Source organism: Peromyscus leucopus, chromosome 10 (assembly GCF_004664715.2).
Source record: "Peromyscus leucopus breed LL Stock chromosome 10, UCI_PerLeu_2.1, whole genome shotgun sequence".
Classification (NCBI taxonomy): Eukaryota; Metazoa; Chordata; class Mammalia; order Rodentia; family Cricetidae; genus Peromyscus; species Peromyscus leucopus.
Window position 1 is genome coordinate 77,560,546 of NC_051071.1, and position 72,089 is coordinate 77,632,634.

Sequence of the window (72,089 nt, forward strand, 5' to 3'; positions counted from 1 at the left end):
AAAATACAGTGATCTGAGAGACCCAGCACAGACATCGCCATTCCAAAGGAGACAAACAGAAAGGGTGGGGGGCAAGGGGGGATTTCCTGGGAAGGTTTCAAACATAATAAGGCAAGCTGCAATAAATCTTAAATCTTCTGAAAATCTTTGACTTGTCAGTTTTGCCTTCCAGGTCCACTGGGGCAGAGGTCTTGCCTTCTGGCCTCACCAGGATGGAAATTCTGCCCCTGAAGGTTGGCTGTGCAGATTTGGGCTCTCAGAGCTTTGAGAGGCCCTGCCCCGACAGCTCTGCTATGTGCCTCAGCTCTCGCGACTGGACTCATGTGCCTGCACACTTTTAAGGTGGAAACGTGCTGATGGCTATACTGAATTGAAAGCAACCCCATCTCTGTGGCCCAGGTGGGGACTGTCCTAATGAGGCCTCCTGAAGCAATCCTATCTTGCTTGGTTTCCTACCTGGATTGCATTGCTCTTTGGTTGTGCTTTCCAATCTAAATTGAGTCAGCCACATCTCTGTACTTTTTCTTGGTACAGCAAACACCAAGCAGATGCACACTGGAGTTAGCACTTGAGGTTGCCAAGGAAAACATCAATGGACTACTTGACCCAAAACAGTACTGCAGAAATGGTCTTTTCTTCTATATTGCTCTGTTCCCAGGCTCTTACTCTCTGGATCTGTGATTAGAAGGACATTATCTGATAATTCCCCAGATGGCTTTGGATTGTTCTTCTTTTGTCCTGCACAGTAGATCTGAGCTTCAGGGTGGATGGGTGATTTATTTCTTCTCCATTCTCTTTATGTGCACATCGGGGTTTGGCTGGACTGCCTGGCCCATGCTTAACTCCCTAGTAAGTGGGTACATCTGTGTTCTCTTCTCTACGATGTACTTCTGGCTGTGCCTTTTGATAGAAAAGGCAAACTTTCTTTCTTAGACTCCTTTGACAATGGCACTAACCCTGTTTGTAAAAGCTCTGTCCTCATGACCTAATTACCCTCCAAAAATGGTATCTTAAAACAATCATCTGGTTAGAGTTTCACCACGAATATACTTTATAATTTAAAATTTTCTTTTTTGAGATTTTCATATACATGAGTACAGCATTTCTACCCTCCTCCTCCCTCAGCAGCCATTGAGAGCCTGTAGCTCTTCAACTAGGAGTGGAGCCTGGCAGAACTGTTCCTATCTGAGTGGGCATGCTGGCCAGTGTTGTTGTTATACAGGTATTGTTCAGGCAACCATATTGTTGAGATTTCATGTAGATTGCATTCCTGGCATGGCTAGGAGTCACAGTCTAGCAACGAGGGTCATGGTACTCTGACCCTTACAATCTTTTCACCTTCTTGTCCACAACGTTTCCTGAGTGTTAGATGCAGGGGTGATAGTGTAGATGTATTAACTGGCCTTGATCACCTCGAGCCACTCATTCATTTTTACTAGCTATTGATCTGTGATAGCCTCCAACTGCTACAAAAAGATGGAGGGGCAGCTACTCTCAGCTGTATATAAGGGTAAGTATTTAGAATACAGCAAGAAATTATATAGGAGAACGGCAGTAGCAGGTTTTCTTCTAGGGGTATATGCCCTCTCCAGTTATGGGTAATTTGGCTTGGTTTACAGTACCAGACGGTATCCAAGGAGGTACAACCTGTCCCTCCCCTTTTCCTCAAGCTCCTTCTCCTTACTTTTGTCAGGCCTTTGGGATGGCTGGGATGGTTCAGCATTGGTACACTCTGGGCCTGAAGGGTGTTTACAGTTGGTGTGTTCCTCAATGAGGTATCTGGAAAGACAGTTCCATTTTACTGCGATTTAGCAGCTGTAATTGGGAGCCACACCACGGCATCCCTTTCTAGCTAAGCTGCCCTTGATTTCTTCTTAGCATCTATGTACATGTCATTATACGGAGTCACTCTTTTACTTGAGATTGCATTATTTGGATGTCATCTGGGATAGAATCTAAGTAATGCATCCCAGGATGGTGCCCAGCCACACCATGCTCACATTATTCACATGTGCATCCTATGCTTCAACACACTCTACCACGCACAGATAATGATGTCTCCTCCCTTTCTCCCTAGATTTGCATGCTTGGCGTTTGTTCATTGGGTCTCAGACATTCCTAGGAATTCACACCAACTTTTCATTTCATATTACAGCTCATCTTCCCCAAATTATGTTGAAGAAAACTTTCTTTTCTCTACAGGCTGAGTAATAGACTTGTAAAGCACCATTCTTCTTAAAAACTTATCTCAGAATGAGGGCAGTGGTTCAGAGGTAGAACATTTGTGTGGCATTTGTAAGAACCGGACTTATACCCCCAGAGAACCACATTAGTATATAAATAAATAAATAGTCAACAAAAGCTATTTTATAATACAATGTCCAAATTTATATTCTAGATATGTAAGAGGGTTTCAAGTCAACTACATTATATCTCTTATAGATGCTACAATCTAATATTTAAATTTTAAGGTGAACCTTGCATTTACTATTTATAAACCCTGCCTTTATATATTTTAATTTTGGATTCCAGACTGGAATACTTTTGTTATTGATACCTGTTTTGTATACATGATACACATTGACCCCAGGCTGCATAGATAAGACAGAGTAATTAGAGAAGTAAAATGGTCATATTGAGAATTTTACTAGGAAGAGTAAACAATTCTAAATATGAATTTTTTTTTAAATTTCAGGGCTGAGGACCAAACCCAGGGCCTTGCGCTTGCTAGGCAAGTGCTCTACCACTGAGCTAAATCCCCAACCCCGAATATTTTTAATTATAGAGACTCAAACTAAGTAGTGTTGGTTAAGCGGTGGTGCTTGTGGCTATCCAATGATTTACTATTGAAAAAAGAAATTGACATATCTGAAAGCATTGGGACAATTTCTAATGTATCTCTCTGAGTAATTGTTAAGTTGTATGTCTAAATACATATGTAGGCACAGAGAATATTCAAATGACACAATTGACAAACCAATCTAAACAAAATATGGACAAATCTAAACATGAAAATCATCCTTCTTAAATAGATGCTGCGAATTTTTACTTTATTTTGTTTTATTTTATTTTTTAGTTGAAAGGAGAAAGGGGAGATTTACTCCCATTGGCCACATTGGGAAGAGGGATAAAGAAATCCAGGGAGCCCCTGAAGTGAGATCAAAGTTTAAATGGAGGGCCAAGGGTATGCAGGTCTGAGCAATCCCAGTCAAGGTGTGGTCCTGCTTCAGAAGGAAAGAGACAAAACTAGCTTGAAAAAGGAGTGATGCGTGAATCTGGAGATGTCAACAGACTTATTGAGAGTCCCTGGGTGGATGGTGAGTATGAGCTGTATCTTGTACTCCAGCAATATACTTTCTAAGGAAAATTATAAAATTTATGTTATGTTACAGTAATGAGTGCACAATGAATTGTTAGATTATAATATTTAAAGCCACCAAGAAAAACTAAAAAGAAAGATGCGTAAAAGTGCATGTGAGAGTGACTTAACAATATCATAATGACACAAGTTTCCACAAATCTATCTCTACATTCAATACAAAAGTTCAATGAGTTTATCAGTAATATTTTTGTAGCAAAACATTAGAAAAGCAAACATTTAAGAATAGGTAAGATATTTTTAGTGAAAAAAGAGATAGCCTATGAAATATCACCATAAAACTAAAATATTTAAAATTATGTGGCACTTGGAAAGGGAAGAAAAACTAGTGGAACAGATTAAAGAATTCAAATAAAGGATGATTGACACGTGAAAACTTCATAAGATCTGAGGGGAAGTTGAAACTTTCTAAGGAAACTGGTTTTCTATATGGAAAATACAAACAAAGTCTTGCTTTAATATAGATAAAAATATATATTCTAAGTTGATTAAACTCCCATATGAAAATTACAATTTAGATTTTAAAAGAAAGTGGGAAATGATGTAATTATAGTATAAACTGAAAAATAAAAGAAATAGATTTTAAAAGAGAGTATACTAGATTACTTTCACGACTGCCTTGTTTTAGTTTTTATTGTCAACCTTATACAAGAATCTCCTGGGAAGAGGGAATGTCCATGGGGGATTGCCCAGTTCAGACTGGCTTTGGCCACGTCTGTGTTCGTGCTGTTAGCCACTAATGCATTCACCTTGTTTCTTACCACAGAAAGGGCTGGTGTGTTGCTAAAGCTGAAAGATAATTAATGGTGTAGCTCGGCACTAGAACTTTTCAACATTATTGGGAAGAAACTAAGCATGTGGTGTCTGGTCAGCTGTATACAAGCGAGTCCTTTCTAAAGGAAACCAGAGAAAAGGAATATTATTTCACAGCATATGTAGACGGGAGATAATCTACTGGATGAGGAGGTGAGTGATGTGTAGGGAAAGTCCTCTGATGTAGTCCATTTCTTCAGTACAGCATTCTCTCAGGACCTGCAGTTCACTTTCTAAACTTTCAGTAACCCGCCAACAAATGTGATCCTGAAATAATAAATAGAAAATTACAGAAACAGGAGTTGAGGAGATGACTCAGTTGCCAAAGTGCCTGCCATGTAAGTATAAGGCCATGAGTTAGATCTCTACTGCCCACCTTAAAAAAAAAAAAACAGTGCTGGGCTTACAGGTCTGTGTATATACATACCCATATGCATGCTTGCCACAACCACATGAACATACACGTGTAACAAAGATACACACACACACACACACACACACACACACACACACACACATTTGAGAAATAATTCTTAAATTAAAACAATTTAAAAACCTTTACTAAAGCACTGTGTAATAATAGTGACTGTTAAATCTATGCTGAGTCTAATTTACAAAGTTTATCATAGGTATATACAGAGAGAAAAAACGCTTACTCAAGGTTTGGTGCTATCCGTGGTTAGAGCTATGCACTGGTTGTCTTGAAAGGTGTCCACCTTACTGAAGGGTGTGATTGTGACACCAAACGATCTGTTTATACCCCCCAAACTTCCAGTCTTCAGAGTGAACCAGCTCCAAACAACCACTCAGAACTCACTCAAAAGCTGTACTCAGAAGGGCATTTTCACCCTCCAGTACAGCTTGTGTAAGAAATTGTGACTACCCACATTTTAATGTGGCTCATTAATTCTACAAATTAAAAAAAAAAGTATTTAAAAGTAGTAAAATATCAAGAAAATTTAAATATGCAGAATTTGCATATAACTCCCCTTCTCTTCTCAAATTCCCAAGAGGTTAAAGTTCAGAAGGGATAACCTTGTAGAACTCAAGCTTAAATGAATAGAATCTAGATATTATCCTTTTGAGTTAAATATAAAACCGAATTTCTGCCCTTTATGACTGACACAGTGCACCCCTATGTGTAATGTGGAGAACAGGGCCACCATCGTCTCTTCATGCCAGAGATTTAGTGACAGCCAAAGATGACAATACAACCCTCTACTTCATCCTTATAAAGTCTTCCAGCATCAGGGTCACACTACTTACTCACCTTCAGCCATGCCCTGGTAAATGATTTCCAACTAAGATGAGACACATACATGGGCTATTATTATACTTAGTGAGGAGGTCAATCCTTCCTTCACATTTCTCCCTTGCCCAATTTGAGGCCATAGTGAGTCAGTTCTGTTTTACTGGATGGGGTACCATCCCAGGGCCAAGTCTGTAGACCTATGCTCTTGGAGGTACTAGACATCCTCAAGGACTCTGGAACACCAGGTTTCAATTGCTGGCTTGAAAATATGACTAAATATTCATTGGGAAAGTTACATGGAACATCACATAAGCAGACTCACCTAGAGCACATCTGTCCAACCTGTGTTCAGACAGTCCTCTCTAGTTCTGAATCCTATCATCTCACCTTGAGATATAGTAAATTACCCAAACAAACATTTCTGGTGATCCAGGGTTATGTTCTTTATGCAGATCTCCTGCACATATCATTTAGATATGCTCTCAACATTCCTGTGATGGAGTTCACGCTCAACAATTCTTAGGGTTATTTTGGTAGATAATATGCTTTGTACCATTTTAATCATGCAGCAGTCATTAGCATATTCTTTACTTTTTATAAATATCATTTCTCAGAATTATCATTTATTAGGTACTAAATAGTCCAAGTATATATGGTTATTGGTTTTGTTTGCTTTATTTTTGATTTGTTGTTATTTTTTGTTTGTTGGTTGCTTGGTTAGCTTTGTTTGTTTGTTTGGTTGGTTTTTGAGACCAGGCCTCTTTCTCATCAGAGTCCTATAAACCCAGAAGGCTCAGGTTCTACATCATCTCAGAACTCAAATAACTACATTCTCCCTGTAGCTAGTTGGTTAAGAATATGTGTTTAACTGTAGTTCTCATGAATCTGGTTGACAAGTTTTCTTAGTTTTTCTAGTTCTCTGAAAACAACAAATGTGATTTATGTCTCAGAGTCCTCGAGTCATCTATAATAAGTTGGACAATGCCAGAACTTAGAACAGTCGGTACAATATGCTTAATACAGTGATTAATTACAACAGAGCAGTTGTAGACTGAGCCATTCCTCAGCGTCATTATGGCTTCTCTGAGGGTGGCCTTATGTGATATAGTCTGCCTGTCACTCAGTTATGATTTGCAAAGTCTGGTTGCACTAGAACAGCATAGCATCTCAACAAATATCTAGGTGTCTACACCCAGATGACTGTACACATGGTTCTGATGTGTACAGTCATAAGCTAGGGAGAGTCACAACTCATCAGGCTTATCCAGGTAATTTGATTTTAGAATACAAAGTTGCTCGGATGCCATGTTTAGCCTCATTGGAAACATATTTCATGTCATAAGAACAATTGCATTCCAGTCTCTCATGTTTGTTTTTCTAAATATTCCCTGAGATAAGGTCCATACTTGGCACCAGAGTTTTCCATAACACCCCGGGGAAATGCTAAAGACTTCATCTTATCCTACTGTGTAGCCTTTTTGTGCCTGGAAAGAACTAGTTGTCCTATAGCTTCACAGGGACAATTTCCAGATACTTGTTCCTTCTTTTCTGTAGAATGTAGGCAATGAATTCTTTTAAAATCAAAGTTCAAAGCCAATAATTATGAAATGAGTCATATAATGTACATCTTCCTGAAGTAGAAATGGATGAGGAGAAATAGAAGAGAAGATACATGCTTATTCTCTTCCTAGGTATATCGTTTATTTGATACATATTAGTTGATGACTTATTTCCTGTAAAATGATCACAGAACACACATGTATGTGAACAGGAAAGGAAAGAAAGCCAATAATAGGTTCTATACTAGTGATCAGGATTCTGTTGCAGGTAACTGAGGCTCCATTTTCTTGTGGCTTCATGAGATACTATGTGGAATGCACCACAGAGGGATAGAAGGGCTGGTAATTTAACTATGTATTCTGGTTCCTTGCTGTATATGATGATATTAAATCCCAATATTTCAATATTTTATTCTATAGACTGAAAAAAAGACCATAGGTAAGAAAAGCTCAGAAAGTAATAGAAGCATGATCCAGACATAGTAGTACACGCCAATGATCCCAGCACTTGGGAGACTAACATGGTCAAATTGGAAGTTGGAAAACAAACTGGGCTATATTACAAAAGGTCTGTGGAGCCTGGTATTGGATTCCTTGGTAACTGCTTGAGGCTCCATAGCTTTTGATGAGTCAGTCAGTTCTTATCCCAATTATTATCTTAGCCCTCCAGGATGCTATAAGAAAATTCCACAGACTAGGAAGTCTTATAAACAACAAAAATGTGTTTGTCACTGCTCTGTAGTGTGACGAGTCTAAAATTAGGGCACTAGCAGATCTGTGTCTCCTGAGGGACAGGCTTCCTAATAGACTACTATCTGATCTCTCTCACTTCACAAGGAAGAAGACATAGGGATGTTTGTGAGGATGTTTGTCTTTTATAAGGACACTGTTATGGTTTGGATATGACATAGCCACTAAAGTTTCAGTTGTCTGGACACTCAAAGGTGGTTATATTTTGGGAGGTGATGGAAACTTTAGAAGGCTGGGTCTAGCTGGAGGAATTAGATTCAATGAGGTCACTGGGGATGGGTCATTGATTATATCCTATTCCTGGCCCCTTTTCTGTCTCTCTCTTTCATGTTGGCTAGCATCCATGAAATGAGTGACCTCTGTCACATTCTCCTGCTGCCACAATGTTATGTCTTATTGGGGTCTCAGAACAAATGGAGCTAAGGACTGCAGATTGAAATTCCTGAAACCATGAGTCAAACAAATAGTCCTTCTATAGAAGTTGGTTTTTTCCCCCTCAGGCATTTGTCTCAGTGACTATAAATCTGATTAACACAGGCACCTATTGCCTTAGTGAGGGCTTTACCTTCATGACCTACTCATCTCTCAAAAGCTCTACTGCCTAAAACCATTGCCTTGGGGATTTGGATTGCAACATGTTAATTTACCAGGGACACATTCAAACCATTGCAATCCTTCAGTGGTTAAGCAATCAGGCACTTTTGAAGTATGTATAAAGTTGACTCTGCCTGAAGTGTCTGCACTCAGTGGCCACCTTAGGAATGCAAAGATGGCTGAGGATCCAATTTGGTTGCAATCTGGCATAAATCTTGATATATGGATTTTGGAAATGCTACAGGATTCCTGGAACTTAAATCTTCAATTTGTTTCCTACCATAAGGGGAGTTGGGTTACCTTAAAACCATGTGTTTTCTACCTTTCAGTGGTCTAAAAGAAGTTTTATCAACAATAGTTGGCTGTGTTCTAGCAGAAGAGCCATTCTTCAGAGAGTCCTTATGCAACTCTTGTCTTAATAGATGTGTGTATGTGGGTCAGTGGATTTTCCCAAACACCCATAGGTGTTTCTTTGAAAATGGCTATGGCTCACATTTTGTTTCCTTAGCACCAGTAGTTGTTCATATTTTTTTAATAAGATGCTCAGCTCAGCTCTGTGCCTGTTGAGTGAAATATTTCATTTGCTCCTTACGTGTCATATTTTATTAAAACATGGTCTATCACATGTGAAACAATCTTGTTATGTCATAGACCTGTCTCATACCTCCACCCCCAAAGACCAACCTTCAAGTCTTTGAGCATTCACATTGTACAAAGTAGTGGTAGTCCTGACCACTTTTTATCATTGCCCTTAGAGCCTCTGACTTCTTCTGGTGGAAACCTGTAAACCACATATTACCACTATAGAATAATTGAATATATACTTACAGTTGTTCTAGTATACTGGTCCATTGTCTCAACTGTTTCAGGGCCTTAAAAACTTCATATATACACACGTTTCAATTTTATACATATATACCCATTTATTTTAAAAATGATTTTCTTTTAAAAATATCTATCACCCACCCATCTATCATCTATCTATTCATCTATCTATCTGTCATCTATTTATTGTGTGTGAAAAGTGAAGATATCCACATTGCTTATGTAAAAGTCAGAGGACATCTTTTGGGAGTCAGTTCTCTCCTATCACCTTATGGGTTCTGAGGATTGAAAAAAGTCATCAGGATTGGCAGTGAGTGCCCTTACCTTCTGCACCATCTCATCTGCTCCAGGAATGATATTTTTGTGTCTCTTTTTGGCTGGCACAAGATTTTGTTATGGATATCTTTATTTTTTCAAATATATCATCAGGTTTTTAAAATAGAAATTTTGACCCCCAGAAAACAAACATAACTTTTGTGGAATTCTAAGTTTGTGGACAATCTAACTATTCTTTAATCCAATCAGTGTGTGAGGGTAATCTATCAATGCTTCAGTATAGCTCAGCTGCCTGGTTCTAAAAGCAAATGATATGGATTTATCAGGAAAGTGAGTTCTGTGGACTGATGATCCTTTCTCAAGTACCAAGTACTCATATTATTAGTGATGTTAAAAACCCGATCTGAAAAGAGCATTAGGTTAGCCTGCTATGCATCTGATGACATAATTGGGTTTAGTTACAAAAATAATATTCAATCTCCTCTCTCATTTTTCCATCTAACTATGTAACTTTAAAAGGGGCAGCTGTGACTCCTACACTTCTGTAAGGGAACCCCTGAGATGGCCATGTATATCAATCACTCCATGTATATCAGTCAGACACATGAATTAAAAGACTTATATTTCTGTCAGTCATTACTCCAGCATCCTTTATCTCCTTTAATCTGCTAGAATGTCTTGCATAAGAGACAAAGGTTGCTAAAGATTTACAGAAACTCTCAGCTACGAGCATTCCCTGAATATGGTCCTGCCCAGACCACAGGTTCGCATGACTTTTATAGAGGTCTCTGTAGAATCTAAAGAAAGAACACTTTCTAATAATATCCACCCCTCTGAAAACAACTGGAAAAGATGTTGGAAGAAACAGATCTAGACATATGGTTTCCAAATTATTAACCACCTGCTCCCCTGAGCCATAGTCACAGACAGATGAGACTTTTCATACGAGAAAGCACCCAGAAGACAAAATCCACAGGCCTTATTTTGTATCATAACATGTTTGTGTTAGTTCTATTGCTCCAATATGGTAAGAAATAGTATCAAAATGTTGTAAATTTTGCCTGTGAAGGTGTGGTTACAATTTGTATAATGTGTATGAATTGTTTTTAAATGAAAAATATTTACTCAAGTTTATATTTATATGCATGTACATTAAACATAAATGGACAAGGTTTGGAATAAAAATATAAGGGAAATAATTTGTTATCTGACAGTATGCAATTGTGGTTGATTGTTTTAGATAAAAATATTTCAGTTATTATTATAATTATAAATATATAACAAAGATAAATGAGAAAACAAGATAGCATTCTACTCAGAGAAATCTACTTGATCATAACTCAATGTAAAGAGAAACCTCATACATTTAGAATGTGGGTGGAGAACAATTTATATAGCCAAATTTTGAGACATTTCCATAAATAGGAAATATCTTAAAACATAAATTGGGTAAGTTATACCACGACTTGTGTGATTGTGTTAATTAATCAAAAGTTGCCTCAAATAGCTTTTCAGGGTCTTTCAAGATGAGTGGTACTACTCATATATCTATGAGTAAACATATATATAACTGTGGAGCTATACACTAAGAGAATCCTTTCCAAACTGTTATCTTTCTGGTAACAAGAAAGGCTATCTTCAAATATTCCTTATGGAAATTATTTTTCTTATTTTAATATTACACATTTTAAAGAGAATGCCTGCTGCTTGTACAAGGTAATATTTAAAAGAACCTTTGACCTCTGTTGCATATTATCATCATTTTCTCACAAGAATGACCCCCCTTACTCTGACCCTCAATATCCTATAGCATCATTTGTAGATTGTGTCATTTGTAATCATAAACATCTATGTCAATCAAAATTCAGCTTCCCAAGGCTTTAAAAACAGTGTAATAAATGAAGTAAGAAAGAAATTTGTGAATACATTATCCCCTGGAGTCAGACTATGTCAATGTAAACTGCTGGGAAATATGATGAATGGATAAATGTTATATATTGCATGTTAATAATTCTCATGTCCTATGTGTATGAACTTGGTTAATATTTATTATTATTTACAAAAGAAAATGAAGTAAACATGTATAATTCAAATAAGACTTTCTACATTCAATAAGCTAGCACAGTCCCAACTCTTGACACTTTTCAAAATAATTAAATTAGCTTGTGGCACAGATGACATTCTTGGGTTAGTAACTTGGTATTTTATAAAGACGTGTTATGTTGCTATAGGATTGGTCTGTTCAAAACACATTTATGGCACTTTAAAACAAGATGTAATAGTTACTGATGGATCAAATAATGTGTCATGGAAGATCCTTTGGGTGTATTGCAGAATCGATGAACCAGACATCACAACTACAAAATGTTACCTGTGGAAACTGTATGAGAATCTTAGTTATGCAATTCCACATGATGAACTATGGATGGTGTTATTGACTCTTAGGCCGCTCTGTTAGATGCTTTACTCAGCTAAGAACTCAGCACAGAGACAGAAACCCTTTTCATCCACTTGAATAGCCTTACTGTGCTTAACAGATACATTCTGGTGCATATATAGCTACAGAAATTGAAACTTTCAAAAACACATATATCATTGCAGGAAAACCTTTACTTCATTTTTGATCATTTACAGTCATTCAACTCCCAGGCTTGATCTTTTAAATATTTGTTTCAAATTACCTACAATATGCACAACTGAATACTGGAGTGTTGACAATGGTCTTATGGGAAAATGAGTCATGTTCTGTTCTCTGAAAAGCTGATGCTACTATCTAGTCATAAAAGGGACACAAACCTTTAGGCTGATTTCTTAATTGTGGTGATGTGTTAGACTTGATTTTTCCCTGTAAAGCACACTTTATTTTAGTTTTATATAATCTTTCCTGTGACTATTTGTTCAAACACTTGTGTGAGGTTAATGTAAATTAAGCTGCACACAAGGACTCTGCCCACATCTTTGTCCTCAAAACTGTTCTTGCAAATCAAAGTGAGCAAAGAATCCGAGCAGGAATTCCAGCTAATGATTTCTCCCACCACCCATACTCGGCCTGAGAACTTTGTAATGAAGTTTCTAATGAAATTTCAGAAATATTATGGTTATACTTGCTATGGAATGAAATAAAAGACCTTACATATAAGTAATTAAAATCAAGACTCTTCTTCCAGCAACATTTCAAACATGAAAATATTTGCCTTGGGTGTGGAAATAATGCATGCATAGGGATGGAGGTGAGACATAATATTTTTTATATGTAAAATATATTATTATTTTATTATAATCTTAACAATGTTGTTTTGACAAAGATGAATATTAAATGAAAAAATTTTAAAGGGTGAAGTATTATTGTAGTTCTTAGAAAATAATGTCAATCCATCTCAGACCCTAGACTGTATTGTCAGTGTACATTCAATGTATGTACCAAACACACAGCGATCTGATTTAGTATCTTTGATTAACTGAAGAATGACTTTACAATAGTAGACCTCAGTCATTTAAGTCATCTCAGATACCAAATGAGTGATGCTACCAATACTAGAAGGTAAATTTCTTCCTTGGAAAGCATACTGGAATTGTAAATAAAGTTACCGCTGCATGAATCTAGAGAGTTCCATTTTGCCTTTTCCTGGCTTTATTGCCTTCAGCAGGACATCAGACAGCCATGCAGCTCCAGCTGTGAGACTGATGTGGCAGGACTGAGGACAAAAGACAGGACAGACAGATAAGAGGCAGAGAAATGCCCTAAGCATCAGGATAATTAAGGAGAACATTATCATTCTGGCTTAATTGGATGGATGTTTAATTATATTTCAGAGCTGGAATTTCTAAATGAGTTTGGATTCCTAGGGCCTTTTCCTTCTGGTAAAACTTTTCTAGCTAATGAAGAGCCCCCTCCCCCATTCTTCCTTCACATCTCTCCCTTCAGACAGACCAAGAAGGGTTCCTAGAAGTCATGGAAACGTTTATCTTTCTAGAATTTCCAAGAAGTGTATTTAAAATTTCTTTCTCTCAACATTATTCATGGGTTGAAAAATCTCCAAGATGGGGCTATAGATATGGCTCATGCAGTGGTTAAGAGCACTTGCTGTTTTTACGGAGGACCCAAGCTGACTTCCTAGCACCCACATAGTGGCTCACAGCCCTCTGTAATTCCAGTTCCAGGGGATTCTACACCTTCTTCTGGCCTCTGAGGGCATCAGGCATGACAGTAGCATGCTGGCTCTCATGCAGGCAAAACACACATCTTACACCTAAAAGTAAATCTTTAAAAAATTAAAACTCTTGAAGATACGTTAATATTGGGGAACAACATCACCGAACAAAGAACAGCCAGATAATTCTATCTACCAGAGAATAAAACAGTTAAAAGTTTGGATTCCAGACTTTAAATGTCCATAATTATTTGACTGTGTATTTGTATTATTTTGGTACTGCTAGCAATTGAAATGCAATAGTGTCTATGAAACAATATTCAGAAAGCAATGTGTTTACTGGTAAAAGTTTGCCTTATTTGTCTGCTTTCTCTTTCAGTTTTAAAAATCACACTTGTACAAATATATTTACTCAGGATGATCAGATAAATAAAACACAAAAGACTTTGGTGTGTAACAGATACACAGTACTTTGCCTTTTGATGTTCCACAAATGATTATTGTACTCCATTCTAATTAAATAATCTATTTTCAGGCAGGCTTGTGGGCTTTCTCCTGGGAACTTTTGTGCTGAAAGAATTTTCTTCCATCCAAGTACTATCATGCACTCATTCATCTATAGTCTCAATATTCTTTGTATGTGTTTCTAGTTTGTAGCTAGTTTATTTATTCATCAAACATTTAATGAGTACCTATTATTAAGCAGTAGAAACTGTGTTGGTCATTCTATGTATTAAATACAGTCTATATTGCACAAAGTGTAATTTCTTATATAAGGAATCTTACCTGGGTACTCTGGATGAGTTTTGTAAGGTTCTCTTTAACTTATATATGGTTTATCAATAGATTCGTGATTATGTGTGTATAGGAAATTCCCAACCAAGACATTTTCTATTTTAATAGATTCTAAAGGAAATGAGCAGATGAGCAGCATCCAAAAATATAAAGCTATTGATTCTATGTAAAAAAAAAATAGATAACAAGTTGATTATAACAAATTGTGAGTGTCCTGGTTAGTTTTATGTCAGCTTGACATAGGCTAGTGTCATCTGAGAGGAGGGAGCCTCAGTTGAGAAAATGAATCTATAACATCAGACTGTAGGCAAACCCATGGGACATTTTCTTAATTAGCGATTGATGTGGGAACATCCAGTTCATTGTGGGTGGTGCCATTCTAGGGCTGATGGTCTTGGGTTCTCTAAGAAAAAAAAAAAACTGAGAAAGCCATGTGGAACAAGCCAGTAAGCGGCGTCCTCCATGGCCTCTGCATCAGCTCATGCCTCCAGTTCCTACCCTGGTTGAGTTTCTTCCCTGACTTCCTTCAAGGATGGATTATGATGTAGAAATGTAAGTCAAATAAACCCTTTCCTCCCCAAATTGTTATGATCATGGTGTTTCATCACAGCAATAGTAACCCTAACTAAGATAGGCTGCATAATCAGTGATAAGTTGGAGGCATACATACAGACATGAAGATTTCTAATACAAGTTAGAGAGATGATGGAATGAGAGAAGATTTTCAGCATTCTTTCATATAGATGCTATCAAATTTCTGGAGCACTGTTGGCTACTCCCATCCCTCACTTCTTACCCTATAGAGACTGACACATATGGTCTAGTGAAACTATTTGAATGAACAGTTTTCAGTGCATCAATGGCATCTTCCATGCTAAAACCAATGCACAAAACCAATACGTTCCCTCTATTTCATAAATGCTGGAGATCCATTCCCAGACTGCTTCCCTTCCTGACTCACATACTCTCTCTAGCTGAGCTCATGTTCATTCACAAACTTGAGGAGCATCAAAATGGTTTTTATCCATTGGTTTCATACGTGAGTAGAATAGTATTTTAAGAAAGACAGATCTCTTCACGAAGGAGAGACGTTTTGAGGCACTGGTTGAGCAGGTAGCTTCTTATTGTTCAGTTAAACTGTTCTTATCAATGATCTCTTCAAGAATGTGCCCTAGTGCAAACAGGAGGGTGCATGGCACTTTAGTCCTCAGCCAGTCAAAGCTTTCCTAAAGACTAGTGGGTGCAACCTCCAAAGGCCTGAACAAATGTATGTGTCATCATTTGTTGTCATGTAGGGAAGGAGGTAAGAGAACTGGACTGAAGTTTTCAAAAGGAGGGAAAAAGAACATGCCCTAAACATCTTTGTGTGTCATAGAATCTGATTCCAGAAGTATGTGATTAAGATCCTGAGTTATATAGGGGTTTCCATGGTAAGAAAATGAACATTTTCCTTGAACCATGGTGTAACAGGAATTGCTAAATGGTCTTTTAATAAAAAAAAAAATGGAGCCAAGTATTGGGGTGAATGAAATTGAGAGATCAGAGAAGCAGAAGGAAGCCAGCCATGTTCTTATCACTAGGAAGTTCTCAGCCAAGAGAGAGTGTGTTCCTGTTTCCTCAGACTGAAAGCCTCTGAGTCCTCACTGGAATGGATCTCAGCTGATCTGCTGCTAAAAAAGCCTAAAAGCTTAAAAACCTCTAGTTCCTGGTTCTCATGCCTTATATGCCTTTCTGAGTCCTGACATCACTTCCTGGGATTAAAGGCATGTGTCTTTCCCAAGCAAGACATGAGATCTCAAGTGCTGGGATTAAAGGTGTGTGCCACCATGCCTGATTCTGTTTCCAGTGTGGCCTGGAACTCACAGAGATCTGGATGGATCTCTGCCTCCAGAATGCTAGGATTAAAGGCAAGTGATACCACTCGCTGGCCTCTATGTTTAATCTAGTGGCTGTTCTGTTCTCTGACCCCAGATAAGTTTTATTAGGGTATAAAGTATATTGGGGGACACTATATCTCCACACCAGGGCATCAGTAGAGATGATAACACTGTATTTATTAGTTAAATTATCAAAAACAACGTCTTAATTACGTGCTTTAAGATCTCTGGGGTGCCGGGCGGTGGTGGCGCACGCCTTTAATCCCAGCACTCGGGAGGCAGAGCCAGGCGGATCTCTGTGAGTTCGAGGCCAGCCTGGGCTACCAAGTGAGTTCCAGGAAAGGCGCAAAGCTACACAGAGAAACCCTGTCTCGAAAAACCAAAAAAAAAAAAAAAAAAAAAAAAAAAAAAAAAAAAAAAAGATCTCTGGGGTTTACTATAACAAAAAAATGTATTTCTTGACCCTGTCACAGCTCAAGCCAGTCAAATGTTAGCATGTAACACTTCTACCTACCACAGCCCTCCTATTACTTCTCTGTTATTTTGTGGTCCTTCACTTGCAAGTATAGAAGGTTCTCTAGTCACAGTTGCTTTGAACCCAAACTCACATACTTCACATCTCTTCACACCTCACTGGCCAGAATTAACTATGTCTACCCAGCCCAATTTCAGTGGAAGTTAGGAAATAAAGAATGCATGTAAGATATTTGCTGAGCATCAGTGATCTCTGTTGTAGCCCATCATTGTGGATATCAATGTGTTCATCCCCTCTCAAGGTCCTAGCAGTGTCCACCTTGAATTAGAACCTCCAGGTAACATCTGCCAGTTGACCTTCCCATAAGTTACAAATATGGTTCCGCATAAATTCAATCTCTGAAGTTCTCCGTCTCTTTAACAGCACGTGCATACTCTATAATATAAGAGGGATAGAATACTTGCAATAAAACAGGGAAACTTGCTTCAATCACTGATCCTTAGCAGTTCTGAAATCCTCCCAGAAAAATCCTACGAGACATTTCTATTCAGGATAAAGAACATTTCTTGATTGTTCTTTGCTATTGTTCTATGGGGGAAAACATGTTCTTATGCAGCATTCCTCATAATGGCTGTTTTCAGTCGTGAGTTTGTTCTTCTACATGGTTCATGTACCCACGTCTTAAGTATACAGTAGGAAATTGCTCTTCTCACAGTCATGGGGCTTTCCCTTCCCCTTGTATTACTAAACTGCAGACTCAGTCAACTGTTTCATCTGCAGTCAGACACTACCATTGTATAACAGGCGTTCTACTTCAACCTCAGAATTCAATCAAGAGCCCTGGTGAGACCCCTCGCAGCTCTTCAGCACACCAACATTTCTAAATTTAATATTACAATCCCTTAAAATTGTATTATTAATGGCAGGATTGACTGTGTACTAATTATACTAACTGTTAGACATCAAAACACCAAATGGATGTGCCTCCCACATTGGAACAAAAATGTGTTATTGGAGGAAGTGTGCTGGAGATGAATTTCTAAAGCCAAGTCAAAACTAATCCCACCTCCAGACTCTCAATCTCAGTGTATTAACACAGCATCATGTGCCTATTACCAACTTCACAGACTACAAAGGCTGGGCCACTCTACTGAACAATTCTTCATGTACTTACTGTCCTGGACACCCAGGTCATTCCCATCATACAGTTTTGCCTCACGTTCAGCAACAGAAGGGAGAGAGAACGTAAAATGTTAAGAACATGAATTAGCAGACAGGTGTGGCCATGTCTACCTGCAACTCTCGTATTCAGGAGGTAGAGGTAGGAGGATTGTCTCAAGTTCCAGGTAGACTGGTTTATGTAGTGAGTTCCAGGCCAACCAGGGTGGCATGGTGAGAGCTAGTCTCACAAATCAACTAAACCAAATAAATGGAAATCTAGACAGCAACACGCACATAACTCTAGGGAGCAGAAAAAAAAAAAAAAAAAAAAAACATGGGAGGAGAACACAGAATACTTATTTGGTGAGTCCTCCCTGTCTCGGCTACAACATTTAACCCTTTCTTTTCAGTGGGACACCAGCCCTTGTGTCCACATCTTTAAGCAGCTATGCTAACAATTAGATTTAATAATTTTCTGGGCACTTGTAACTTGAGATAATTGCAATTTTAGTAGGAATGCCTTTTGAGACCTCTCCTGCAAGGCAGGCCAGGGCTAGGTGTTCCTTGTGTCTATGGTTAGGGTGTCATGACAACAAATGGAAACATACCCCATTTAGTGCCAAGACAAACAAAATTCTCTTGCACTGGGGAGTCAGCTTCATTTTATTAAACACTGAGGGTGATAAAAGCCATTCACTACATGTGAACCTAAGAGACTGGAATCCCCATGGTGCCTGTAAGCAGAAATAAACTGGTATAGTTTTGAAAGGAAAAAAAAAAAAGGTGTCTGCCTTTCATATTAAATTTTTTTTTTTTTTGCAGTACTTACAGTTACATAAGATCCAGGAAATGTATAAATTCTCACTGTCAATTATGTCTCTGAGTCATGGGAACAAGACTAAAAAGCCATGACTAGAAAGCATTAAAGATGACTCCACTGAACAAATGTAGCCTCTATTATATTCACCTTCTAAATCAGCTTGATCTTTCGCCTTTTCCCATTAAACTCTCACCATTTCCTAAACAGGCCAAAGTTTGCCTCCCCATAATCAGTCAAGGATTATGGGAGTATGTTTATGGAATTGATAGAGCAGACCATTTAAATCAGAATTTGTAAAATGTAGCTATTTTCTCCATAGCTACCTAATTTTAGCAATTAAAGACATTTGCTGTTAACTCAAATAAGAATATTTTTCTAGCACTAAAAACTTTCCTGTTGTTAAAGAGCCTGGAGAAATCATAACACAGTGGTACATTGAAGACAGAAAGCTTTTATGACGTACATCTTTGATTGGTGCAGACAGATCTGCAAAGCCTTTGGACTCAAGCTGATTCTTTTTATTTTTCACATACCTGGGGTGTGTGTGCATCTTATGAGGCTGCATCACCCCATACACCCTTTCTTATCTCATCCTCCTCCCCATTCCAGCCTCTGTCAAATGTCTCTGGGAACTTCCTGAAGTCTGCCTCCTCCTCTCAGTGAAAACCTGCTAGTCCTGCCTGTGGGATAAAAAGCCACCAACACAATGACGGGGGATAGAGGTTCAAGAATGTAGTTGGATTTCTGTAGTTTGGGAAATAATAGGTCTACATTCGTGACCAGGGGACTAGAGTTCTTTGCTGTCCTGCGACATTCAAATAATGAATAAAGTGTCTTACGTGATACCCCAAATTGGCATAAAAGAAAACAAAAACAAGTGAGTTTCTCATATGCAGCCTGCATAGTGAAGGCCATTGTTCCCTGGGAACTCCAATCGACACACCCGCAGTGCTGGATCAACTGGCTGGGTCTCGGTTTACAGGCATGAAGTCACAGGTATGACAGTCCCATCCCTTGGGTGATTTTCCTCTTTGGTTACACCGATCTGTTTCCTGATGTACTTGATGTACCTGAATTCAAAGCTATCGGAAGGAAGGAAGGAGAATTCCTGCTCGTACACTAACTGTATCCCCAGAAGAGAGACTCTCTCAGGAAAGTCCAGCAAGCTCTCACAAATGTGTCCCAAACTGCTGGTAGACCAGCAGGCAGCTGGCAGTGCCTTGGCTTCTTCAATGTACGGCAGTCACAAAACCTATGAAGCAGTCTCCCAAGAGTGGCTCCACTTAGCTAGAAGGGCAGATTGTAGGAGAAGTTTGTGTGTGCTGGCTGGGATGATTTGGAGAGAAATGCATACCTCTAGAGGAGCATATCAAACAAAAGCAGAGGAAATTTTTAGGAAATAGCCACTTGCTGTGTGCCTGGCTAGGTCATATTTATTACTGAGACCAAACTAAGCCGATTCCCAACTGGGAACAAGCACCCATTAGTGCCTGGCACTAACCACACATAGTGACTTTTTCATAGGATGAGCAGCACTGAGCTTTGCAAAGAACTTACTCCAATGTCAGTTTTAATTTCTCCGACAAACCCTTCTCCCCTCCTTCCCTCAGATCCTGCAGGAAGGAAAGAGTAAAAATAACGGCACCACTCTTGCATTGGTCCTACAAGGACAGAAGGCTGAGGTCCCTCGATGTGAAGGGAACAAGGAAAGGGTCCAGAAATAGCATCCCCTTCAGTGTTTCTGACAATCTCATTCCTACAAGCTCAGGCTATGGAGCTGACCAGATGGCTCAGTGGGTAAAGGCAGCCGTCACCTGTCACTGAGTCTGGCAAACTGGCAAGCTTCCATCCAAGGAACCCATGTGGTGGAGGGAGTGAACTAACTATGGCAAGTTGTAAAGTTGTAATCTAGTCTCCACACATGTGCTATGACACATATCATCTCTCTCTCTCTCTCTGTCTCTCTCTCTGTCTCTCTGTCTCTCTCTCTCTCTCTCTCTCTCTCTCACACACACACACACACACACACTACATACAGATTTTTTTTTTAAATCTTAGACTCAAACATCTCCAAATGCTGACCATAGCCACATAGTCAGGCACTGGGGCATGAACTAAGGAAGAAGACGAACTCTTTGCTCTGCTCTGTGTGGTGACAATAACCAACTTGTTTGTTCTCAGTGATCATCTGTCTGAAACATTATTATTATTGTTACTGGTATCTCTCTAACCTTGACTTTGAAGGATGCTTCCATACTGGAGACTGGCAAATGACAGACAGATGCATGGAAAGAGCTCTGTGTATGAATGAACCAAAGAAGAGCAACAGAGTGTACCTTGCCAGGCCTGGTTAATGCAGGCATTGATTAGACTCTTCCAACAAAGAGGTAGCCTTGTAGAAAAGCACAAGAAAATCTTAGAGGAGGAAGAACCAAAGGACTGGGTGGATGTCTAAGACTTTGTCTGGGGGGAGGTGTGATCCCCATGCAGTGCTTGGGACCTAGGTTTGGTATCTGATGACGCTGAACTTCAGCTCTAAGAGGAAGGAATCTACAGCCAGAGGAAGGTGTCCCCACTTGCTTTATGCATATGCCAAAGCTTCTCATTTCTTATGGATGTGTTCATTATAATTTATTTAAAAAGAAATTTGTGAAGATCGTTGAGAGATGGCTCAGTTGATAAGTGCTTGCTAACACACAGCTTTGGGACATAAGTTTGATCACAATAACCCATGGAAAAGGTGGGGTATAGTAACATGCTTGCTAGCCCAGCACTTAGGAGGCAGATTTAGATTCAGACAGATCTCTGGAGCTCATAGTTAGGCAGCCCAGCCTAAATCAGCAAGTACCAGATCCTAGCGAGAAACTCTGTCTCAGAAAACAAGGCAGGTGGTTCCTGAAGACAGACACCTGAGGTTGATCTGTGGCCTCCACGTAAACATGGACTCACACGTACCTTCAAATACATGAACTGGCACACATACTCACACATCCATTACCCACACCAGCACACACACTCACAGCCACAAGAAATGTGAGATGAAGACAGGTTTCTCCATTACAAGTATTTATAAAATAAAAGAAAATGAATGTTTCAAGAAACATTTCTCAGCTCATTAGTGAGGAAAGGCAATGGCTCCAACAACAACAACAACAAAAAGGTCGTGGGTTGCATTTGGAATTGGAAGCTAGCTGCATGTTTATTTCTGGAGTGAAATAACAAATGTGTTGATTTATGCCTGAAGTGTATAATTGATCATCCAGTGTCTTGAGCTCCTCATCAAAGGAAAGTGAAAAAACCAACAGGCTTGTGCATTTCTCTTGGGGAGTGAGGCTGCCACCTCAGAGGTTCTGACTCTTAAGATTTTGGCAAAGCCAGCATTCTTCATTGGTACCACAGTCAGCCCCATCTTCTCAGTTCAGACTTAGAAAGCAAGCCTGCGCTCTCTAGCACACTGCCATCTTTTGACCAGTAGAAGTACAGCAGACAGAAAAGGAGGTGAGCGGTGAAAATCTTTTCTGTCTTTTAGGTCCAGCTTATAACCATGGACGGGTTCCACCGTCAGAAGCTCCCTGAACACAAGGAAGCGATGCTCCATGAGCATTAAAAGAATAACTCACCTGAGCCTTCCTGCCTGGGCTGGGGCCTTCACTCTCAAGTATGTTCCTGTTCTACAGAAAGCCGCTTCATGCAGAAAATGACTCCTGAGCGGATACAGGGAGTAGACAAAGCGGGAAGTAGATATAATTATATTTTAATGAAATAGAAAGTCCCATGCCAAATAACTTAAACTTTTATGACTCTCAATGCTTCCAGCCTTTCTCTTTATTTTTAGTGCTCACCTTTTAGATTTTTAAGTTAGTAAAAACTGAGGCTATTTTAAACAGTCCTAGATCTGTTAGTCCTAGATCTAGGCCTCTTTCTTGAACAGAGATTTTCAATCTTTGATAAATGAGAGATCTTTCATTTGATTCTCACAGTATGGCAGGTATAATTATCTCCATGTCAGAGATGATGATGGCATTACTGATAGTGAACTCTGATTCTCAATGCAACGTAGCTTTTGAACATGTAATTACATGGCTCTCTTTTTACTTTAACTCCTAATCAAACTTATGGGATAATCTTTACTCAGAATCGAATTATTTCTTCTCCCAATACCACTATCACATAAACCATTGTAAGATAGTATGCAGATAATTGTCAAACTATTCCAATTTTAAGGCTGAATTTGCTTGTCTAATTGTATAATATATTGTTTGTCTGGTATTTTGTTTTTCACCATAGTGTCTATATATATATATATACATATATATATATACATATATATATATATCTAGAAAATTATTATTACAAGACGAATAGTAGGTTCTGTGGTTGAGAGTAAGAAACAATCTATTCTGTGAAGAGAATTTGATGCCTCTTTCTTCGTGGTTTTCATTTGCTGTGACTGACTTCTACTTCTCTGTGATGAGTTGAACAGGAAAGAGAGCATGCATGGTGGCTTGTCTGGTCTTCCTGTCCTAGATGACAGCTCTGCCCTCAGCAGGTCAGACAACTCCTATTGCTTAACAAGGACAGCGAAAAATCACCCTTAGAAAGTAAAACCTTGTTAAGAGGAAATCGAACTACTCCTCAAACTCATATCCCTTAGCAACCACAAAAGAACATATTCTTTTATAGGCAAAGGAAAACATTTTCTTGATATCACTGGTATAACTACTGTAGATTTTTAAAAAAAGACTCAGTGAATAAGGAAATCGTGGGCCTTGAGCTTTCTACAAAAGAAAAAAACAGAGAAGGGCAAATTCCTTCCTCTTGTTTGGTCAATTAAAATAAAAACTAGGAACATTTCAAAGTTTCATGTTTGTTTTATAGAGGCTTTTGAATACGTTTTGTCTTTACATTGTTTACGGAACATTACTCCAGTTCTTTGTTTTATACCTTTGTCCCTTGGGGAGGACAGTATTTCCTTCACGTGAACTGTCAGGTGGTGCGGAACTAATCCCGCACGGTGCGCTGTGTGTAGAGCTCCGGGAAGCGCTTTCACACTCCTTATCTTGCTTGACCCTTCTCCTTCCCTGTGGAACTGGCAGAGAAGGCATCCTTATCTTCTCTTTGCCTGTAAGAGAAATGAAACTCACGGATCTCTTGTGGCTTGCCGAAGCCAGACAACTGGTAAATAGTCAAAACAAACCTCGAACTTAATCATCAGGCATCAAGCCCAGCAACTCACCATGCTGAGCCATAGAAAGAGAATGGTTTTCAAATGGTGAAATTATTACAACTTTTGGTGAAAAAAACTTCATTTGTGTTAAATAAATTCAAATAAATTACAAGTTAAAATTACTAGTTCAATTGATTGGATTGCGTGCTTGTATAAATACATATGTTAAAATCCTACACTTGGGCCAGCAAGATGGTGCCGTGGATAAAGATACCCTGGTAACCTGAGCTCTGGGACCTTCATGATGGACTGAAAGAACTAACTCCTCCAAGTTGCTTTCTGACCTCCACATCCATGTGCATGAATGTGCATGTGCAAACACATGCCCAAAATGAATAAATAAAATGCACTTTAAAAAGTAAAAATACAGTTTTAAATATCAGATGAGGTATGTATAGGCATAGTTAAATGTAGTTCATGTGTGTGTGTTTAATATTGACGTTGGCTTCAGGAGGACAGGCATTTAAATTCTGCTCTGTCCTTTATTTTAAAATAATCAGATGATTTCTAATTTTAAAAAATTAGACATGTATTATTACTACATGTATGTGTCAGTGTGGGCTTAAGTGTGCACTATGGTATGTGCGGAAGTTAGAAGATAGCAGCATGAACTGGTTCTGTCTTCCACCAGGGGACTCAGATTGTGATCCAGATTTGCATAGTAAGTGCCTTTACCCATGGAACCATTCACTGGCCTTCAGTTGGTTTGGGGCCAAGTATATTAATCTGATATTATTTGCTCATTTTTCAGTATTAGGCTTTTTCAATGTAAGATACTATACAAACTACTCTATTTGATTATATTCAACATATGATATGAGCGAAGTTAGATTTAAAAGTTTATTATTACAAGTGTGAGCTCAACTTGTATGATTTGGTCAGGAAACTTACCCTGAGTTTCTTCCTACGGAATGGAGAAGATAGTAGTGTACTCCTGTCTTGTGAAAAGGGATAAACTAATAGTATACAAGGGGGCTTTGTTCCTAGCATGTGGTAAACATGATGTAAATATGATCTGTAATCTTTCTCTAAAATTTACTGCATCAGTGTTTAGTCATATTATTTTCTTGGTGACAAAGATGTACATGAAATTTAATACATAAAAATCCTTCCTAGCACTACATATGCTTTATCCAAATTATTTGTACTAGTGAAAGATTGAAAAGCTCCTCTGTTCAGCATGAGTGTTGGGATAGGCTGAAAGATTTACTTAACAAAAGAAAAAGGGAATCTCAGGAATATTCAGCAGCAGCAGGGCCACTGAAGTTGGCAGTATGACCTAGTTTTATGGCCTCCTCTCTCCCCTTTGCCTATAATGCTGCTATGCTTGACTGTTTCAAGGGACGGGGAAGCATGACCTCTACCTCTATGCTTGACTGTTTCAAGGGATGGGGAAGCATGACCTCTACCTCAAAATGAACTCCTGGCTGCCCAGAGCTTATTGCTTCCAGAAAAGGAGTAATGGAATTCCAGGCGAGGAGGAGACCGGTGACTTGAAGCTTTGATGAGGCTAAAGAGCCAGTAGCATAGGTATTAGGAACTGGAAGAGGTGGGAGAAGAGAAGATTACAGAGAGAGAGAGGAATTTCATGTTGAAACACTGTGGGTGGAGCGGTGTTGAATGACGGTGAAGTCAACGCTATGTGGATGTGAGTGGGTGACCGATGTGAGGGAAAGAGAGAGAGAAAGAGCGCACAGTGAGTAGAAAATATTGGGGAATTAAGAGCAACTGAGTGTCCGGGTGAGTAAGCAGCATTTGAAGAAAATCATCTAAGCGTGGTAATGGGGCTGAAACGGAAACACAAAAGCAGGCACCTTGAGAATTCTGTCTATGAGCCAAGCCACTATTTTGACTCAAAGTAAACATTTATAGGGCATCATTCACACTGAAATCAAAAAGCAGAGAGAGCCATTTGGGAACAGCTCCATGTCTTTGGTGGGCCCAATTAAATTCTAGACTTCTTTTCTTCATTCATGTATATTTCTCCACTCAGTGTATAGACTTAATGACTTACCAGTTTCCCAAGGAGGGAAACGTATTAGCCAGGACAGAGAAAAGGGGTGCAGTTTAGAAAGCTGCCAGTTCTCCAAATAGCAGACAGTGGTGGCTTGAGTTATAATGGTAGCAGTATATATTCTAGAGGGTTCTCGAAAGTAGAGCCTAATGGAGAACTAATTAAGGTAAATTTCCAGGTTTCTCTTGTCTTTCTTTAAGATTAGAATGGCAGAGGAAGGAATAAGTAAGGAGACTTTATTTATTTATTTATTTATTTATTTATTCATTCATTCATTCATTCTTTTATTTTTTTTAGCTCTGGCTGTCCTGGAATTTCCTATGTAAACCAGTTTTGCCTCAAATTCCTAGAGATCTGCCTGTCTCTGCCTCTGCCTCCATTGGGATTAAAGACATGTGCCAATAGAGAGATTTCAAAGCCTGCGTATACACTTGCTCTGTTAGAAACATCAAAAAATGGCTGTAAAGTAAATTGATTCATATGGTAAAAATACAGATGAGAACTTGTGCAAGATCTGTCATTTACAGACAGTACCTAAATCATGAGGATAGGTCAAGTTGCTTTGGTAAAAATATAGAGAGACAGAGAGACAGAAACTGACAGAGAGAGACTCAGAGAGAAACACACAGGAGAGAGAGAGAGAGAGAGAGAGAGAGAGAGAGAGAGAGAGAGAGAGAGAGAGAGAGAGAGAGACCCTGAGCAAAGCCCTGAGGAACCCCAGCAACTAGAAATGTGGAGGCCATCAGCAAGGCTGTTAAGCAAGGGGTAGAGAGGAAGACAAAGAGTACCGTGTTGTAGAAATGAAGAGAGGGGAATATTTCAAAACAAGTGCTTCACGAAAGGCTAGTAAGATGAACTCTGGGAAGGTTATGTAGATTTGGGGAGCTCAGCATTAGTAGTTTCACAGGGGACCCGTGTCAAACAGATCTTTCCAGGAGCCAGAACCTGGCTACTGTGCTTTCAGACTCCCAGCCAAAGGCTAGAGTTCCATCCCACTGGTGAGTCCATAGGACTACCAAGCGCCTAGAAAATTTTACTTTTGGCTGCTTATGCTAGGGTTACACATACTTTCCGTAACACCCTGAAGATTGTTCATTCGCTCTCTGGTTGACCCAGGACCTCATCAGCTGGGATGGGGGGGATGCACCTGTGCTTTCAAGTGTTCCCGTCTTCGCAAGAGTTTCTGCTTAAATCATTCCCCCCACTTTATTACAAAACCTCCAGTGCTTTAAGAGACTGGGCAGCACCCCTTCTGGGCAGCACCCCTTCTGGGCAGGCGCTTTCCCTTCACCGGTCCACTTACTGTCATAAGCCAGGTTTATGCATAGCGTAAGAAGGCTGGAATGTTACAGTGACGCAATAGCCATAGAATTACCAACAGCTAACACTCAGGTGTCAAACGCTCTCCCACTATTCTGGATGCATCAACTCATTGGATCTTCGAGACAGTTCTGTGAGGTAGTGTAGTCTTTGGGATTTTTGTTTTGTTTTGTTTTGTTTTGTTTTCCATTTTATACTTGAGGACCTGAGGCTTGCAAAAGTCTTCTGAAGGCCTTCCAGCTCTAAACCACTAGGCTTCAGGCACACACACTCACTCCTGCAAATTCAAAGAAACATATAAGGGAGAACCAACCGATGAACCCATCAGCCAGCTTTTATGGAATCATTCTGAATTGTTGGTGACTGTCTTGTAAGGTCCCTATGAGAACAGAGTGTGAGAACAGAGTGTGAAAATACGTCAGGTGATAAAGACCTGGACTCTGTTCCACATCTAGGGCCTCTTCTGGGAACTCCCTTTAACTGAGGTTAAACTCATTACAGGAAACTCCTGAGCATTAAGGTGGCTCTCAGGTTGTAAGTCTTAAGGTGGCAAACCAGGGATAAACATACATTCAGACATAATTGTTTTAGTCTGGCTGTCCAACTGACTGGGTGTCTGAGATGCTCTTGCTTCAGGAATAGTCTTCATTTTTGTTACAGGAAAGCTATGTGAATCCCGGGGTATAAGAGTGTGCCATTTCCTGAGATACCAACCATATTTAATTATTAGAACTCTCAATGTACCTGTAAGACACCCACCAATAATATTGGGATGAATGTAAACATATAAGCATAAGTGGCATAAATGTTTATGCTTCAATTTCAAAAAAGTAATGTATTCCTGGACATCATACTGTCTTAGATTTTTGTCATCAATTTACATTGGCTAGCTCTTTGGAATGTTAGGTTAAATGAAATACAAGTTATTAGTAATGAGCATGCTCTGATTATTTTCATCCTGAAAAAATAGTTTGCCTTCATAGGGACGATTGAAAATATATTAAGAGTGATGAAGAAGCCTTTGCGCTCCATATTGTCTTCACCTCTGTAGTCCATGGTCAATGATTGCCTTGACATATTCTAAAAGTTGATTTATATGGTGGATACTAAAGATTCTCTTTGCCAACAACCAGCAACTTGAGAGCGAGACAAATAGTCAGATTCCATGAGCCTTGTGGTAAGTTAGACATAAACATGAGTTGCTATGGAAGTGTGTAGAAGCAACAGCCTTATTTGAAGTAGTTGTCAAAGGGGGTTTCCTCTCTTCTCTTTACTCCTCATAAACGTGACATTTCTCCTAAGGAATGTTTGCTCTAGAGAAACTTCACAGGTAAGAGCTCTTCAGTCTCTCTGTGCCTTAACCAGACAATCAGCTTTCCAAAGCCATGTCTGGGACTCAGAAGGGCACGGAATCTTGAGAAGCAGAGGGTAATAAGATGCTGAGGTGTCTGTGCAGAAATACAAGCTGGATACTGTGAGTTCCCTGAACGGATGCTCTGTATGGGATGGTACTCAGTTGATAGTGCTTTCAAATCTGGACTCCAGGAGGAGGGAGATGGTGTCTATGAATGATCTTTAAGAGAATGAGGGAATGTCTTAGAATTATACAATCTTTCACTTACCTAAATGGATTAGGTGTGCATATTCTGCATAGAATCCAAGAGTTCTCAAGGTAATCCATTATTAAAAAATATTAAGGATAATTTAGGGACACATTCAGATTTCACAAGCAGGTGGGATAAAACATGGGGGTCTTCCTTAAGAAAAAAATGACATAACTTACAAACACAGAGTTATTTATGAAAGTGACCACTATTCAGAGAACAGATACACTTTGATCAAGTTCATTTTCAATCATGATTTTGGCTGTATACCTTTGACCATTTCCTCATGTAATAGTTACAGTTTTACTATATCTAGTCTTGAGTTTAATTCTCCTAGTTTATAATGTCTTCAATATTCCTGGAGCTGATCACAATATGGAGCTCAAAATGATGCTGAGACTCTGTTTACCTCCCTAAGAATTCCCATGTTTCTGAGGCCATTCAAAGAAAGTGCCTCTCCTCTTAAAGTCAGTACAATTCAGAATTCAGAACAACTTAATGCATCCACTCTTTCTCTTATTCTGGCCCTAATCTCCATGCTTCCCATGATAATTCACTTGATCCTTTCTACAACTCTATGGACTTCATACTGTTTTTAAGAATGATGATCAGTTAACTAAAGCTCAGGAGACCAAACACCTTCATTCGAGATCACACAGGTGGTAGATGGGTGACCTAGGACCTAAAGCCAGCCAGGGCACTTCAGACAATGGTCACTTAGCCTGTCTTTCACCTTTCATGATGTGGAGGAGAAGACCAGAGAGGATGACGCTCATGCTCAAGGATCTTCTCACATTTCACTGGCTTTGTCTTCAGGTAGGACTATGTATGGATGTAGTAGACAATTCAGAAAAGAGGGGTGATTTGAAAAAGGCTGGGAATTCTGTTCCACTTTCCATGAGAGGACTTAGAGGGACTGTATGGTTGAGGGCCCAGTTCCAACACATCATGGCAGCAGAGAGGAAAAGGCAGCTTGGCATGTTCAGTTAAAGACACCCCTTTAAAAGAACTTGTTCTTTCACAAAGCTCTAAGCACACCTTGATGCTAGAGACCACAACAATAATCACAGACACCAACAGTAGATGCTGCATGCATCTGTTTCCAGGGCACAGAAGGTGTCAGGTACATCCACTTTCAGCATCAGGAAGAAAGGACAGTACCCAAGGACTCCTGGCTGGTGGAGAATAATAACCAGGATATCTCTCCACCTCTTGAGAGAGAAGAAGAGGAGAAAAACAAACAAAACAGTCCTTTCTATTGGCCAATTAGACTGCAATAAGAAGAAAATGCATGGAAGTAAGAAGGATCACAAGAGAAAGGGTTCTATTAATTCATTTATTCAACAAATGTGGACTGAACATCTATTATATCCCCAAACTATATCCATGATTATGCCAATCATGAGGATAAGAAACAAAGGCAGTTGAGCAGCTGCTCTCAAGTGCTTCCCAGGAAGACAAGATGGTCAACATACAAGTAAGAATATTAGCAAATAATGTAGCTTCGAGGTGAAAGTTAACAATGGTGTTGGGTCTGGCTTTTTTATGTTAAAATGACTTTAAATAGGGCTCACGGGGGCTCACATAGACTTCAACAACAATCAGAAAGCCTGTATGGGTTTGACCTAGGTCCTCTGCATATATATGATGGTTGTGTAGCTTGGTATTCTTGTGGGACTCCTAACAGTGGGAGTGGGGCCTACCTCTGATTCTTTTGCTTGCTTTTGAGACCCTTCTCATCCTACTGGGTTACCTCATCCAGCCTCCCACAGCAAGGGTTTGTGCCTAGTCTTATTATAACTTGATATGCCATGTTTGGTTGATATCACTGGGAGGACTGCGCTTTTCTGAAGGAAAACAAAGGAGGAGTGGATCTGGGGGAGAGGGGAGAAGGGAGAAGGAGAGACAGAGACTGGGAGGAGAGGAGGAAGGGGAACTGTGTCTGGGATGCAGTGTATGAGAGAAGAAAATAAATAAACATTTTCTACCAATCTAAATAAATAAACAGACTTTATAAAGAAGGAAAGGATTAGAAGAACATGTGGCAAAGTGCTCTCATTTGTGGACAGGGTCAGTCATAGTCTAGCCATGACTCTTTGAGTACTTATTACACCATTGTCTGGGTTTTTCTGTATCCAATTATGTTGCAGTAAAATGTATATTAAAATGAACACTCACGCATTTCAGAAGGCAATTCTCTATCTTTGCAAGAATTTAGTAATGATTCTTTCTTCCTTAGAGAATACTCACTGAGTTCTTATAGAAAGGTGCCAACTTTAAAATCTTCAACCTTCTGGACATGCCTTGCAGAACCAATGCTTCTAGAAATGCACTTCACTCCCAGTGTTAGGGAAAGAAGGTTAGGAACACATAAGATATGCTGTTTGGATATTCAAAAGAAGTTCGTTTTTATGATTTGTAGAGTAAACATATAAAAAATTACTCATTTATAAACTCAAGGAAGCAATGCCCTCCTGTGACTATTTTGTTCATAAGATCATATGTATATATGTATATATATATGTATATATATATATGTATATATATATATCAGTTATATATGATACAAGTTATAAGATACAAATTGCATGGGAGGCAGAAGAGGATTTGAGGTGTTACAGGCCAAGCCTGGGAGCTCCAGGAGAGCCTCAGTGAGTAGATAGCACTGATAGTCAGGTTTATTCTCAGTGTGTCAAAGAGGATCCTTTCTTTCCTGACCCTTTGACAGCTCCACAGTTTCACTGTTCCTTCTGATTGTACTGAACAAGTTTCACTGCAGATAGACTAGTTAATGACAGACAATAGAAAGGGGAGGTGGGTGTGGTGCTGTAGTTAAGTGTAATGACAAGAGTGTCTGTGGCTATTTATAGCTTTTGCTAAACTTTCATCTCTTCAAATTGCTATTTTCATGCAGCAAACTTAAATCTCTGAGGCAGCAGAACAAGCAGCCTGATATCAGCACTGTCATTTCTGACATTAGTCAACTACTAATGACTAAGAAAAACATCCTTCATTCAGAAAGCACCACTGTTTCCCAGTGAGGATGTGAAAACAGATGTTCCCAAAACAGATTCCTCAAACATCTCACAGCCATAACCATAGGAAGAGGGCTAAATAGTGAGTTTATTCTTACGTGAGCCTGTCTATGAAGTAAAACTGGAGCCATGCGAACCTAGATCACTAAAGTTGTCTTTAACTGAATTTTACTAAAAAGAGAGTGTCAGAAAATCAACTGTGTATACCCAGTGAGCAATGTAATTTGTTCAGGACACTGGTTGAAACTGAGAGCAGGACTCGGATGTATGACTTAGAAACTCCACCTTACCACGTGACTGAGAAAGTTGCTGTTGCATTTCATTATTGCTCCTCTCTAGATGTGCTCAGTTCTGTGAAGGACTCAGACTAACAAGAGCGGAAGAAAAGAAAGGTGTTGGAACCACAGAATTTGGGGGTGGGGTGCAGAGGTCTTTCCTGGGAATGGATGCCCCCATTAGACAGGTGGACACTCATTTGGCCTACTCTTCCACCATTTAAGATTGGTACTCAGTTTCTTTCTCTTTTTAGGACCTAAGTTTTTTGGTGATTAAAGCCTGTACCCCCAGCCTGTGGCATTTCTCCTAGGCCTTGCGTGTACTATGTATGTACATTCTAGATTCATGCTAAGAACATCAATCTTGTGAAGATGGCTTGGAAGATTTGATTCTAACACAGCTACACACATTATTTGCACATGCTTTATAAACCAACAGGAGGAAGATAGTAGAATGATAAAAAAAAAAAAAAAAAAAAAAAAAAAACCAACTGAAAAAGAGAGTAAGACCATCATAGCCCAGGTATTCATTCAGGTAAGACTCTTGGTAGCCATTATTTCTGGTAGGTAAGGGCAGAGTTTTATGTCTAAAGCTGGGAAATATTTTTAAAGTGATCTTAAACAGTGTCATAGGGGGCCCCAAGAGATATTTAGTAACTGAAATGTATCTCATATATACGTTTCTTTTTGGTGCTCAATTAAAATACTTTTTTCCCTTTGTGCCTAAGATTCAGGAATTTGAGAATAAGATGTTAAATTATGGTTACAAATGATTTTTAAAAGATTACTATTGAGCTTCTTTTCCATTAACAATGAAGACTATATGCCAATGGAGAGATGGATCGGTGATTAAGAGCACTTATTGCTCTTCCAGAATACCCAGGCTCAATTCCTAGCACCTATATGGTGACTCACAACTGTCTGTAACTCCAGTTTCAGGGCATCCACTGGCCTCTTATGACCTCTGCAGGCACCCAGCATGCACGTGGTACACAGACATTCATGCAGGTAAACCACTTATACACATAAAATGAAATAAATATAACTAATTTTTTAAAAGAAATCATCAAGCTGGGCAATGGTTGTGCATGCCTTTAATTCCAGTACTTGGGAGGCAGAGGTAGAGAGGTGGATCTCTGAGTTTGAGGCCAGACTGGTCTACACAGCAACTTCCAGGACAGCTAGGGCTACATAGAGAAAGACTGTAAAAAAAAGAAAGAAAGAAAGAAAGAAAGAAAGAAAGAAAGAAAGAAAGAAAGAAAGAAAGAAAGAAAGAAAGAAAGAAGAGAATATTCAATATCCATATATATGAGTTCAACATTCTGAACCTTTTTTTTCCCCTGCTCATTTTATTCTGGATAAACCAACCTGAAGGCTGTAGTGTCTGATGCCTGTCTTCCTTATAACCTTATAATCATGATTTTCATACAAGGTTTCCATCTGCATTTACAAGCAAATAAAAAAATGTGCCTATTTTCATCCCATTATTTAAAGCTACAGAACATATTGTCCATTAACTCTGTGTAGCTTTCTAGGACAAAGACTAGAAACTGTAACATGTTTGAAAAAGTGATTATATGCTTTAGAAATTAGATTATCACCTGTTCCCATCCCCCAAAAAAATAGGAAGAAGAAAAGAAAGAGAGAGAGAAAGAGACTAGACCAGCACAACAAAGTCAACAATCCTTGGTACACAAGGACCAGGAAACGCCAAGCACTGTAAGAAGTCAAGGGAGGTGAGCTCATTGGGTGGGGTTGTTTGAGGAAGGCTTCCTGGAAGAGGTGGGGCTAGAGATGGACTAGAAACCTAAGCACAAGAGTGAGAGGTGAGGGGAAGACAAGAAGGCTGTTCGGGTCAAGAGAATATTCCAGTATGGGTTCTTTAAAGACGCCCACTTCAGACTATATTCAGAAACCACTTTCTGTTCCCACTGGCCTTTAAGAACTAGGGCTTATGAGTCTGGAGACCAATCGAAAAAGCTTTCTTCTCTTTCAGATACCATGGGAGGTGGGAGGCAAAGGCCTGAATCATTGTTATTCTCTGCTGGCTTCCTCTCCCCCGGGAGGTCCACCTCTGGAGCCGGGCTCAGACACTCCAGATCACTGTCCTGTTCGTCAACAGAGCAGTCCTGCAGAATTCTGACACCTGTGGCTTCTCTTGAGGCCCTTCTACTTAACTTTAGACAAGTCTGTCGCTGATGTGAAAACTGTGGCCGAGATGACAAAACACCCTCCTTCTCCTGTCTCATGAGGCCCTTAGGACTGAGTTAGTTGGGAGGTGGAGCATAAATACTAACTTAGCCCAACAGATGATGAGCTACATGGAGACCATTCTGTAAGAAAGATCCAAGGTGATTCTGCAAGGAGAAATGGATGTTTAGGAGTCAGAGACCAAGACGGCATACGGACACAGACCCAAATGTCCTTAAATAAGGGCAAATGATTTCTAAAACAAATTATCACACTTTTCAGACTTTTTTATTTTTTCAATATATTAATTACACTCATGATATTCATTAATTACACTTATGATATTAATTACATTTGTGGTATTCATTGATTACATTCATACTATTTATTCAATAATTATATGATATTCATTAATTGCATTAATTGTATTGATTTATTACATTCATATTACTTCCTGATACTACTCTCTGTTTGGGGTGGGGGCGCTTTTCCATCACACCAAACAGAAATTCTGTACTTAGGAAATCATTGCCCTATATTCCTTTCTTCTCCATCTTGAGATAACATCTAATCTTTCTGTCTCTATGAGTTTGTATATTCTATATATTTCATGTAATACATTTCTGTATTTGTCCTTTCTTAATGTAAAAAAATTTTATGTACAACTGCAGGTGAAATAATACACAGATAGCTTGAACATAAAAAAAAAAAGGATGCAAATGAATGGAACTAGAAAATATCATCCTGAGTGAGGTAACCCAGACTCAGAAGGACAAACATGGTATGTACTCACTCATAAGTGGGTACTAGATATAAAGCAAAGGACAATCAAACTGCAACCCACAGATCCAGGGAGGCTACCTATCAGAGAGGACCTTAGGATGACTGTGGCTTATATTAAATTTTGATTTTGCCCAATCACTGGCAAGCTTTAGTGAAACATTTCACTATTAGGATAAGAATTTGTACCGTATCAAGCTGATGAAAGAATATGCTGGCTGTACTTTCAGGAGGGGAGGCTAAAATCTTTTTAGATTATGGATTAGCCTATAGAAAAATGTCTGCTGTAAATCAAACAGTGAAGGGGAAGATGAACAGGAATCTCACTTACACAACTTAAGTAAAACATAGCTCTCTGAACAGATGAAGATAGGTTTCTTCTGTATCCCAGAATCTAATCAATATTTATATGTCTAATTCAGCTATCATTTGGCTTAAAAGGGCTTATTGGGAAATGTCATCATTTTTACTATTTTCTACAGAGAAAATATTTTCCAGTTTCAAATAACCCTGGACTTTTGAATTATAACCCGTTTTTATGTTCAGACTTTTTAAAAATGTAAGTTCCCACCCACCATGTAGCCAAACTTCCTTGAACTCTCCATCCTCCTGTCTTAGCCTCCAGACTGTCAGGTTATGGCACATGTGACCATTCTACCGCATCTATTTTTAAAATGAACCACCAAGCCACTATTGAAGAAAATACTTGGCCTATCCCATGTCCAATGCCCAGTCTCTCCCCCCATTTCTGATATCGTTCTCACACTATAGTATAGAGTATAGGATGCAGTCTTTGCTTGGAACAGAGTTAAGAAATCTTTACTTGGGAATTCCCCGGGTTTCCGAAAGACCAGAAATTAAGTGGCTGATTCATTCCCTCATTAACAATAGGGAGAATGTTCTGAGATTCCAATCCATCCTAAGCCCAGCAGAGCCTCCCTAATGCCTGTTCTTGCAAAATGCTCCTGAAATTTCAGGGGTGTTTACTGGCATTTGTTCTCATTGAATGCTAATACATCTGTGTCATAGGAATTTGTTTATGTACCATGAAGGCCAGCAGAGTTTGTTTTGAAGCACCAGTATTATTTATGTAACAATGAATACTCAATTCAGACAATGTATCATTTTAACTTTTGTTGTTGTTGCTTTCAAAGTGCACCTTTTTAGTTTCAACTTTCAAGCAAAATAATCTATAAAGGTGTCTAGGTTCCAACTGCATGAAGATGTGCTCCCATAATGCACATCTATTATCTCTGAAAAATCTCTCAAGACCCTAATTAACTGAGGTTGCACGCATCCAGCAGACGTACATCTGCATCCTCTCTTTTTAGTGTTTTTTCCCATCCCTTTGTAAGTAAAGTATCTTGAGTACCTGTTTCTGACTCAATTTTTTTCATATTTACAATAACATTTCATAAATATAAAATTTGTCCTTGAAGCCATTCCAATCTCCATACTTTCTCTCTTTAATATATTTCCGATTAGGACTTAATCATTTTGGGTAGCAGATTTCTCTGAAATCTTGCAAAACTCTGGTCTCTCTCCAAAAATTCATGTCCATTTCAAATACTATTTACAGTTGTTCCAGGTTCTTGTTTTTCCCAAGCCCATACAGTTACTCCAGCTTAAACTCCTTTGCTCTGAAGGTTGGGAAAAGCTAAATGTTTTCTTTCCCATTTCCGGTTCCTTTCTACAAAGGTATCTGTGACCATTTGTCTCTTCCTTCAACTGATCCCGTCACCGTCACTTAGAGGGCAATGGCACAGAAAATAGTGTAATGACTCATTGCTTTCTCCCCATGGTCTCTGGCAAGATAAGGGCATAATTTGAATTTCGCTCTCTGCAAATTAGTACTGCCATCCAAGAAAACCATCAGTTAGCAGTCCAGTGGTAATAAACTAAAGGAGACTTGGGGGGGGGGGAATCTGAATCAATGAAACTGAAAAATAATAATAAATCTTGGATATTTAAAGCTTAATCAGATCTTAGGGGTGACCACAAGGCTTTCCTTCCCTCTTATTCATCAACTATTTCTTGGGTATCTTTTATAGCCAAGATGCTTTGCAAATGTTTACTAGTTTCTTTAATGGTTGGAAATATGCCTCCATAAATGGCAGCCATCCAATATATTGTCGGTAGAGATGGTATATGCACTCACACTTACGCAGTGCACAACCTGTGTATATGTGGAGGCCAGGGAAAGATGTCACATGTATTGCTTGATCAAAATCCGATTCCCTTGATACAGAGTCTCTCACTGAACCTGGAGCTCTGCTGGTGACCAGAAAGCCCCAGTGATCTTCCTGTCTCCCCACCGCAGAGCTGGGGTTACAAGTGAATGTGGAATTTTTTATTTGGATGCTGGGGATTTAGATTTAGGTCTTCATGTTTTCATAGTAGGTGCTCTTACCCACTGAACCACCTTTCCAGCCTCATCAACAAATCACTTTTTGAATATAAATAATGACTAACGTTTACTTATTAGCATGTGCCAGGAGCTTTAACTTCCAAAGCACTTCCGAGAAGCAGATGCCATCAGCTACATTGATCAAATAAGAAAGTGAAGGCTCACAGACATTCTGCAACTTGCCCGTGTCTGCATAGCTGGGATAATAAGGTCAGATCTGGATCTTTTAATGACTGTATTATATTACTTCAATCTGCTGTGTTCTTTTAATCTTTATTAAAGAGGAAGTCAAGGTCCAGACCTGATGGACAATTTGGTCAAATATTCATAGCCTATCTGATACCCATGTTTGTTGGTTTTCAGAACCAACGTACGCTGCAGCATCAGCTGCCTTCTGCACACAAATGTGAATTCTGTCTATGAGCTCTTCTAACTTCTGTGGCATCTCCATTCTTAACAGCCATTCCTCTGAAACCACCAGTTCCCCACCATGTATGTACTGTGTACAGTGATAGCCCTAAACAAAGGTGCTCTTTGTCAAGCCAAAGGCAACCACATAAAGTTCCTACAAAGTTTCAGAATATATTTCTATCAATTCTCATCCATCCATTATGCATGGATTTTAAATGTAGCAGAGCTGGAGTTCTCTGGACTTTCTACCACAGGATTTTGGACTGGACAGGAAGAAAGCAAGCTTTTTATGCTTCTTGGATTTTTATTATTTGTTCTTTATAGGGTTTAGAGTTTTTTTTTTTTCTGGAGGTCACAAGTTTACTAATGTGGCTATCACTTCTTTTGTAGCATGAGAAATGAGTGTCTACAGCTGATGCTTCATAGGAAAGACCAATGTGAGTCTGTGTGTCTTAGAACACACCATCATTTACCTGCATATCACCCCACAACTGCCAACTCTGAGAGTTGGTGCCATTTTCTAAGGCAAGAGCTGTGCACAGTGACTACTGCTGGTTATGACTTCTATAGGACTTTGTGTTTCATATGTAATACATACAATCTAAATTTAATTTCAAATAGGTTCCTAATGATGACAGCAAGCCAGATTCACCCTGATCTACAGATTCATGCAAGAATTAAATTATGCAAGTGTTACCAACTACATAGATCCACTTGAGAGTTAGAAAACAAACAAACAAACAACTAATTGCATACCAAAGCAGGCAAAGTCCAACACAAATAAGTTCGATCATGTAGTAGTAGACACATCCTTAATCACCAAGAAGAACAAACATTTGCTCAATGAGACAATGTTCCTAGTTCCTGGAAACATGGAATCATCATTATTCTGCTTAATTGCCTGACCTGAGGCAGCATAATCATTTCATCTCTTCTGGCTTCATTATCTTCACTTATTGAGAGAGAGCATTCCAAAAACATGTGCACTAGGTGATGCCGGTGGGCAAACTGTGGACTGTTGAAGGACTGTATTCAAACAAAAGAGGACATCCCCTTCTTTCCAATTACGTCTTCTTTCAGAGATAGGCAGACATTCTAAGTACAGGGAAATAAGACATCAAATTAAGTAGTAGAAGAGTTAATACTAGTCCCTCCTGGCACCTGTTAAATCTTCATCGAGTGTCCTCTTAGAAGTGTGGGGACAAAAGCACAGTAGGTCACTTAGCCACTTTTCCAACATCAGGATGAGGCTCAAATGACATTTTGGTTGAATGCATCTACCTTGAGATGTCAAAGTAGCTTCCTTTTCCAGGGTTATTTAGAATTCAGGTGTTGACTTTGGGTTGGGTAATTATGACAGCTGTGATTGAAAAATTAAAAAATATTTTAAAAAAGTATGACCAATGCTAATATGTTAAACACTTAACAGAAAATAAGGAGGAAGAAAGTAAACCTTCCAGTAACAGCTGGAACATGCCACCTACTGTGGACGAGCATTGTGATACACAGCCTTCTGAATTCATGCTCACACTATGGCACTAGGCTTATCTACTGAAGGACCTCTCCATTAGCTTTCCCAATGATCCAATTCACACATTTGTCAACTAACCTCAGAAGGTAGGTGACAGAGCAAAGAAATCACATAAGGTGTGAACTAAGAGGAAACTCAGTTTTAGTTTTCTTTTCCTTCATTTTCCTTTCCAATCAATATTCATCTCATTCTTTCTAACCTTTAATTATAAGGGGGAACAGAAAAGGGAAGTTATGCTCTTACATTCTTCAAATGGAGACTCTTAAAAAAGATTGATTTATATTTTATTTTATATGTATGGGTTGTTCTGATTGCATGCATATATATGCACTGTGTGTGTACAGTGCCCTACTGGAGCCAAAAGACGGCATTGGATCCCCTGAATTGAAGTTACAGACAATTGTGGGATTGGATTTAACAGACCCTGTGGGCTGTTGTGTGGGTGCTGGGAATTGAACATGCTGGGAATTGAACATGGGTCCTCTGGAAGAGCAGCCAGTGCACTGAGCTGCTGAGTCATCTCTCCTGCCACATGACAAATAGAAACACTGTCAAAGCCTCATTAGAGAAACAAGAAACTAGAGAACAAGAATACAGATGATGTTTAACACTGAATTTGTATATCTCATAATGCTAGCAGTCGATTCATTTTTTTAAAATAGAAACTTAACTGCATGTTTTGCTACTACAGTGATACATTCAAGGATAAAATTTTTCCAAGTGATTTATTGTGATCAAAGTAATTTTGAGTAAAAGAAGGAAAAACTTTCACTCTTATAATATATGCTGTTCTTTTAAAGTGTCAAGGGGAGCATTTTTTAAACAGTTTTTGTAATTATTTGCCAAATTACAATTGTGTGAGATATTTCATACATGATTTAAAATAAGGGAAATAGTAGATAACAAAATAAAATTTTTGTAGCAAAACACAGACAGCATTATAATCTGAGCTCCTCAAAGATAACAAAATGAGTTGAGTCACTGAGGTCCAGAGCTTAAGTAGATCATATGATTAAAGATAGTATGTTCACATTCCATCCTAAAACTGGTTCCCATTTACTAATCCAATTTTCTGTTCAGTGGAGTGTGTGCTTTGTTATAACCCCAGGAATGTGATCCAGGGAGAGACTATGCACTAATCCTCCTCAATAAGTGAGTCAGACATTGTATCTGTGCAAAACCCAAACATGAAACTGCCATTGCTGAAATATGACCTACTTAAATGTGCCACCTGTGGCAACGCAGAAGGATCAAGTAAATAAGCATATCCTATAAATCTTGGAAGATGTTTTTCTATGATTTTTATTTGTGGTTTTTAAACACAATCAAATGTTTAGGCTATTGTCAAATGAATTTGATGATTGTACCAGTTACTTTTCCATTTCTGTGAGCAAATGCATGACAGAAAGCAATTTATGGGAGGCAGGATTTATTTCGGCTCAGTCTGCAGTCCATGATGGTGGGGACACAAGGGGATAGGATTCTTCAATGGTCTTAGGTAGGCTGATCCATATCCTTCTCTGTATTTTCTTCATGTGCAACTTTGAACACATTCATGTTTCTTTCCTGGCCAAATTGCATGCTACTCAGTCCTTCATCTGCTCCAACACTGGCTCTGAATTCTCACTATAAATCTTATTAGGCTTAGCTATCTATCTACAGGCTGAATATCACCCTGTTCTGAAATTGCTTTTGATTTCAGCCTCACTCAAATTTTCAGGACATAGGCAGAATATAGCAGGATTGATGTTCATAATGTACTATGAATGGCCTCTAGTTTGATTTGCAGTAAAGTCCTTGTTTTCTTCTGAAGCCTCATGAAATTACCCTCACTATCTGTATTTCTGTTGACATTCTGGGTTTCTGTACTCCCACCAGAATGGACCATTAAACTCTGCTTATAGTAGTCTAGGTATTCTCTATACTTGGCTTCACATTCCCCCTGGTGTCTATTTCCTGGGGCCTAGAAGCCACATTGTAAGATTTATCAGTACTTATTTAGGTATAAGTTATTTTTCTCATTGCTCACATAGTACCCTGGGACAGTAGAAATGGTGACTTGAAGGCAAGTCCCTGCCCACTAAAAGCTCTAAATATACTTCAAAAATCCATTTGGAAAGAGAGTACCTGAAAGGAGAATCGGAGAGAAGCAATTAAATAGAGAAAGGACCTATTTTGGCTCACAGCTGGAAGGATACATCATGGCTGAGAAGACAAGACAGCAGGAGCAGCTTGGCTCATGGGGGTGGAAGCTGGCTGAAGGGACCTTTCACAAGGCACTAATTAGAAAGCCAAGCACTTGAACTGGAATGCAAAAGGGATGACTCGGAGAGATCCACTTTGGCTAGCTAGGCCACAGTCCCTAAGTCTTCCTCAACTTTCCCAAACAGCATCACCAAGTAGGTGATCAAGTGTTCACATGCATTAGCTGTGAAGGACATTACACATTCAAATCATAGCAGTTGTGTTAATCAGCTCTTTTTTATCCTACAAAACGACTTGAGTTAGGCAAAGGTCTATTTGGGTTCATGGTCTCAGAAGGCTGTTAAGGCCATTGCCTTTAGGGAGTGGTAAGATAGCACAGCATGGCAGGAGCAGATGATAGAACCAACTACTCACCTCACGATGACCAAGACACAGAAAGAGACAAGAGGGAACAGGATCTTGATATTCCCTCCAGAGGTGTACATACAGTGACCCAAATTCCTCCCACAGGCACTAAAGCTTCCACCACTTATTTATTAATTGTGTCACTGGCTGGGTAGTAACTGATCAACATTTGGGCTTTTGGAGAACATTTATCCAAAGTATAGTGACCATTTAAGAATTACTTCTACTATGAAATAGGGGCTAAAAGATTATGTCAATATTTGTTCCATTGAAATAATTCCAATTTTTATGTTGTATTTATCTATGTATAAATAGGCACGTTGTCTAAACCACTAGCTGGTATATATGGTCCCTAACTCTACCAGTTTTTTTCCCCAAATCCTTGTAATTAAACAAATTAAAATGGACACTTTAAGTGTGTTGCCTCAAAACTGCACACCAACGTATCTTTGTAAAACACAAGCGTAGGACAATGTCTAGGGTCTCTACACAGTGGCCAGAATTCAAGACCCATGCTAGAAGTACACAGTGTTATATTTTATGTTATATTCAGAGTAGGTCTTAGGCTAATACCTAAGTCCTCTAGGAGGAAGGGAGCTACATTAGTCATGACTTAGAGTGAAACATCAGGTCTCTGCACTCAGAGTGGCTCAAATGGCCTGGTGTAGGAACTGCTTTGACTTTACTACAATAAAGACTATCACTGACTCATCCACTCAACAATGTTTATTAGATCCCTATTATGTGCTAGACAGACTACTAAGTACTACGTTGATAAATAAGACATACTAAGTTTAGAGTTGAGCACAAAATAAATTATTGCATAATTGATTTTATATATATATATATATATATATATATATATATATATATATATAACTACAATTGATTTATAGAAGAAAATATACCAGAGAAATGTACTATAAGTAGAAAATATATGTGCCCAATTAGCCTTGACAGTGTTGGTTCATGACTGCTGTCCTAAAGCACTGATAGTCTATTGCCCCAGTTTGGATGATAAAATACATGTAGTGGTCACCTTAATAAAGGGGACATGGTAATAAAGGGGATGTTGTGGTACAGCAGAGAGACTAGAAGAAGCCAGAAACACAAAAATGAAAGGAATGAAGAAACATACCCTATCCTGAAAATTCTGAGGGCACCAGGGGTCAGGGAGTCATTTGGTAAGATAGTAGCAGTAGAATACATAGAGTATGTTTCTAAGTTTGAGTCTTAGAGCAGTGGGAAGCCATTGAGTAGTACCAATAGTAACAAGCACCGAAATGTATGATGAGAAAGTGAGGATATCTGTTCTATACACATGAGAGCTATTAGCCAATTACTTACACAACAGCCTTTGGAGCAACTGGAATTTTGTATCACTCAACTTTCAGATCTGAAAAGTGGGGCAACTGGCTTGAATGAAGTATCAAACAAATAAATGAGTTTCCAACCTTCCTGGCCAGCTCCAGAATCTTTGCTCTGTTAAGGAGGAGATTAATGATTTTTGTAAGGTTGTAATTGAGCCCAAAGGATTCCAAAAGTCTAGGTTGTCTGAAAGTCTACATAATTATACAATAAGTAGCAGCTAATTGCTTTAATTGTAGAAAAAAGGTTTATCTCTGAGGATTTGTTGAAATGGAGGAGTAGAGTTACAAGAAATTTTGCACTCTAAATTTTGCATTCTAAACTGATATTTTCATCACTAGTACATATTTTTAACAATGGCAATTTAAGCAACTGTCAATAACTGAAATATTTTTTCTCATTAAAAATGCATAATATTTTTGGAGCTGAATAAAGCTACTGTAAAGAAAAAAATCACCTCACATCAACCTTGCCCTGTCCTGTGAGAACAGGTAGTCACAGGAAAAGACATCAAACAAACCACAGACAATATTTGCTGAACAAGCAATTGGGGCAAGTCATGTTACCAAGGTACTGTATGTTCTGACAGAGTGTAATTATGTCTATTCCTGGTAATGAGGGGAAGATTTGAAGAGAATCTAATGCTGCATTTGCCAATATGCAATGCAACTCAGCATCAAGACCGTTTTAAGGTAGAGTAAATAGAGATCAGATGAAGCTGAAATACATTATAAAGTGGTTGGTCGTTTTGACTCAATCAGCTAAACAACAAGGAAGTAGCTCCCATCTTTAATGTTCCCACTACCATCTTTAATTTTAATATGAAACTGGGTAGACAGGATGATAGATACTAGATAGATAGATGATAGATAGATAGATAGATAGATAGATAGATAGATAGATAGATAATCAGCCCTTTTACTGAATTAGGTTGGTGACTTTCAGATCATATTATCTTCCTTTCCTAACTATACATTTTAGACTTCCCATATTCACTTAATTGGCAAGCAAACAGGAAATCTTTGTTTCCTTGATATATAATCTTGTACCATATTTTTATCTGAACATTGCTCATTACTGTAACATCACACAAATAACTTATTTTCTTGGAGTAAAACTTCTGAGTAGTATCTATATACACAACCAGCTGTGATGAGAAAGACATTTTAGTTTTATTTAAAGGTAAATCTGATGGTGTTAAAAAGTCTGAAACCTAGAGCAGAAGTCTATTATGTCTAGGAAATTTCACAGCTTTTGAAGACATTTCAGAGATCCTCCAGTTCCATGTTGATTTTTTTTATTCAACATGTGTTTTTGTTTTCATTATTTTTTTTTTGCCTGTGAAGTAGATGGTTTTCATATTCTCCTGGAAGAGCAAAGTGCTACTGTGGGATGGAAAATTCCATTAAGACAATGAGGTTGACATCACAGCTGTGCTGAACACTGGCTTTGTGATTCTGTACCTTTTAGAACCTACATATATCTATATCTAGAACAGGTTTCACTCAGAAGAAAAATCAGGAATGCTACGTGACTAGTTGTGACTTGATCACCCAGGCCACATGTCACCCTGTTTTCTCTGGATGGCATGCTGCACTGTACCATTACTTGGGGATATTTCTTACAGCTTTTTAAGTTAAGCACATTGCTTTTGTACAAGCCAAATCTCATAGCTTTGTGTTACTTGATTCTCATGACTAAAGAATCGGGAGAGAGGGACATTGCTCTGTGTTCTGATGGAATCTGCAGATCATCAGATGTTCTCTTTTGATTAAAAACATTAGCTCTTGGAGAGTTTCATACAATGTGTTTAGACCACATTCACCTCCTTGATCCCAATTTTTCCTAGATCCACTACTTAACCCTTACACCCAATTTCATATCTTTTTTTTTTAACCCAACAAGACCAGTTTGTGTGGCCCAAATGTTCTTAGATGTGTTGTCTCCCAGTGGACTTACTAGGGGGCTTCACTCTTAGAGAAAATTGTCTTTCCTTCTCCCAGCAGCTAACACTTACCAATCACTCTATAATTGGGGTGATATTACATGTCTATCTCCAGTCTGCATGCTGGGATTTGGTCAGGCTTGAATTCACACAGGTTTTATGCATGCTGTTGCTGCTGCTATGAGGATGTATCTACAGCTGCTCCCACTGTATCCAGAAAACACTGCTTCCTTGCAGGCACCTGCTACCCTTGACTCACACACTCTTTAACCCCCTCTTCCACAGTGATGCCTGAGCTTTGGGAGGTGGAGGTGCAACATTTAAGGTTCCATATAGGACAGACAATTCTGCACTCTCTTATGCTCTGTGCCTTATCTAGTTGTGGTGTCTGTTTCAATCACTGTATACTACAAAGAGAAGCTTCTCTGATGAGAGATGAGAGATGCATTAATCTGTGATTATAATAACTCATTAAGAGTCATTTTAATATTAGTAACATTTAGCAAAATAATGGTAGTAGTCTCTTTCCTAGGGGCCATGAACTTTCTAGTTACAGGTTCTTGGCTCAATAATGATGTCAAGTATTGGTTTGTGGATTAGGACTTAAATTTAACCAGAAAGTGATCATTACTCCCATGACATTGGTGCTATTATCATACCAGTAGACTTGCATTGACAGGCAAGATATTGTAGCTCACAAAGAATTCACAGCTTTTTAAGACTGGTGATAATTTTTGTCCTCTGGTAGCACTCGCAGCATCTTCTAATGGAAGCTAGCCAATGGAGAAGAGGCTTTCAGGAAAGTGTCAGGTTATGTTGTGTATTCTTATTACAAATAATAATGCTAAGAGTTAATAAAGAAAGGGTGAGTTCTGGATATGATGAGTACAGCATTTAGATAATTTCACAATTACATAACTAATCAAGTTGTATATCATTTTTACATTATATTTTATATACAATTTTCTCATCAGTAAAATAATTATGAAACTATTTTGCCTCAAGGTGATGGAGGCAAATGAAATGATTATAATATCTTGAATTTTTCTCTCTTCATTAGACCAGACAAAGGGTTAAAGCCTAATGATTCATTAGTATCATCTATGTTCAGTTCTTTCTTTGCTTCAATATTAGCAAGAGAGAGAAAAAAAGGATGTCATGACGAGATCATTTGAAAGTACAGCAGATAAGGGGAAACCTCCATCCTTTATATGTTCAGTGCTGTTGACAAGAATGTACAGCAGGTAAGGGGAAACCTCCATCCTTTATACGTGCAGCGCTGTTGACAAGAATGTAAGCTGTAGACACACAACACTCAAAACATTGTAAATGCAAACCTTGGGGAATCAATGTCATTTGTGAGATGGGGGGGTGGGTAAGATCATTGTTAGTAATCTCATCACTATAAAAAATACCAGAGGTATCTATTCTATAAAGAAACAGGGATATTTTGGCTCACAGTTTTAACGATTTCAGTACATGGTAATTTTGCCCATAGACCTTCAGAAAAACCACAACTGGATACAATGCAGAATTTAATAGACAATGAGGATCCCAGCCCCAATGGATACATCTCCATCCATGGCTCAAAGAACATTATGGAAGAGGAGATGAAAAGACAGTAAGAGTGAGAATACCAGGAAGCCTGCTGTGAAACAGTTTCTCAAGAAATGGTTAGAACATAAACAAGATTGGAACAATGACATTATCAATATTGTCAGAATGCTAATGTGGAACGTAGAAAATTTCATGTGGTCCCAACCCTACACAAATGATTGCCTGTAACCAACCAATGGCTGCTAGGAGAGGGAAAATTATATTCTGCCAAGGATGAGCCCCCTTATTGATTATTCAGTACAAAGTATGATAGCATATACACACTAACAACAAAACACACCCAGAAGATTTTATGTGTATATTTGTACACACACACACACACACACACACACACACACACACACACACACATCTAGGAGAGGTTTTTAGAGAGGAAAAGGAAGTGGGAAAGTGATGTAATTCCATTCTAATTTTTAAAATGTATCAGTGCAAACTTAGTTTGATATCTACATAGTTCCTGGGACTGATACAGAGAAGTCTTTTATTAAAATGTAAGTGAATGTAATAAATAATTCCTGGGGCTATAAAGATGAATATGATTGATATTTAAAATATTCCCTGTGCTGGTTTCATATATTGAGAAGTCTCAGTAATTTCAGCCAATATAGTGAAAGGTGCTTTGCCATGAGCAATTACTGTTCAACATTTTTCAAATAATATTTATAAATCTGACAATATCCAAACCCTGGAGTGGGGTAGGGTTTCACACAGTCATCCCTGTTTTAATCCTCTAGGGAAACACCATACAATCTTTCATAGTTAATGAGCCAAATTACATTCTCCCCACATCCATGACAGTATCGATGGTTTGTGTTGGTTTCCTTGATAATAACCATTCTGAGTGGAGAGAGATTAAATCTCAGCAATGGTTTCGATCTGAATTTCCCAGATGGTAACTGTTCTGAAGTGTTAAATTCTGCTTCCCAAACTCCACATCTTTCATGTTGTCCTTTACAAATAGTATTTGAAACAAATTTAACAGTTGAGAGATTGAGTGCCTAGGATTTCAACACCATTTGTATCACCTATAAGCCTTGACCTGCTAATTTTTAACCCCTAATTCTGCCAGGCACTAAGGTTTTTCTTTCTTTGCTTTTTGTTGTTGTTGTTTTGTTTTGTTTTGTTTGCTTGTTTGTTTGTTTGTTTTGGCATAGCTCACTTGATTTTATCTTGTCACCTGTAACCAGAATCAAGTACTCAGAGGCAATGCAAGAGAAGCTGCCAATTGTCGAGGAGTCTTTGGGAATATTGTACCGGCCAGCAACCTCTGAGAACCCCATGCAATTTTCCTCTCTCCCAGAAAACAAAAGAATACTGAATAAAATTCTCTGAGGTCTCTGGCTGTGGGGCCCACAGGGCCTCCCTAGTAAGACCTTACTGAAGGTCAGAGAATCTGAGCTTGCTTTACCCAGCAGGGCTGCATAATGGAATGATTTGACCACAGTATCCTGTGTCTCTGTCTTTCTTATCGTCTCTTTCTATCTCTCATTTTTGCATTCCTCTCTCCTCCCCCAAGGACTCTTCAACAGGTCGTGGCCGGACTCTGACAGACTCCCACATCTGGGCCCCTTCCAAATGACATGCCACAGATATGCAAAGAGGAAGGATAGGTAGATAATGCAAGATCAGCAAATGCCTGTGGCAAGAACATCTTCACCAGGACAAAATCTCTATGAGATTAGAAATGCATCTATTTTTATCCCCTCCTGTGTCTGTTGTATTTAAAAGAGCATTTGTTAAATAATGTATGCATGCATGCCTGAAGGAATGGGTTTCTACCATCACAGATTAAATGGAGGTTACCTATCATTGTCCTCACTTGGAAAAAAAAAATAGGGTTATTGTATTTGAGTGGTCATTATGGGTGTTAAATTATTAGTGAAGCAATAATAGAAGATAGCTCTTTCCATGTTCTCTTGATTCTACAAAAAGGTCTTGAGAGCTCATGACTCTGAATAGGGTTAGATAAAACTGTTATCTGATCACAATTTCAGCCACAAGTTTTAGGATACTTTCTACTCCATGGAATGGTGTAGAAAACCAAAGTAAGTCTCAGTCAGGCATGGATAACGGTGACAATTTCAACATACCATGAAAGATCATAAATGAGCTTTCAAGATGGCTCAGTTGAAAAGGTATTTATTGTGTGAGCCTGGCAACCTACATTCAATCTCAGAACTCACTTAACATAGAAAGAGAGAACCAGCTCCATTCCATAAGGTTCCTTCTGACCCCAATGCATGCACTATTGTGTGTACACATACAAGAATAATAAAATAATTAATTTTTAAAGACCAAAATATTTAGAAGGAAAAATAATTTTAACTCCTTTTATATAGCAAGACTTCCCTCTGCTCTACAGCTATTACCAGGGTACTACAGTGAATAGATCACTTTGTCATGTCCTCATATATGAAATCCTAATAAATTCTTAATGCTGAAATGGCATGTAACTCACATTGATTGTGCTTTTGAAGAATGGACATAGGACAATAAATTAATTGTAGTTGTCATTCATTTCAGCTCCTGGAGATGTGTTAATTTGAAACTTAAGATAATGAGTACAGTTAAAAGGGCAAGCATCCCTTTTAGATCTCCAATGTAACACTTTTAAGCTAAAGAAAGAACCATTTGGAAGTTGAAGATGAACCCTGTCAAATAGGGTCCCCTTTGAATAATGATGATTAGTCTCAGTGGTGGCCAAGGAAAGAATGTCAATGAGAAAATGACTGAAGCCATCTTTGAATCCAGTGGTGTTAGTTTTGGACACAACACATTCAATGACAGCATTCCATGGCAACTTGGATCCTAGAGACCAGAGGTATTCAACTCGTGGGTTGCAATCTTTTTAGAGTGGCATATCAGATATCCTACATATCATTTATTTACATTACAATTCATAACAGTAGCAAAATTACAGTTATGAAGTAGCAATGAAATAATGGGTTGCAACATAGGAAGGCTGAGAAGCACTGCATAGACTAAAGGATACAAATATTCTTTGAAGTTCCAATGCACAAATGTGGTACATTGTTGAGGTTCTGTGTTCCTATTATTGACCCATAATATCCTCTCATTGACACAGAAGATTTATAATGAAAAGAAATGGGTCAATATTCAACACCTGCCATTAGTGCTTTTTCTTGTTTTCTCCATATTAAATCTAAAACTTCAACTACCATTCATAATGAAATGAGTTAATGCTAAGATAGTTCTTTCTCTATTTTTGTTCTATTTTGCGTATTGAAGCCAAATGGTACTTAGTTTCAATTTTACATCTTTATTTAAATTCCCTGCATTTGAAAGCAAGCTCAACTCTTCCTCTAACTCCTCCAACACAAAGTAGGCACTCAAAATAACATTTTGATAAATTAAATGAGAGTTTACTAATATGATATTTGTCACTTTATCTCAGAAAGTCTCTATCTCTATCCAACTATAAGCCTTACAGTGGAAGAAGTAAGAACATACTATGATGATCTCCATTAATACTGCAGATTCGCCTCAGGTAACCTAACCAGAAAGACTTGGATCTGGGAAAATACCCTAATCCCATAATAAGCCCTGGGCAGAAGCAAGACTGCTGATAAAGAGACTTGTAATTGCCCTGGTTTGTAACTCTGTTTTGACAACACATTAATTTTAGCTGTGTTTTCACCATGGTGCTTTAAAACATATACATAAATAAGAATCAACTGGAGCAGAAAAGTCAATATGCGTTTTAAAACTAGCAGTCTAAGTAGTCATACAGTAAATACACGTTGTTGATACAATATGAAAACTGCATATTATTTACCAGGAAATAAACTGTTCCAGATAGAGTGAGGAAATACCTTCATCCAGGACAACTTAATAACATACATTTCCTTCACATAGTGGAAGAGAGATCGTGTTTCATGAAATAGTTTTCAAATATGCAGAGCTAACACAGTCAATAGTGGTTAGATAGCGATTATTGCTTGTCTTCAGACTAATCTACATAACATATAATCAGCAAGTTCAGGAGCTGGTTAAAATATCCAAGTTCTCATATGACATACAACAGAGGGTTATCTTGTTTTATATATTAGTTGTGTTTTCTATTGATGCTAATATAATATATCTTGATATATATTATTATAATACATCAAGATAATAAATTATTTCCAACTCCGTGACTTAGATCAACCCAGGCATAATCATAAAGTTCTGGAGGCCAGAAATATAAAATATGTCCATAAGGTTAAAACCCTGGGCCTTCCCTCTAGAGGTTCTAAAGGAGAGCACCATGAGCTGCCCTGCCTCTGGAGGCCATGTCCTCTCTTCCATTGTTCTACATCCACCATCTTCACACCATCACTCACATCTGTCTCCATCATCATGCGCACTCTGACGGTCACTCTGTCCTCTTGGGAGGACTCTTGCGGTATACTTGCTCTACACAGATAACCCAGGATAGTCTTTCTCTTACATTCTAAATGATTTGCTCTTTCTTCCATGTAAAATAACATATCCATAGGCTTGCAGACTTGGATGTAGGTATTGTTGGGAAGTTCTCAATCTGTCTGTCATAGTTTATATGTCTACTTTGTCATTTAGAAAGTGAAAGTATCGTGTGTGTGTGTGTGTGTGTGTGTGTGTGTGTGTGTGGTTTGTTGTCATCCTTGGAATAGGAATTGTCATGGATCAGCATTATAGCGCATTCAATGAATTTTCTGGTATACAGTGCCACGATATGATTGCTAGTACATAAAAACTATATCCTCATGTTTAGCAATTATGACAGATGGTCTACACTGACCACAGACTTGCAAAACTCACAGGAGTTTTAGTTTTTCATTTCCCAATATTCACCATCTTCTGTTTCCCATTTCTTTGACAGAGCAATATGATCTGTTTCCTTAAAAGACAGACACAAAGAGGAAATACTAAAGAAAAAGTTTAAGAAAGTCAAGCTTCATGAATTTTAAACAGAGATCATTTCAATACTGAGGGCACAGTGACCCAGACACATTTCAGGTGTCCCTGGACCTTCTCCAACTGGGAGTGATGAACAGAGATATTTTGAGTTTTGCCTGCTGCACTTATAATTACTTCATTGGCTAGTGAAATGCTTATGCATACAAAATGGTTTGATATATACACAGTAACTTCAAAGAAGAGCATGCCACAAAATATTGTGCCTTGTGGACACATGCGTAATCCTTCAAAGTAAATTTCCTTTCTATACTTATTTATGAAAATTAATGAAATTTTTGTTGCTTGTAAACTGTGAAAATGCATGAATGTGTATTGACAGATAATCACATAGAATAATTGAATGTGTTACTAGTCTGTCTTTAGTACTTTGCCTAAATAAAAATTTTACCCTTTGTCCTAATTTGATTTCTTCTATATCACATTCCATCACTGATACATCAGGACGGGAAACAGAGCAGGAATCCTGGAGGCAGGAAATGAAGCAGAGATAATGGAGGAGCACAGCTTACTGGTTTCTCCCCATAACTTGCTCAGTCTGATTTGTTTTACACACTTAGAACCACATGCCAGTGATGGCATCACATCCAGTGAGCTGTGTCCTCCCTAGCAGTTATTAAGATCACCTGGAGGCAAGTCTGTGGGTCATCTTCCCAGTTTACGTTCCTGTTCCAAGATAACTCTAGGTGGGGTCAAGTTGACAAAAAAAACTAACACAACTTTATTTCGAATCAATCACTGTTTTTCTATCAGAAAAGGAAAACTCAGTTACCCTTTGTGTAAATGACAGCCCAACATTTGAATACTGATTGAAAACTATCCATACCTATGTGCACCTGTGGTAGTCCTACTGTGTGGTTATCTGCTGGTTGTATCTTAATATGTTCCATAATTCTATTTAAATTTATACACTATGCAGATCTTTGTTCATCTTTTGGAATTTTTATAACTTCATTTGTTCTGTTTGATTTTGTTTTTTAAGACAGGGTTTATCTCTGTAACCCTGGAACTCAATCTGTAGATCAGACTGGCCTCAAACTTAGAGATCCACCTGCCTCTACCTCCTGAGTGCTGGGATTAAAGGCATGATAAGGCACCCCACCAAGTATTTCTACTGGGACTTGAACTCAAGACCATCTGCATGTAAAGCAAATGTGATAACCACTACACTATGGAACCAGGTTGATTTAAATTTTTAAAAAGAAAATTAGTAATTGAACAAATTTATTTACTAATAAATATTCCCTACCTATTGTATTTCAGGAGCATGTAATGAACATGGGAACCAGAGAATCTGAATTGCAATTCTACTCAAATTTATATATAACGATGTACTAATAAACAATAAGTATATTTCTTGTGTCATTAAAATGATATATTCTATGAGGAAAAGTAACAGAAGTAGTGCTACATATGGGGAGAGAAACATTAAGAGGATACATTGTAGATGAAATATAAACATAGCAGCTTCCAACTATCATCACAGGGGATGGCCGCTGTGTCCTTTTCCTTCCAAACATGAAATATTTACACAAAACCAAATCAGACAAACTCACCCTCATGACTAGAGCAAGACAACAATGAAACCAAATGATAATCAAGTACAGAAGAAAACTGAAAATCATGAAAATGACCAAGTACGCCTTTCATGAGGCAAATAGAACAGCAGCTGACTCGCAGTTCTTTTTTGTGCCTTACAAACTGTCTCATGTGATTCTTTCTAGCTGAAGATTAAGTGTGGCACGAATCCTGATTGGTCTTAATAATAAAAACCTGGAGTCAGATATCAGGATGAAAGCTGAAAGATCAGAGAAGCAGAGCAGCCAGCCACTAGAATGACTTTTTACTGCTACAAATCCTCAGCCTGAAAGAGACTGGGCTCCTCCTGTCTCCTCCCACCTTATATTTCTCTTTCTGCCCAGCCATCTCACTTCCTGTCTCCACCTCCCTAGTGCTGGGGTTAAAGGTGTGTGCCACCACTGCCTGGCTCTGTTTCTCTTTTAGACTGGATCAATCTTGTGTATGGTGGCCTTGAACTCAGAGATCTGTCTACTTCTGCCTCCTAGTGCGGGGATTCAAAGTACACCACCATCACCTGGCCTCTATAGTTAACTAGTAGCTTAGCTCTTCACTCTAATCTTCAGGCAAGCTTTATTTGTTAGCTCACAAACAAAAAAACACCACAATTAAGAATCTGCTAATATGCTTGCCTTGCTTAGTGACAATCTACAATCTAGAAGTAAAATTATGCTTCACTGAATCCCTTGCAAAATTACTTAGCACAAATCTGAGCCCATGATGAGCTCTTCCCACATCCACAAATTAGTATATCACATGATTCCCCTTGGTGTTGACTTATCTCCCTAAAGCCAAGAAATACAGCATTAGCTGTAGACACGATCCTAGTGTCCTTTGGTTGCAAGGCATAGACAAGAAAAGTTACTGACAAAATATCTGAATAAAAGAAGAGAATAAGCCATATGGGGGGAAAATAAGAATGGCTAGAACCCTGATGGCAGATCTCCAGCTTTCAGAATTATGAGAAAAAGTGAATTTGTGTTGTGTAACCCATCAAACCTTTGGCATTTTGTTATGATTACCTTAACTGCCTAGAATAAATGGTCTAATAATCAAGTTACTGATCTTATCATACTTCATGTTATTTATAAATATTTGGGGTTATAATGGCTTGAATGAGAATGTCTCCCATCAGCCTAGGCATTTGTATTCATGATCTCCAGTTGACGACCTTGTTTAGGTAAGTTTAGGAGATATAAAACTGTCCAATGTAATACATTTTTATTTTTATGAAACACATGTATGTGGCAAGCTAAATGTTCCATAATGTGCCACCTTATTCAGGCCTCAGTTGTCTCCTATACAAGGAGGACTAAGACTTGTTGATCACAAAGTGGTTTTCATCAACCTCAAATCCCCGAATCTTTCTCCTTGCTAGAGGAAGTCCATCACTGGGGGCAGGCTTTGAGTTTTCAAAGGCACATGCCATTTCCAGTCCTCTCTCAGGTTTATGTTTGCTGTTCAAGACGTGAACTCTCAGCTTCCAGCTCCTGTCACCATGTCTTTGTTCCACTATCATAGACTCTAACCTTCTGGAATCATAATCACAAACAAACTCTTTCTTCTATAAGTTGTCTTGGTCGTCGCATTTTATCACAGCAATAGAACAGTAACTAATATAGTGTGTGTAAAACAGAAGGTATGACTCTACCCTCCTTTTACTAGGGTCATCAGATGGCTGCAGTAAGTGTGGATTGTAGAAAAAGAATCATGGGGTCTATTAAGGGATTCAGACAGTACATGGTGTTAGCTTTGTCCAGAGAAGCAAAACTAAAAATAATAGAGGAGGTTAAGGGGAGAAATGTCCCATAGAAATCTGAACTTTGACAGCAAGTATGGTTTAAAGCAGAGCCATCATATTTGATGTGGACCATGAAGGAGATTAAAAAGACAAGCCAAAATTGATTTCAGGTCCTAAGACTTGCATTATGTTACCATTCTGTGTAAGAGTCAAGAGGGTGAGAACTGGGGAGACTCTACATGAATGACTCTAATTTGCCCAAGTTAGATTTGAAATGGTTAGTTTCTTTTTTTTTTTTCAACATCACTGAAACAAAGTTTACACACAACAAACTCTGCCTCAGCATCTGTTGATTCTGATGAATTATGGTCACTGTCAGCTGTGCAGCCACCAATACAAGCTAGAAATCAAATGCCTAAAGTTTCCTTGTGTCCCCTTTTCTTCAAACTCCAGCATCTTCCCAGACCCTCCTTGTAAGCATTAGGTGGGGAGCCAAGAAAAGGAGGTCTCCTGGTGAAGGAAACCTCACCTATGGACCACATTAAACTCAAGATCCAATCCACCAAGTGTCTCTTTTACCTACTTCTGTGGCAGTCACTCTTGCTCAGTGCTCCACTGGGGGGTCAAAGGGCTTGTCCCTGACCTGCCTCTCCTCAGAGGGGCCTGTAGATTTGAGTCTCTGTTCACCACATGGTTGAGTAGCATGGGTTTCCTATTGAGCTTAAAATAAACAAAACAAAACATGGTTCTGTAGACACTTTGGCTTGTTCTCATTGTTAGAGTACAAGGAATGAATGTTCCCTTGTGGCCTTTTCCATCTTGAATGGAGGCTGAGGTCTTTTTTATATGGATGACAGTGGGTCCCAAACATGGTGCTGTATACATGTTCCTTGGTGGTATCACAGTTTTATAAATATTTACATCTGAACAAAGCTATATCTTTTGTAACTGTCTAGATTTCTAATGAGATATTTTTGATCTCAACTTTAAAAGTATTCTACCAGTCTTTCCAAATTCTCTATCAAAATATAGTTTTGGGAAATGTGTGTGTGTGTGTGTGTGTGTGTGTGTGTGTGTGTGTGTGTGTGTATTACTTTACCAAAATTCTCCTAAGACATAAATAAGCAAAAAGTGTGAAAGAAACAACTGACTATATAATGGAAGACTGTTAGAATGCTTACTATATTCTCAGGATCTAGTGTGAAAAATAAATTGCAGTATAGTTTCAAATAATTTTTGTTTCATTAGAGGTAGGATCTCTCTACATAGCCCTGGTTGTTCTGAAACTTGCCATGTAGACCAGGCTGGCTTTGAACCACCGTGACTTGCCAGCCTCTTCCTCCAAAGTTCTGGGATTAAAGGCATGTCTCAGCATGCCCAGCACAGTGTTATATAATTTATAAGAGATGTGCATAGAGGACAGTATGGAGACAACATGGTTAGCATTGTGATGCTGGGGTCCTATGAAGTTTCTTGGGAAAAAATGATCTCTCATGTTTTAGATCATACATGAGTGAACCTTTTTGAAAAGGAACTCAGAGTAAATACTTTAGTTTTTGAACATCATGCAGTCTCTTGCAACTCTTTAATGAGTGTACTGAGAAAGGAGGTACCATGTTTCAACAAAACTTTATATACAAAGCCAGGCAGTGGACAGGATGTAGGATGCAAATTATACTATGTAGACCTCAGTTTAGACTCTGGCCAATCACATCTTCATCCAAACTCCTAGTATCTAGTAACGATCCTCAATTTTCATGATTTGAGATATATAGCAATAATATCCTATTCTGCTAGGAAGCCACAAACAAGAAGGCAAGAATAATTTGAAAATGAAAAATTACAATAGATGTGTTCAAGATAATGGGTCATAGATAAAAAAAATAAAAACAAGGCTGGCATATAAGAGAACATGGTCACCACACTTCGAGGAGGGGTAAATGTTTCATCTACCTTCTTGTTGCTGGCTTCCTACAGCTAATCACAGAGACACAGGGATTCAAGGCTGATGAGAAAACTTGGGGATCATCAAATCTTGTACAGAAGCAACCTAAGGCTGGACAGGGTGGTATATTATAGGATGCTTTACTTAACACATATATGTTTTTGGTAACATGGAAATGTATTTACATTGGACAATCATGACTGGATTCTCCCCCAGATGTTAATCACATTGTACTTAAAACAGTGTAAAAATATGAACAATAAAAGTGAGAGATGTGTTTGGATTTTTAAAATTCAGATAAGGCCAAACAGTGTACCAAGTTATAGTGTATGCCTTGAGCCCTATACTTAACTTAGCATTAAGAATTTTGCAGCATTTTGTAATTCCTTAGTTGTTACCTAGAGAAGGATGGGGATTAGGATGCTATTTTACTACAGTTCATTGCTATTGTTGTTTTAATAAAGCAGTGTAGAGGCAAAATGACAGTCATGAGAAATTTAGATAAATAATGGAATAGAACAAGCAGCCAGTGATGTGATCCAAAAGACTCACACAGCTTCAAAGAAAAAGAGAGAAAAGGTCAACTGTGGGGCTGCCAGCTACCGACCTCTGGTTTCATGTTGTCCTTCAGAATAAGTACACTTACTAAATACATAGCTATGTATCTCAGTAGTTAGCCCATTTACCCACCACAAGTCACAGCCCCTTTATTTAAAAAGTGATTAATAGGAAATGAGAATGCTTACATATTCTGATCGCAGATCCTGGAAGCAAGTACTTAGAGAGCAGTCCCCAGGAGCACCATTGGGAACCTGGGGTGTTTGCTTTCAAAGAAGGGGTGTATTTGTTTATTAGTCATTGTTTTATGAACTGAAATAGACAATAAATGTATGACTAAGAATCCATGAGAATGAATCAGGGACATTTACACCTGGGTGGTTCAGTTGAAATTTATGGTTTTTAGATTAGATTGTAGCAATTACTTACACTCTCTGTTTGATTAATGAATGAGCTGAATTTTTATCAAACTAATCCTCAAATATACACTGGGGCTAGTGCCCTCATAAACACCTTTAAAAAATAATGAAACAGTGAATTATGTCCCAAGTGCTCTTTTCATCCTCTATGCAGGTGAGCACAGTTTTCTGCCCCCGGCTAGGCGTAGTCTTTTATTCAGGGAAGACTTATGACCTTGACAAACAGCTAATGGCTGCTTTCAGGAGAGAGCCTGATGCCAGGTTGTCAGAGATCAAGACATTTGAAACAAGTTCAGAAGGAGTCTGACACCTGCAGACATCAACCCCTCCTTCAATAACAAGAGATTTTTGTCCACATTTGAGGATAAAGTTATCTTCTAATGTTCTCTAAAAATAATCTGTTCCATAAGACATTATAAAAATTCATTACAGTGTAAGGTATATAAGACTATCTCTTTGGAGTCACCTTGTTAGAATTTGTATAAAATGTGTGGATTAACTTTATATTTGTCTTCAAGGACAAAAATTGAATCCATTATCTCCAGTGTGCATACCAAGTAGAGAGAAGAAAGAGTTAGGAAAAGCTGAAGCTTGTGTACAGTAGACATGATCACAAGATGCACTCCAGAAAGGGAAACCCCCTGCTGGGCTTGAGTTCTGATGAAGTAAACTTTCACTACATCTTCCTCCTCTATAGGATGATTCTGAGACATTCCTTTTCTCTGATGTATGCATATGTGTCCACCAAATGCGAGGTTTACAAAAGTTCAAGGCAGAACACGAAAAAGGGTAGATCACCAAAGCTTAAGGACCATCTTTAAGCTTCCTGAATGCATTGAGGTCATCAGAACCATCACACTGATGTTTATTCCAGTAACACTTTTATGGTAACATTTTTTATAAGTGCACATACAGAAAATAAAGTCTTTTAAATTTAATGTGTTGTGATCTACATTGTACTCTCTTTATGGTCTTGACTGCTCTTTATGGTCAAATATCCATTAAGATATTTAGTGACTATATTATTTTCCAAGATGCTCTATTATCCATAGGGCTATTCTTACTATTTAGATTGTTGAAAGTGTTATAAAATACCTTTATATTTAAAATTTTGACTAAAATTCAGATTATTATCTTAAGATGCTTGATAAATTAATTGTATTTGCTGATAAGATACATAAAAAGGAACGTGTTGCCGGGCGGTGGTGGCACATGCCTTGAATCCCAGCACTCGGGAGAGGCAGAGCCAGGCGGATCTCTGTGAGTTCGAGGCCAGCCTGGGCTACCAAGTGAGTTCCAGGAAAGGCGCAAAGCTGCACAGAGAAACCCTGTCTTGAAAAACCAAAAAAAGAAAAGAAAAAAAAAAAGGAACGTGTTTGTTTTAGTTTATGTCTGTATATAGCTCAATGTACTAATTAACTTTTCAGTTAGTTTTTCTTGATTACTTCAATAATTAATGGAAGTTCTTTATACACAACATATATGATATTTTTCTGTCATATTTGTTGGGCAGATTTTCATGGTTATTTATTTCTTTTAATACAAGTTTTGTATTGAAAAATTTTGTATTCTATTTATACAAGTTTTGATCTGAGATGAGTTTAATTAAATCAAATGCAGTAATTTGTTACCTTGTGATTTCCTCCAAAAATTTAATATTATAAACAACCACATTTTCTTCCAGTTTTTATTACTATACATAATAAAATGCTAAAAGCTCTCCATTTGCAAAATATTTTAATTTTACTGTTACTTTGAAGTGTTTCAAACATGATGTCATATATAGAAGATAGGTACAGAATAAGCCATATGATTAATTCATTATATACATTTCCAAACAATGTATGCTGTCAAAAGCCTAATAGCAGTTAGATTGGGAAGAAGTGAGGCTGTAGGTATCTGGAAGACAGAAGGACAATCTGAAGCTTGCCCTCCATGACGCATTTCAACTCATGATAATCTCTCAAATGTATTTTACTGAATGTATGTACTTTAAAATTATCAAATAATTTTTCATATAGTACTTGATATTTTCCTTGAGGAAATAGTTTATGATTTGCAAATTATGTCATATAAACCTTCAAGAATTCACCATCTTTTACAGAAAATTTTATCTGTGTTTCTATAAGCCAATTTAAAATTGTTTCAATTATTATAATTTACATTTTCAACTATATACAGCAAAATATCTCCTGTTGGTATGAAATACCAATTTTCTGTGCTGTTTTATTCATTTATCAATATGAATTTAAGAATTAGTTTTTCTAATTGCAGAAATAATAGTAAGACAGTTAAAAAGGTAAACTTTTAACAGTGTGGATTAGCTTTGTCTCATAAAAGTTATACACATGTTACACAGTAAGTTTTACATGTAGTTTCTTTGCTCAACATTGTGCTGTAAGGTTTCTTAAGCATCTTATGTAGAAACAGCATTGCATTGCCTCAATGTAGAGCATCCCTTTGTATGACTACACTCCATTTATCTATCCATAATAATGTTGAAGGATATGTGAATTGTTTCTGCACTGAGATTATTATGAATGATGCTACTCTACTTTGAATATGCATATGTTTCTGTAACTACATAATGTGAGAAATTTGATTATCACACATAAGGTATTCCTATGTTGAAATAATTAGTTCTCAAATACTTCATAGTTTTAACCAAATATTTGATATTAACAGTATTTTCCTTTTTATCTATTCTAGGGTTTTTGTAAGAGTATCATATCTTAGTCTTATTTCCCTGACCTAATAATCACTTTTTTATCCCTATTATATTTTGTGAAAATTGTTTTTACTATAGGAAACAATTTATAAGTCAGTATATGTGATATCACTTATATTGTGATAGAAGAATACATAGATGTTGAAAACATTAATTATAAAACTCAATTTTATCAAGTAAGATTAATGTCTGTTTGAGGGTACCACATAAATATTTGAGGTTAGTAACATCTGTCATGTGCAAGTCAATCATGGTGGAAAAACAAGGGAAAACAAGATACATGGTGTCCTAACATCTAACTTTTTGAGGATTTCTGCTTGGGTAACTGAGTACTGTCTTGGTACTCTAAACATTAGCCTATCTGATTGTAGATAAGAAGAGTAACACTGACTTCTTTCCCACATGTATTCTTTTTTAATTATATAGTTAAAAAAGCCAACAAAAGGTTGATGTGGAAAGATTCCAAAGTGGACCTGGTATCATAACTTATGACAGGGCTTTTCTGACATCTTTAAGGCTAGCACAATGCAAATCAAGCATATTCCAACTTGAATAAAAGTCCCTTTTAACCTGGCCACCATATATTTTTCTTACCTATGTCATGGGAGTCTACTGGTCTGGCACCTTTCCCTGACCTTGTCAGCAGGTTACCAACAAAATATGTTGTGCAACCTTGGATCTATGTTCCTCTTTCTTCAGTTTCTCAGCATCATTCGCCTATGTCGGTCAGTTCTTTTATGTCAGATTTTTCAATGAAAGATGGAAAATTGACAATTTAATGTTTTCTCTGACCTCCTTCAGTTCTTCAGTTGACTCATGTTTTGAATATTAGACTCTGATTATTCTGTTTTCACAGATTCCCAGAGTGCACTTTTGCAATGATCATTAGAATTTTAAAGGATTCTCATGAAATGTCAGCATCCTTTAATTAAGTGTTGGAGCAAACCTACAGAGCCCTAATGAAGAATGTTAATGAGTACGAGGAAGAAGCAGGTGCTTGAGACTCTGTTACTCCACTTCCTAATGGTGAACAAATACACCAAGAGGCCAAATCCAGATAAAGTTACACGATAATGTAACATCTCTGAAAGATAAGGTAAGAATTTCCAACTCAGTAATTACTTTTTCTTCTAAAGGCTCTCTAATGTGGCAAAGCCCATGTGATTTACCAAGAAAGAGAAAAGTGGTATGAGAGAAATTTGAACAGGTCATACAAGATGTCTTAATAATATTGATGGTATCATATAGGTAGAATTACTATTGTGCATTATCTTTAGAAAACAGAAGTGAGACATATATGCCAATCAGTGAATGGATAATGTATATAAAAATTTAAGAGTAAGGGTAAGAGTAAATGATGATGATGAAAGTTTGAAGATTTAGATATTAATGTAGCTGGAGAATTTCTCTCCGGGTCCCACCAAACACCAACTGTCCAATAGCCCACTTATAAAATAAACACACAGACACTTATATTATTTAAACTGTTTGGCCTAATGGCTCAGGCTTCTAGCTAGCTGTTCTTATATCTTAAATTAATCCATTTCTATAAACCTATACCTTGCCATGTGGCTCGTGGCTTACCAGCATCTTCACATGCTGCTTTTCATGGCAGCGGCTGGCAGTGTCTCCTTCCGCCTTCCTGTTCTTTCTTTTCTCCTCTCTGTTAGTCCCACCTATACTTCTTGCCTAGCCACTGGCCAATCAGTGTTTTATATATTGATCAATCAGAGTAATTTGACATACAGACCATCCCACAGCACTTCCCCTTTTCTTTGTTTTTTTTTAAGAGGAAGGTTTTAACTTTTATACATCTCCAAAGCCAGCTTGGTATATTTGGGAATTTGGGCATAGCTTCTCTTACTACTTCCTGCTGGAGGCGGGTGCTGTATCTTATGGGGACACAAAGAAAATTTTAGGATTATGGAGTAGTCCATGAGAGTGTATCGTCTGAGCCAGTTGCCTTGAAATGGTTCTGGATGTTGGATCATCTGGGCCTTGGTGTCATCAGAGACCTTTCAGGGGGTCTTGGCTGGTCAAACCTGATGTATCTTAATGTGGAAAAAATCCATACTGCAGCCACCCCTGGGACAGCAGCATGTAAAGACGCCGGTAAGCCACCAGCCATGTGGCAAGGTATAGATTTATAGAAATGGGTTTATTTAAGATATAAGAACAGTTAGCAAGAAGCCTGCCATGGCCATACAGTTTATAAGTAATATAAGTGTCTGAGTGATTATTTTATACATGGACTGTGGGACTGTGGGGCTTGGTGGAACCTGGAGAGAAGCCCTCCAGCAACAAATGGCGCCCGATGGCTCGAGTTTCTACCTTAAACCTGACAATATTTAATAACCAATTCTAAACAGAGCCAAAAACAGGTTCCTGCTTCTTGTCTCATACGGGCAGCTAGACGCCACAAAACACAGGTTTGAACACTGGCGGGTTCCTGGCGTGTGCGTTTGACCAGCAGTATGGCAGGAATGAGGCCTCTGCCAGCGGCACATTATGCTGTGTGGTAGATTAAGTCTTTACTAGTATTTAAAAAAAAAAAAAGAGGTTTCTGGGCTACACGCTGCTTTGATAAAAGTGTAGACCCACTATTTCTGAGAATTGATGGCACCAAGAGCTGGCAGAAAACGTACTACCGCCATGTTGGGAAGCTGAAGTGGGCGGAGCCAGCAGCCACAGCGCCGTTTCAGGCTTAGAAGGCTGCAGTTTAAAGCAATAAGTTCACAATAAGACTGATTCAGATGAAATAGTTTATAATGCATGTAAAAATGTACGTAGGCTTAAAAGAGAAAAAATATATATCATTATATAAACAAATAGTATCTAAAAGTAAAGTGTTTAAAAAAACAGTAAAGGTAATAAACCACTTAAAAATGGCTACCACACAGAAAATCTGGATTGTGTTGTCTTTGATATTCGTAACTAAAGAAAAACATTTGATTGTAAAAGCTGTTCAGTTATGCCAAAATGTAAATTTTAAAGGTACCTTGACTTCAAAATTTGGATATAAGGATATGTTACTTTGAAAAAGAGGTTCTGCTTTTGTTTCCACAGAAAGCCAGAGGCTATGGATTTGTTCCATATTAAGATACATCAGGTTTGACCAGCCAAGACCCCCTGAAAGATCTCCGATGACACTATGGCCCAGATGATTCAACATCCAGAACGGTTTCAAGGCAACTGGCTCCCACAATACAGTCTCAAGGACCACCCCATAGGCCTACAATTTTTTTTGTGTCCCCATAAGATACAGCACCCCCTCCAGCAGGAAGTAGTAAGAGAAGCTATGCCCAAATTCCCAAATATACCAAGCTGGCTTTAGAGGTGGAATTGGCTCACTCCCCCTCTAAACCCAGACATATTGCTTAAAAAAAATGGTTAAGAGATTCTTGTGTCCCAAATCATAAGAGCCTTCTGGTGTGGGACAGAGAAAAATCAATATTTTTATTTAAAACAGGTTGATTATAAATGTGATTTCTTTCTAAAAAAGAAAAGGGGATATGATAAAGATATATAAGATATAGAGATGATAAGATAAAAGGGTAGATTAATGAACCTACTTTTAAAGAACAACTTGTTTAAAATGTTTTACATTGGTATAGATTTTAGTTTATGTTTAAAATGTTTTACATTGGTATAAATTTTAGTTTATTGATACAAACTTGAAGTTAATTTTGTTATACTGTATATATATATTTCTATTCTTGTTTGAGGTATTATGTTTATGTAACTCATTTAAAATTGTAATGGATAATTAAAAATAGATTAATAATTGGTCATCTATGATAATCATATTTGTAGCCATGTTAGTTAAGTCTTCTAGGTATACATAGATATATTTCAGATAGATAGGTAATCTTCAAACACTTCATAGACCTAGAGAATATGGCATTTAAATAACTTAGAATTCTGTTGATGTGAGACACAATTGCTCCTGGCTGCACCAATTTGATCCGGAGAGAATGTTGGGCTTCTAAGACATTTCCATTTGGAAGTTTGTCTTCTTGGCACAAAATGGCCTACTGGGCAAAGAACTGCCCTTGCCTTGATGGCTGACAGTACAAATGCAATGCTGTCCTTCCTGGACAAGCAGGACACAAGGAAAGCGACCACTGTACTCTGCCAAGACAGCGTAAGATGGTCTCTCAGAATTCCTGCTTCTGAAAATGGTCTGTCAGATACTCTAGGCCTGTAGCCAATTTTAATGCACCAACAATGCTGAGAAACATTAGGTGACTGTCCAGGCTGCCAGCTGTCTTGGTCTACTCTTGCAAGATTCCCGAAAGTTGCTTGCATCCATCTACCATTTCTCAGGTACCATTATGTTCCTCCTCAGGTCTTTGATGTGGTTGAAAACTAGATAGTTGTAATTTCCTCAGTTATGATAAAAGATAAGTTAGATATAAAACCTTAAACTCACAAATGTAAGATATATAGGACATCTTCTTTAATATTGTAACTGCAATTCTTGCTCAATAATTGTTTTGTTATATGTAATTTTACCATGTTAAAGTTAAAACCTTCCTTTTAAAAAAAAAAAAGAAGAAAAGGGGAAGTGCTGTGGATATCGCTCTATATAAATAAAACACTGATGGCCAGTGACTAGACAGGAAGTATAGGCGGGACAAGGAGAGAGGAGAATTGGGGAAACAGGAAGAAGGAGGGAGAGACACTGCAGCCACTGCCGGGATAAGCACCATGTAAAGACACCGGTAAGCCACCAGCCATGTGGCAAGGTATAGATGTATAGAAATGGGTTAATTTAAGATATAAGAACAGTTAGCAAGAAGCCTGCCATGGCCATACAGTTTATAAGTAATATAAGTGTCTGAGTGATTATTTTATACGTGGATTGTGGAACTGCAGAGCTTGGTGGAACCTGGAGAGAAGCCCTCCAGCAACAGCTTCCCTTACTACTTCCTGCTGGATGGGGGGTGCTGTATCTTATGGGGACACAAAGAAAATTTTAGGATTATGGAGTAGTCCATGAGGGTGTATCGTCTGAGCCAGTTGCCTTGAAATGGTTCTGGATGTTGGATCATCTGGGCCTTGGTATCATCGGAGACCTTTCAGGGGGTCTTGGCTGGTCAAAACTGATATATCTTTTTTTTTTTTTTGGTTTTTCGAGACAGGGTTTCTCTGTGTAGCTTTGCGCCTTTCCTGGAGCTCACTTGGTAGCCCAGGCTGGCCTCGAACTCACAGAGATCCGCCTGGCTCTGCCTCCCGAGTGCTGGGATTAAAGGCGTGCGCCACCAATGCCCGGTGAAACTGATATATCTTAATGTGGAAAAAATTCATAGCCTCTGGCTTTCTGTGGAAACAAAAGAAGAGCCTCCTTTCCAAAGCAACATATCCTTACATCCAAATTTTGAAGTCAAGGTACCTTTAAAAATATACATTTTGGCATAGCCGAACAGTTTTTGCAATCAAATGTTTTTCTTCAGTTACAAATATCAAGGAGAACATAATCCAGACTCTCTGTGTAGTAGCCATCTTTACGTGGCTTATTTTTTATATTACCTTGAGCCTATTGCTTTAAATTGCAGCATTCCAAGACTGAAACAGTGCTGGTGCTATAGCTGCTGGTTCTGCCCACTTCAGCTTCCCAACATGGCAGTGGTACATTTTCTGCCAGCTCTGGGAGCCATCAACTCTCAGAAATAGTGGGTCTATGCTTCTATCAAAGCAGTGTGTAGCCCAGAAACCTCTTTTTTTTGTTTTGTACTAGCAAAGGCTAAATCTACCATGCAGCTTAATGTGCCACTTGAAGAGGCCTCATTCCCTCCAAACTGCAGGTCGAGCACACATGCCAGAAACCCACCATAGTAGCTCAAACATGCAGGCTGCCACTAACTTGAGAGAAACAACTACGAACTGTTTTCAGCTCTGTTTTAGAATCTTTTTTCTCAGGTTTTAGGTGGAAACTCTTGCCTACATGTTGGGCACAATTTGTAGCTAGAGTTTTCCTGCCTTGCCCACAGTCAGGACAAATCTTTGTCACCCACCAGTCCCACAGGCACTCAGACCCAGCCAAGTAAACACAGAGACTTATATTGCTTACAAACTTTATGGCCTTGGCAGGCTTCTTGCTAACTGTTCTTACAGCTTAAATTAATCCATTTCTATAAATCTATATCTTGCCACGTGGCTCGTGGCTTACCAGCATCTTCACATGCTGCTTGTCATGGCAGCGGCTGGCAGTGTCTCCTTCCACTTTCCTGTTCTTTCTTTTTTCCTCTCTGTTAGTCCCGCCTATACTTCTTGCCTAGCCACTGGCCAATCAGTGTTTTATATATTGACCAATCAGAGTAATTTGACATACAGACCATCCCACAGCATATTAACATTGAAGTTTTGAGATTTTTTTCTTTAAGGATTGTTGTAAGGTAGATTCTGGTTGGTTGGTTGGTTGGTTGGTTGGTTGGTTGGTTGGTTGGTTGGTTTGGTTAGCTAGTTAGCTGGTTGGTTGTTTGGTTGGCTGGCTGGTTGGTTGGTTGCTTGTTTGTTTTTTGGTTGGTTGGTGGTTGGTTGGTTTGAGACAGGAACCTTCTATGTGACCCTGACTGGTCTCAAACTCATAGCAACACCCCTGCCTCAGCCTCCCAAATGCTAGGATTACAGACATGCAACACTGTGCCCAGAGCTAGGATTGTTATCATTGGATAACAACGTCCTCCACAGTCTTGTATACTAAAGACTTTGTCACAGATCTGTTGGGGAATTAGGAGGAGATAGCACCTTTTGAAGTAGAAGGTGGTTAGGCTATTTGGAGTATCCCCTTAAGAAGACTACGGAGAGTCCAGCCCCTTCTCTTTCCCCCTTTACTCCCACCACCATCAGATGAAGTTTGCTCTGCCACAGTCTCTACCCTCACGTTCCTCCTCATCCCCAAATGATGAAGCCAACAACTATAGAACGAAAGTTCTGAGAGCATGAGCCAAAACTTTGCCTCTTTTTAAGTTGGATAGAAAGCTGACAAATGGAAAGATAATAAAATATCTCCTAAGCAGTAATAGTTAACAGGAAAACTACAGGGCTGAAGGGAAGAAATGTTTTAGAGAGCATAGATGAGATATCTGCATAAAAAGCAATGCTCACCAAACTTATGGGTAACACAGAGAACATAGTCACAAAATAAACATTTGGAAATAGAGTTCTATTCTCAAATAGAATTTAAATAGAATTAAACTGAATCATAGGGACTGGAGAGATGGCTCAGCAATTAAGAGCACTGGCTATTCTTCCAGTGGACTCAAGTTAGATTCCTAGCACCAGTATGATGGCTAACAGCTTGTCTGAAATGTCAATCCCAGGTGATCCTACACACTCTTCTGGCCTCTGCAAGCATAAAACACACAGGTAGTGCACAGACATGCATGTAGACAAAACACCCACATACATTAAATTTTTAGTTATATATATATGAATTGACTGTATTTTTTCTTTTTTATCACCTATTCATTTTCTCCTTACTTATGTCTTTCAGTTACCAGAATCCAAATTTCATGTTTGTTTCAGCTTATCAAAGATAGTCGTTTATTTGTAGATCTCACAACTTTTTTTTCAAAGTACACAAGGAGCTCTATTCTAAAGGGCATCAATTTCAAAATGAAACTTTGATGGTGTGCCAAAAAGTAAATAACCTTTATATATCTGATGTTAAATCTCAAATGACTTGCACTTATCCAGTAGATTGCAAAACTACTCACCATGTCCTGCTGCTCTTCAATTAATAGAAACAGCTTTGAAATTGAGATTACAATTTCTGAGAAGATTCCAAATCTACCATATATTGACTCTCCAGTAAATATCAGGCCTCTACATTAACTTGATAATTAAAGCAGTCTTGTGTAACAGGAGTTATTATTCCTGTTTTATAGATAAGGACAATGAGGCTTGGAGAAGTTAAGGAAATTGCAAAAGCATACAGAAGACTGAGATAATGAACTCAAAATGCCCTGGATCCATATTCCACCTGATTACTTTAGAGAACTTCTTTGCATTGGCAAAGTGATGAAAGAAAAATTAAAGGTGATCATAATTTCAAAAATCCATTAGATGCAGAAAATATACTGTAGAAGTAATAATAGTTGACAATGGGGTATGATGATTGATGAGCTTGCCTACATTTAAACTCCCTTGTAAGACTTAAATCTTATTTAAAAGACTTTACTTTGATAAGAGAGAGCAAGGAGGTTCCCTGAACATTCAGGGGATATCTCATGTACAACTGACCAGACACCCCTTAGACCAGCCATGGTCTATAGTCTCAGTACTGTTCACATTGGTATTTGTTTTGTAATATGCAGAATTCAAGAGTTATGAGACCATGGAGGCTTCAACTTACAGTTTTCAGAGGGTCTAAGAAATTAGTAAATACATAGCATGGTCCTGTGTGGAGCCTCTGAGATCTGTGCAGATGAAATTTAAGCTTTCATTAAAAACTCGAGGATGTTGGAAATACCAAGAAGTTGGGATATCTGCTGAGGTTAGCTTCATGCAATGAAGAAAACTAGCACAAGAGACTGAACATGTGAGTGCCAAATAGAAAGTCCATAGAGGTCAAGCTGCCATGTCCATTGGAACTTGCAGCAGACCATACCACCATATGCCCAGGATGGCAGATGCACATCTACACAGCTGGTTTTCAGTTTTGCTTTGAATTCCTATCTCCTTTTTATGCCCCCATATTCTTCTCTTTCAGAATTGAAACATTAAGTCTGTGATATTGTATATTGGAAGTGTATAATCATATTTTTTTTTTAATTTTAAAGGACATACAGCTAAGATTTTGACTTAAGCATCAGAAATATTTCAACTGAAGCTCTTGAAGCACATTGGAATACTTAGGACTATGGACTAAATGCATTTTGCTTTGTGAGGTGGGCATGAGCCTCTTGAATGCTAGTCTTAGAACGTTGTTGTTCTTTTAAATGACATATTCATTGTCAGCTTGACTGAATTTAGGATCACCCAGGAGAATGGGGCATACCTCTGGGTTGTTATGGGATTAATTGAAGAGGGTAGCCCCAACATAATGGTTGTGTATGGTGCCATGGCTGGGGACCTAGATAGAATAAAAGAGGCTAAGGAAGAAGTCCACTCAGCACTAGATTTCTCTGCTGCTGTCACACAATGACATGGACTACTCTGTACCCAAGCCCGACCTGCCAAGATGCACTGAACACTCCACCAAGGCTAGCAAAACAGGCCTTTCATCCTTTATGCCATTTGTGTTGGGTTCCTCAGTCACAGCAATGAGAAAACTCACAAAAGGCGGCTCATGCTTTACTTAGGTCAACCATTAACCATGTTTATCAAGGTAAATGGAGGATAGAACTGCACTCAGCCTCCAAAAGGGATCAGAAGATGGTCTTTGTATAAACCTAGGCTATTTCCCAATTAAATAAGAATTCTTCAAGTTGTGTCTCCCAAAGTCAGTTCTGGGACACATTCTGCCTCTATACCATGGAATCCTCTGCCTTCCCTACTTCTAAGTCTGCGTGTCTTCTTCCTTTCATTTCAGAGAACACATGGGTGAACAGAGGGAGGGCTTGAAGCAGTAGCCACCATGTTTAAGACGCTGAATTCAAATATCTGTCAGCTCTGCAAACATATCTGCATGGACGTAGCCCACATTTAACTTTAGCATATAAATAGAGGCTGTTATTTTTGGATACTAAATGCTTTTGGCTTATCCTTTCCCTGAATATATTTTCAATAGATAATGTGAATTGTAAGGGCTGTTCATGAGATTTCAGATAAGAACGAAGTATCTATTAGAAAGTGTGCTAGAGGTCCTTCATGGAACACTCTGGCAAAAATTTCTCTGATTTTTCCTCATGTCCTGAAATATCATGGGCAGCTGGAATGATTAAATACTATTGAAAGCACCTGGGGTTTATGGAAGTTTTCAGAAAAGCCTGGTGACTTTTCATAGTATGCTTAGGAATTTGGTGTGGAGATTCTTCAAACTCACACAAGGGAGGATATGAGAAACATCACCTCATCCTTAGAAAATGTAGCTGCTGGTCTTTTAATTTTAAAAGCATGCCATATAAATTTCCTGGGGATGTCATAGCAAAGTACTGGGTTATTTAAACAAACTGAGTCATTTTAACTAAACAATAGAAATGTATCATGCCATTCTGGAGGCTAGCAGGCAGGCTCTGTTGATTTCTCTAAGATCTGAAAGGGAAAATCTGTTACATGACTCTCACTAATATCTAGTGAGTTTTTGAGAACATTTGGCGTTAACTGACTACAAATATCACTCTCATACCTATCTTCATCTTCACACAGCACAGCCTTGATGCACACAGCTGTCTTCAAGTTTCCCCCTGTTATTTTCACACATTAAGGTCATTTAGGGTCCCATTGTATTAACTGTTATATCATCTTATCTTAACTAATTATATATTTAATTATGTACACATTCTGAGCTATCAGAGGTTAAAACTTCAAGATAGGAATTGTGAAGGACAAAGTTCAAGCAGCTCAGTGCATTTCTATTGTTTAAATGGTCCGGTTTGATTGGGTACATTGTATATCCAAATGGCTTTATTTTTTATACAGGACCCAGTTGTGTTCTACTTATAACTGCAGTGCTGGAGTCTCAAGACAGCCCTGTGAGCTCATGCTAATCATCTTTAATACAATTTGAATAGAATTTTAGAAACTCTCACTGCTTTCATTTTCACGTGAACCACATATGCACATTCCTGTTCTTTAAAGCTGCTACACTCTGCAATAGAGAAGGGCAGTCCCTTCTCTAAACCAAACCCCAAATCAGAACAATTAGTGTCCAAACTTTGCCTTTATAATACATTAATGGACATTTTTTTTTCTGAGAGAATATTGTCATAATTCTTCCCTGCTGGGATGAACATTAAAATGAGCTCAAATTCTCTGAAACCATATCAATAGGAATTGGAACTTAGGACCAAATTATGGAAATTAGTCATGGATTCAACACTGACTAAAAAAAAATACACTTATGCAATTATGCCTTGATTCTGCGAGCAGGTGAATTATAGCACTATGTTAAAATTCTAAACTACTTACAACAAAGAAAACTTAGCCCTCCATATG